Here is a 72,089-nt window from a genome sequence, read left to right as displayed (position 1 = left end):
TGTTGGCATCCCTGGGTGGAACTGACCTGCAAGCCAATTTGCTGTGAGGACCAGCTGAACCACAGCGGGAGAGGTGCTGTGCATGAGACCCTCCTATAGAGCAGGGCTTGCTTCAGTGGGGCTTTCAAGCTCACTGAGTCTGGCCCTGGAGTGTGTCGCTTGTGGGTGTGTAGAGCTGTAACCTGGTAGGTTTTGAAGCTGTCCAGAAGGTGCACTGTCGCTGGGGCCTCCCAGGAGGGGCAAAGTCAGCCACTGCCTAGGGACACCCGGCAGGAGCTAGGGGGCTGTCTGGAGATGGCTGCTATTTGTATTGGGCTTGGAAATGCCCAGGAGAGACCCAGCATGTAGCAATGCAGATTGCTGCTAGTGCTAGATCTTGGGTTGTTTTTAACAGTTTTTTTCTGATGCCAGCTGCTGCTTGTTTGATAGGTGTTAGAGAAGTCTGAAGCCTGAGCCAGGCCAGGCCAGGCCATGCATATGGAAAAGCTGCTACAAACAGCTTTTCTGGAGCTGCCAGTTAGATGGGGTGGGGTCTCAGGAAACCACTAAGGTGGAGGAAAAAGTGTGGGCCAAATATGTTGATTATTAAAAGTTATTCAAATGCCCTTTAGAAATAAGCAAAGTTTTACATGTCTCCCATATGATGAGAGACTACTTGCATTGCTTTCTCTTACTTCATTTTTGTGTTGTCAGCTTTTATTTATTTTAAAGTGTGCCCAGGTGGTCTACAAGTGTGTACTAGTTTGGAAATAAAATATTGAATCATCTGTTCAGAGTGATTGGTTATTTTACATATAGTCTGTATTATTTTTATTATATCTCCGGTTAAAATGTTAAAAGTAAAAATTCGCAGTTTGAATTGCATGTCTTTGCTTACAGTTTTAAATGATTTCATCTTTTCTATTATGAAATAGAATCCTTACCTAATCTATACTATGTTTACATCACTCAGCTATTTTTACTTAAATGGGTCCATGACTACAACATTTTAAAATATAGTATTTTCAGTATCGTAAGTGCTTAAATTCCCTGATGTCCCAAAGTCAAATTGGCTGTGTAAACATAACTCATGGGATAGTAACTGATCTGCATAAACAACTTTAATAGGGAAATTTGGTATTACTTTTGTAAACAAATCCTAATAAGATTTCTGCCACACAGGGGCCCTGACAAAGAGTGACAGCCATAAGAGCCATTCACATATTCTGGGTCTAAAATATTTACTAGAGATCTTTGCACCTCTGCCTCATTCCCAACATTTAAGATTTAGCTCATACCCCTTGGTTCCCTTGACTTTTTATGAATAAAAGGGTTTTCTAGTGCCCCAACTAATTCCGCCTAAATTACCACGCTTATTTTCCTTCTCAATATTCCTGTGCATAATAGTACTTGCATTCTTTTCCGAGAATATCTGTTATCTTTACCTCAACACTCATTGCTCAATAAAATAGGGGTTTTATCTTATTCAGAACAATTTCTCGGCACTCAGAAGGAACACGTGTAAATATCTGTTGAAAGAAGAAATTGAGGAATAATGTCTACACAAACTACATTTTGTTGTGCTTAGAAAGTAGCAAAAAAGGGAATGGCCATCAATTATTCTTCATAAGTCAAATAAATGGACCTTTTAACTCAACAAAAATTATGACCCAAATCTAATCATTAGCTACTAAAAAACCCTAAATATGAAGGTAGAGTGTAAGAGTCAACATGTACACAGCACCTTCAACATACCAGAAACCAAAAGGACATTGAGGAAATTAAAAGGACAATGAGGAATCACCTCACTCCTGTCAGAATGGGTACCATCAACTAATTACAAGTGCTGGCAAGCTTGTGGAGGAAAGGGCACCCTAGCACACTGATGATGGGAAAGCAACCTGGTGCAGCCATAATGAAAAACAAAATGGGGTGTCCATAAAAAAATTGGAAACGGAACTCCCATATGACCCTGCCATCTCACTTCTAGCCATTTATTTGAGGAAACCCAAAACACGCATCAGAAAGAATTTATGTCCCTATGTATTCATAGCAGCACAATTTACAATTGCTAAGATTTGGAATGCACCTAAGTGCCTATCAGCAGGTGAGTGCATAAGAAAAACAAACTGCTGTACATTTACACAATGGAATACTACTCAGCAGAAAAAAAGGAAGAGCTCTTTCATTTGATAAGCATGGCTGAACCTATAGAGCATTATGCTAAGGGAATAAGCCAGCCAGAGCTACACAAGTGTCACATGATCTCACTCTTATTTGGAAACTCATGATCAAAATAAATTGATTTTAAAAAATGGAGGCAGAGACATGGAAGCATGGACAGACTGTGGAAACTCACAGGGAAGAGAGGGGAGGGTGAAAGGATGATGGCTGAGAGATAACCAACCAAAGACCTTGTGTGAATGTATGCATTACACACAGAAGGAGACAATGGGGGTGGTCATGGCCTGGGGAAGGGAGCTGGGGTGGCCTGCTGAAGGGTCGATGGGGGGACGGAAACAGACGTATGTAATACTTTCAACAGTAAAGATTTAAAAAAAATAACTGCCATGAAAATAATGGAAAGAAAAAGGACATGTTATACTTTGTCAGGGGACAGGGGCTGTGTACACTTCAGGAGGACAGGGGCCTGATGTTAGCTCCCAATTCGTAGGTTCTCAATACCTTTGACTTGGGTAGTCACTGACATTGCAATTTTCTCAGACACCTACCCTTGTCAGCACAGAAGACAGGTGAAATTTACAAGTTGCCATTACCCTAAACCAGAACCCACATAAATGGGCCCAGAAGTTAGCAACCCTGATCTTCATGGTTCACTGGCTTGTGGATAGCGGACATGAACTAACCTCTAGGCCAAGCTCATGGGATTCTCATTACCCAGAGACCTGTGGGGAGTCGAGGGTTCCATGCTCTGTCAGAGGTCTTCTCTGGGCATCGCAGGTGGCTCCCTTCCCCTCTAAGTCCCATTACGTTCCTACCAAGGTGGGGAAACCATTAGGGAGAGGGTGCTGTCGACACCTCTCAGAATGGACCAGGGTCTGTCCGAAGTTGTATCCTTGCTTTCAAAGAAGAAAGGCTTTACCATGGGTCACACATCTTTGCCCAACATAAGGCATTCTGGAGGAAGTTAAAGCATCATGAATGGGATTAAAAGGGCCAGGGGACCCGGTAATGAGCTGGGGAGGGAGGACAGGAGTAGGAGCAGAGCATGGTGCTCAGTAGTCACTATCTAAGGCCACAAGGGGTCAGCAAGGCCCTGGAGTGGGGAGAGGTACTGATGTTGTTATCCTTTGCTGTTTAAAGTCTCATTAGCTGCATCCTGAGCCCTTCCTAAGTGGGACACAAAGACTGTATACTGTCTATGTCAATGTTTCTTGGGTCAGGATAATTCCTTTTCTGGAAGTGCCAGTAAGCATCTCCCAACAGAGGGGGATCAAGAAGGGGCTGAGGGAGAATTACCAGTCTACCTGTGGTCCCCGGGAAGGGCAGTAATTGTATCGCCCCAACCCCAGCCATCCTGGGTTATTCTTGTTACCTTTGTCCCACACAGCAATGGGGGGATGTCCGAGGATTCCTCTGCCATCAGCACTGTAACTCCTGCAATCGGAAAGTAAGGACACCCCATGGGGGGCTTGATTCCCTCTGCTCTGTCATTGGGCTTTGTCTGTCCTGACTCAGAAACACAGGGATGGGACACAGGTAGGTTTACAGCTGTGAGTATGTGAAACACAGAGTTTATGCCTGTATTATTATTTATTAATCACTGTATTCTTTTCCATATGAACAACTGGAAAGCTACTTTTCCCCCTCCCTGGATATATATAATAGACTCTCATATGGTTATTGATTACTGAGGCAGGAAAGTCCCATGAGCTGCCCACTAAGCTAGAGAGAGAGTAAAGCTGGTGTTGCCATTCTATTTCATTACAAAGCCTGAGAACCAGGGGAGATGAATATGTAAATTTCAGTCTGAGGGCAGGCGAAGGTGAGATGAGATGTCCCATTCAATCCATGAGACACAGTGGGGTCAGATCCTTCTTATCTGGCCTTTTGTTCTTCTCAGGCCCTCAGTGGATTGTTTGAGCTCAATCTCTCGGGAAGGGCCATGTGTCTGCTATACTGAGTCAGCCAGTGAAATGCAGGTCGCATCCAGAAACACCCTCACAGACACATCCAGAAATAATGTGTAATCTGGGAACTCGGTAGCCCACTCAAGTTAATCAAAATATTAATCTTCAGAGAAGGAGGACCTTGCAACAATATGGCACTTTTAGTGCTAAAACCAGGAAAATTCTGGAAAAATGGGAAGAGTTGGTCACAGTGCAGTTTTTCTGGTGCTTACGCCTACTGATTGAGATGTCCAAACAGTTCTTGGCATTGTATATGCATAGCAGAAATACATATGTGCCAGGTGGAAATGAGATTGGCTCATCACATAGCACAAACACCTTGAGGGTCCTTCAAAACAAGGAGGACACACCCACCCGATACCTATTTCCTTTGCTGAAAAAGGAGCCATTTTGCAAAGAGGCCAGGATCCAGGGTCCTCAATCTTTTTAAACAGGGGGCCGGTTCACTGTCCCTAGTTCATTGGAGAGCCGGACTATACTTTAAAAAAAAATTATGAACAAATTCCTATGCACACAGCAGCTCCAAAAACACCCGGAGGGCCGGAGAAATGTTTTTGGCAGGCCGCATGAGGCCCGCGGGCCTTAGTTGGCGGACCCCTGGGCCAGGTGATGGGAGACAGGCATTGTGAGAACTGCCTCCAGATTAGCTGTTCATTGCTCTAAGGGAGAGGACATGCTCCGTAAAACAGAGTTGCAACTCCAAAACTTGACTGCTCAGCTTCCTTGGATATGTTGTCAAAATGAGGTATCCCAAAAGACAAGAGCACCTAACTCTCCTCAGTCCCTCAGGACCACAGTCACCATTTCTCAGTGCTCTTATTTCAGCAACAGGCCCAGAGAGCGTCCGCCCGCGGAGGGGGGCCATCCTGCCAAGAGAGTCTGGGCACACAGACCTGAAAAGGGCAACAGTAGAAGACAATCCATCTCTGGCGCTCTGCTCTGGTGTAGAGATGAAAGCACTTAAAGGGCAAATTCTCCTGAGAACTGTAAAATGGCCCCAGGCATGCAGGCGCTCTTCTCCCCATGACTGCAGTTGAAGAGTTGGAAAGAGTTGCATATTCTGGGACTCTGACACACAAATAAAGAGGAAACTGTCACTGTCCCAAAAGAATACGCTAGAGAGACGGTTTGCATGCTATGGTGAGAGAGGCACCTGCAATGTTTCTCCAGCCCATTGTGAATGAAGGCTGTGGAAGCATCTTCAGAGCAGGAAGGGAGCCTGTGGGCACAGGGCCAGTTTAGTTCCCACTTTCCCATGAGCTGGCACCACGGTAAAGAGTGTCAATCCTTCTTTGTGAGCAACAGTAATTATCAGCCTTGTTCTCCGACTGCAGCCCAGGTATGGTAAGTGTGTCCGTGTTGCCAGACTTGGGGCCAGAGAAGTGCTCAGGGATTCCTGAGGTCCCAGTGCTGACCCCATAAATCAGGAAGTTAGGGTCCATGTCAGAGACATAAATGGTACAAGGAGACATAAATGTAACACCCAGTGCCATCACTGCTTCCAGCACGCAGATGGTGACCTACTTTCCAGGTGTGCCAGACACTGAGGGACCATGGAAAGACCAAGAACACAATCTGGGGAGCCAACATGAGAATGGGAATAGTTTGACATGTTTCTTCTCACTCAGGACACCCTGAGACCTGGCGCCTGGAGCCAACATTGGATGCCCCTGTCCTACCTCCTGTGGGTATCAACGTGGTTCTTGACTGAAGAATTGAGGACTTCCCTCATGTGACATTGGGAGGAAGGTGAGGACAATGATGGAGGTTCTCTGGCAAAACATCCAATCGCTCAGTTACACAAGAACCAAGGGCAAATCTGGACTCTTTCATTCTTTCTCAGCCTTTTCCTTGACACTCTCAGTTGCAAAGAGTCCACATGTCCCCCTTGTCCCAATCTGCACAGTGTCTGAGGCTCAGGGCTCTTTTTTGCCACTTCCAGAAGTAGAAATATTGGGAAGTTGAAATGGTGGGACGCAGCACACACAGGGCATACCCCTCTCTGGCAGACACAGACTCAAGAGAATATCCTGGTAAACACCAATGAGGACTTCATACAGGTCAGGGGTAAACCACAGCAAGCTTCCTCCCCATATTTGGACAGCGGTGCACCCTGGCAGCCTCAGATGATTCAACCTGAGCATCAGAGAAAGCAGCTGAGAGGGAGGTGGCAGACTCTGCTCTGTCTGCTTCTCTTCCTCTTTCAAGTTCGATTGAGCTCAGTACCGGGCCCCTCAATAACTCCTACATGCATCTGAGCCAGGTTACCTATGTATCCGACCTCCTTTCGCATGGGCTGTCACCTGCCACAGGAGGTGGACCAGACCCTCCCCTTAGGACCATTTTGCTTCTTTCTGAGTAGTTTTGGCAGAGGGTTAATGCTCCTGAGGTAATTCATTGCCTTGCTTGGGGAGACATTAGACATTGAGTAAAATCAATTGCAGGAGGAGAAATGGCTGACAAAAACGGGATCAAAGGAAGACAGAATGAATTTCCACAATTTTGAAGGTCACAATACCTATGATGGAGAGAAAACTCAGTAGGATTGATTGCCCCTGAGAGGAAAACAGGAAGTGGGATCCTGAGTTTGAGATTCTGGGAGGTGACTCGGCAAGGAGCCCTCCCGCAGGTCTTCTCCTAAGAGTGTGGCAGGATGTCAGCTGGGACACACAATGTTCTTCGCTGTGCCCCCTACATGATCCACTAAGAATCCTTACCTCTGAGCCATGTGATTTCTGGGGGCAAAATCTGCCTCATGCACAGAGATGATTGGCTTGGCATATTCTTCTGGAAAGAGTTGGATTTGGAGAACAGACAAGTCAGAACTGAGTCGTCCTTGCCAGATTGACATGGCACTGTCCTCAGGTGATGACTGGAAGTTCTATTGTCAAACTGCTCCCACAAAGCTGTGGCACAAAGTGTACCATTGTTCATACCACAGCTCAGGCATTCTGAAGAGCAAAGGGTGGTGACACCCTGGCCAAGGGAGGACAGACATCTGTGGTGGAGTGGAGTGGGATAAATGGGATGTGTTAGGCAGTGACAAGTATCTGTGTGATACCACGGTTTCAGTGTGGGTGCCTACACATGTATGTCTTCCATTCAGTCAGCTTCCACAGTAATGTATTTGGTGTGAAATAACAGTGAGATGGTACTAATCCCTGACCTCTTCAGAAATCCTCCAGCTGGACCTGTGGACCAGGTAGACTGACCCCTCATCTCCTAGGAAAAGCGTGGGAAGCCCTGGGCACATTCCAGTTATCCTCATCCTTCCTGCAGGAAGCAGACCCCTGACCTTCATGGAGTTCCACTTTGTCCTCGGTCATTGCGCCTTGTTCTGTCAGGACCACAGGGACCCAGAGCCAGTGCTGCAGGAGTAACCACTCTCATTTAACAAAATCCTCTACCCCTGTGCCCACATGATAACACGTGACATAGACATGCTAAGCAAGACTGCCACCAGAGTAGGCAAAAGGACCACTTGCAACCATAGTTAATTACAAATAGACCTAAACAAATACACTAAAACACACTAATATATATTCCCAAACCCATACTTTCAGGTCAAAGAAATACAATAATTTCCTTTCAGAGTGCCAATTAGGAAGAAAGATAAAACATCTGGAAATGGTACATGATAAAGAGAGAGGCACCTGAGATGGAGGTTCTGTGACACATGAAAGGTCATTGCCCTGTGCTGCTGAGACTCGGACTGAATCTCATGGGAGAACAGTGCTGGATACATTGGCCATAGTGACACCTAAAACACTTCTAATCCCTTCCATCAAAAATGACCCTTCTTCCACATCTGATAATAATTAAACAGGTGTCCAATGGTATTATTTGAGAAATGCAGGGATCATGTCTACCATCTGAGACTCCAAATACCCAGGGAGCAGTGTGCTTCTTACTCCAGCAAGGTCTCATCAGAGAGACCCTGATCACCCAACAGCTTGTCCTGGTTCTCCTTGTAATAGTCCCACTTATGAAATAGTGACTACCTTCTCAAAAGGAAACGGTGGTACACCTTTAGGAGAAACACTAGAAAGGCAATGAAGGCTCCCACAGTCCTATGCACATTGAAATAACATGCAACCTACAGGCCTTGCTGTTACAATCAGGGAGCACAATCAATCTCAGATGCCATGGTGGAGCGTCAGACAAGCCATTACTCTCTTGTTACTACTAGTGTCCAGCAAGGGACATTGCCAAACACACACACACACACACACACACACACACACACACACACACCCTGCAGGCAGGCTCAGCTTCACACAGCTTTACTCAGATGTGGGGCTGTGACTCAAGACCTTATCCGCTGTCTCCAATAGCAGGGAGCCTTTCCTACTGTGCTGTGACACAACTGGAGAGGGTCCACGTGGGTCACTGTTGCAGCTTGGACCATTAAAGCATGATGGTAAACAAAGCAGTACTTGGAAAAATGTCACCAAGTGACTTTAATGGAGAAAATTATAGCAAAGACTTAACTTCCAGGTAGGGTGATCATCCATGTCATTTCTAAGAGCTGACATCTGCAGGGCTGTAATTCGGAGAGGGCTTACAGCATGTGGATCATGAGGTCACACACCAGGGCTTGTGGCACCTTGGCCCAGCTTCCTTCAACAGTCCATGGCGTCTTGGCCAGATAGTTACGTGTACTTGTACTCTTTGATGCACTTTAACTGGGATTATCACTGCAAATGTGTTGTAGGAAATCTTTGTGGATCCCTGAAAATGGGGCCACCTCCCACCGATTCAGCAAGAACCAACCAGCCATGGGCTGCTTCTAGAAGCATCCTTCAGGTACCTGAGTGGAGTGGTGATTCTGAGAGGTCACAGAACCTTTCACTCAATTCCCCTCCTCAAACCTTTCTTTGTTCTGAGAAGTATTGGGAGCATAAAAATAATGAAAATCAAATAGGAAGGAGGGGAGAAAGAAAGAGAAGGAAATAAAATTTTTCCTTATTCTCATTCCCACTTCATTTCTGGAGAACTGAATCCAGGTGGTCTGCACAGGTATGCTAGGCCAAGGGATTCAAAGTGAGGATTTTCCAGAGGATTGTGGGAAATCTACCCAACAAACACATGAGGGGCCTCCTGGTGGCTGTTACAATGAAAGGTTTGGAATGAGTGGGAGCCTGGATGTACAAAACACAAGCAAAGATAACCAGCCAGTAACAGACAGTTTCCTTTGGGATTTCATGTGAGAGAGGACTCTATCTGAAGAAAACAAGCTGCGCTCTCAATGCTTTGGGAGAGGAGAGAGGAACAGAGAGAGGATGAATTTTTCTCAGGGCCATGTTGCATGAGCCCCTGCTCAGGGTGGGGAAGCATCTTCAGAGCAAGGGGGGAGCCTGTGAGCCCAGGGAGGTGTTGGTCTCACTTTCCCACAAACTTGCACCCCTCTGGATAGTGCCACGGCTCATGTGATGAACAACAGTAATAATAAGTGCTATTCTCCAATGGCAGCCCTGGCCTTGGCCACGTAGCTGTTTTTCCACATTTTTAGCAAGAGAGTAAATAAGGGATCACTGATGGCCATTTTGGATTTTATAAACCAGCAGTTTAGGGCCATGCCTGGTCATTCTTTGAACCAGTAGACATGATCAGAGCCACTAAAATCATCTCTGAGTCTGGCACATGTGGAGGAGACTGACTGTCTGAGAGCCATGGACACTGAGTGATGCTGAGTCGGGACAGACTGAGCCCAGGAACCTGAAAACAGCAAACACACACACTGGTGGGTGAAGTGCTGGGGACCTGGTGAGCCTGAAGAGGAGGCAAAGAATCAGGGCAAGGTGAACCCAGAGTCCCTTCCATAGAGGCCTCACCTGGGCCCTGAGTGAGGAGGTTGAGCAGGAGCAGAGGCCAGGTCATGGTGGAGCTACACCAAGAATGCTGCCTTCTGACACCCCAAGCCTGAGCCTGGCTCCCCACACTTCTCTTATTTTCTCCCCTGCCTCAGAGGAGGGAGGGGCCTCCATGCAAATCTGCTTCCTTCACATGCTTCACCCCATTCCACTCCAACCTGACCTGGAGTCTAGATATACCTGCAACCCTGGAAAGAAGAGCTTTACCAAGAATTAAGGTCTTGCCCTGGCTGGGGGGCCTAGAGGGTTACAGCATCATCCTGGTATGGCAAGGTTGCATGTTTGATGCCCGGCCAGTGCTAATACACGTATCAGCCAATGAGTGCTTAAGTAAGCAGAACAAGAACTCCATGTTTCTCTCTCTCTCCCTTCTTCACTCTCTCTAAATTCAATCTGTAAATGCTTTTAAAACAGCCAAACTTTTTAATACACTCTAAGTAAGGTCAGACTGAGCCCAGGACAGCATGCAGAAATGGATTCAACCAGGGAATATCTACCTTTTCCTTAGGGAGAATCCTGGTGTCTCCTGGTTGAGGAATCCCAGGACTTCCCCTCTGTGTGTGTAGGCAAATGTAAAGACAGCTTGAATGAGGAAGGTTCAGGCACTCCATTTCCTGGGAATCAATGGCAGAGCGTGGAACTGCATATTGACCTCCACTCCTTCTTATTCCCCTTAGTGAGGATGGCTCCTCTGCCTGGCTCCATTCTCTGTCTTTGCAGTGGTTTCATTCTGAAGCTGAGCCCTTGCGTGTACTAGGTCTGTTAAGAGATGATGTATCATGAACAACAGTTTGGGGACCTCATGGGCTTGCAGGGAGGCAGCAATTCAAACTTCATCCAAGGAAAGCATAAAGCCCAACAGGTACCTTCCCCACATCCAGGCTCTGGTGCCCCTAGGGTCCTATACTATACATCCCCCTGGGGGCCCAAGACTGTGCATTCCTCAGGGAAGGCAGCTGACAGGGATTCCCGGATTACTTCCTTCCCATGTTCTTTCCCCTCTAGCTCAGTACCAGGTCCCCTGACCCCTCCTATTTCCCGGTGAGCCCATTGCCCTTTGTCCGTCAACTTCCCCTAGTAAAAAAAGGGTTGCCTGCCACAACAGGTGGCCAAGATGCTCATCTCAGGGCTGATTAGTATGCCCCATGACTAGGGACAATGCTGTTGCTTGTGAGGCAGCTCTTGGCTCAAGGCTGAGGATACATTAACTAAAACTAACCAAATAACAAGGTTGGATGAGAAACATGGTGCCAGGTGAAGATAGACTGACTTCTAAAATTTTGAGGACAAAAGATATTGCACAAAGAAGAAAAGGCTCTGTGGGATATAGATGTCCCAGGAGCTTAGAATAGCAGAAGTCAAGGTGAGAGATGGGCTGGTTTCTTGTGGAGATTCCAGGGAGAGTCTGTTTCCTGGCTCCTCCAGTTGCTAGGTCGACAGCATTCCATGGTTGTACCTACATGACCTCAATCTCTGTCCTGTGGTCCCATCTCCTGCTCTGCTTCTTTCAGCAACTGTGCCTGCACATAACTGGTTATCCATTGCCTTTGTGTTAGGGTTCTCTAGAGCAGCTGGAGATTATAAGGACCTGGTTGGTGTGATTACAAAGACTGAGAAACCCCAGGGTCTATAAGCTGGTGGGCCCAGGAAAGCTGTTGTCTAATTTGGCTTGAGAATGAGGACCTGAGAACCAGAGGAGCTCATTGTATGAGATCCACTGTGAGGCCTGTGAGATGAGATGTGATGCCCCAGCCCTACGGTGATTCATGAATATAGGGGTGAGTTCCTCCTTTTGTTCTAGTGAGGCTCTCAGTGCATTGATGCTGTGCACATAGGGAGGGAAATATCCTTTTAGGGTCCACCACTTCAAATGCTAATCTTCTCTGGGAACTAGCTCAGAGACAAACCCAGAAATCATGTTTATTTGGCCTCCTGTCCCATCCTGTGGGCTCTGAAACCAAGGCATGCAATTAACAATCCCAGTCCCCATCTGAAAGCTTTCATCTCATCTGAAAACTCCCTTATGCCTTATTAGGGAACATTTCCAGGTCTTGGGGATTACCAGCTGGATTTCATTGGGGGCTCTTTATTCAGGCTCTGGAACCAGCCTTCCAGTCCTGCACAGCGATACACACACACACACACACACACACACACACACACGAAAGGCTCTGAGAGGCTGTTCTCAGGATGTGTTGCACATTAGCACATGGAGGTGTTCCAGACATAGGACCTACCCCAAACCTACTTTTTAACTTCCTTTAAATTGATCTGGCTGTTTTATTCTTGAAATACTTTTAATATTAATGGAAACCTGAGTGGCTGTTCCCACTGCTTAGGACTGCACACAAAGCAAGGGAAAGATCCAGAACTATCCATCAGTATCACCTTGCTCACAGTCTAGCTTCTGCAGCCCTCACTAGTGCTTCCCATTGAAATATGCCTTACCATAAACCAAAACGGACATTTTCCTTACAATCAAAGACACTTTAGGATGTCACTGATGAATTCCCACACTGGTTCCCACGTGCTTCTTTGTTTAAGGAATTCCTTCCCCCCCATCACGGGCAGGGAGAGGCTTTCCCTGTGGAGCCTGGGTGACATCCCTTGGCACCTCTCAACGTTCTGCCCTTTCCTTCCTTGATGTCTAAGGCAGCACCGGGCCCAGCCCCTACCTGGCATTACAGAATTGAAGGACAGGTGATCAGGGTGTGACTCCACCTGAGAGAGGAGAGGCTCCCCCTGGTCCCTGTGAGGCTCTGCTCCAGGAGGGGCAAGAGGTTCCTCAAATGTGGACTGATGGCTACACTCCGGGTTTGGGAAAATACTGAAGGGAGAAGAGCCGGGTACACAAGGCTCCAGAAGCACAAGCCCAAGTCTGTTGAGAAGTTCCTCATAGAGTCCACATTCATGACACCTGTGTGTGGATTAATTTCTTCATGCTTTCGTCTAGGTGTGTTAGGTGAATGCAGTTAGGAGTAAGTTGCTCACCAGACCAAGCCCCACGCTGTCTTTTGATGGGTGGGGCAAAGGAGCCAATTGGGAAAGATTTCATCAAGATGGAAAGGACACAGTGCCAAGCTTGGTACAAGGGCAGTGGGTTGGGTCTTGGGGAATTCAAATCTGTACAGAGCACAGTTTGTCCCTCCAACTGTCCCCCAGCTCAGTCCTCATGACATAGTGATTGATTGTTGTGTCAAAAAAGACAGAGAGCCCAAAGGAAGTTCTCATCTGTTCTCCTCTGTGTTCCTTCAGGCCACCAATTCTTCAGGGCTTTCCTCAATCACCATGATTTCAGCCATGGGCTGGCAGAAGCAAGGCCCCAGTAAAGGACCTTTATGTCTAGATGGCAGGGGAAGCAAAGTTGGATACGTGCTGTCTCTTGTGGTATGCTTGTTTTTCAAGGGACCACCAAACTAGAGTAGGTTCCTCATGTCCATTGACTTCATTGGGGGCTCATTACTCAGGTGAGAGGCAGTGCCCAGGCCTTACTGATGCTGGGACACCTCGTTAAAAAGCCCCACAATCCTCCCCTGCCAAGTGTCACTGCCTCTTCCAGAGCTTCTGCCCCAGAGGTCTGAATGCTGAGGGAGGTTGAGTGAGGACAGGCAGAGTCCATAAATTTGAAAATGAAAACAAAGGCACAGACAGATTGGTAAGTCCATGGCTCCAGGTGAGCCTCAATAAAATAACTGGTCACCCCAAAACCAAACTATGGTGTTGCACCTGTGCAGTGATCAAGGATGGTGAGGAGCACAGGAGCCCAGCCATGCTAGAGGCTCTCAGAGTGCCTCCTGAGCCCAGAGCGGGACAGGGCAGCCTACCCCTGGGGTTATTGGTCTCAGCAGGCTGTCATGTGTTGGGGGTGTGTGTGGGAAGGTGTTCATGCCTACTCATTCAGAGGCCTTCTTTGAACCTGGACTATCATCAATGTCCCTTCTCACTCAGACCCCTAAAGGTGGGACCTTCAAGAGTGTCCTGCCTCCTTGGGATCTGGCAAAGAGGGTGTGCCTGGTATACATGTTTAAAAATAAATCCGGGAGGGCTCCCATGGAGACAGGGCCCCTGAGCAGAGTTCCTCATGGGAGAAGGGCTGAGACCACAGGACCCATAAGTGTGAGCCAAGATTTGTTCCAAGTTTCCACAACAGTCTAAACAAACATTCATGATACGTATGCATAAGTCACTCTCTCATCTATAGGTGCAATTGGAATCTCAATTAGGAGCAGTTTAGGGTCCCCAGAGCCTCACCCCCACTCCATACCCACATCCCACTTGGAGGTGTGGCAGAGCCCAGAGACCTCTGCTCAGCACAAACCTTACTGAGCCCTGGACTGAGGTTGGGGACACTGGGGCCCAAACAAAGGTTCCCTGCTGTGTCCCAAATTGTGGCTGCAGCTGCCACAAGGGCAAACAGACCTGCCGCATCTACCCTTGCAGTGTTTCCCCTCGACAAGTGCTGGAAGCATCTCCCCTGGGACCAGTCCCACCAACAGCAGCCCCTCCCCACCCCTGGAAACAAGGTCCCCAGCCTTGTAGTACCTGCTGTGCTGCACAAAGCTGATGGTCAGGGCCTCCATGTCTAGTACAGTAGCCACTAGCCTCATGTGATGATTAAGCCCTTTAAATATATCCAGTGCACGTGAGGAGCTGAGTTTTTATTTGAATCTAAATATCAATGTAACATACACTTTGATTAATGTTTAGAACACCGTGGGTGTGTGAATGAATCTTTTTTTTTATATGTTAGGAAATGCAAATACAGACCCACCATTCCTGATTTAAAAAGATACAATTTAGTACTCAATCCTTAGGGAGATGGCCTGTGAGAAACATCAAACTAAGTAGACTTTGTGCAAAACATGAAGGTAAAATACCTCATTAATATTTTGTGGCTGCTTGGCTCTAATAGGCTGGGTGAATAGTCAAATTAACAGACAGAGATTAACAGGAGAACATCAGGGTTTAGTTCATGTACAAGGAGGTTTCACAAAAAATTGATATAGCCATAAAAATTACAAACACACTGAGGCAACATTGGGTATATGACATTTTTACAGTTTTTAAAACAAGTTTTTTATTGATTTTAGAGAGGAAGGCATGGGAGAGAGAGGTAGCAACATCAATGATGAGAGAGAATCATTGATCCTCTGCCCCCCATGGGCACCACCCTGCGGATCCAGCCTGAAACCTACCATGTGTCCCGACAGGAAAATGAATCCTGACTCCTGGCTCATAGGTCCATGCTCAACCACTGAGCCAGGCTGATTGGACTATGTACTCTATTGTTTGAACAAAGGGGAAAGGCTGAAAATTATTTTTCAGAAGTGAGAATGGGCTATTTGCAGGAAGTTGAGGAAGAACAGAACACACGTGTCAGGAAAGTTAAGAAACCCTGAGACATGGGTTATCTAGCTGACTGACACCAGTATGAACCCTCTTAGCCAATAGTTAAGAAATAAAGGAAACCAAGATTATGCCACCCTAAGTCTGCTTTTTGGGATATTGATTTTTGGCTTTTTCTTTCGAAGTCAAAGAGTCAGAGAGAACCTTTGGGCAACCCCAACCCGCTCCTGCCCAACAGATTCAGAGAGAGAAAGAGACCTTCTTCAGAAGGTTGTTGCCTTTTCCTGATTGGAGTGAAACATGGTAAACAAGAGGGCTTCAGCAGATATCTATAAGCTAGATTCCCTTCCTCCCCTGTGACATCATCAATCAGGAGTGTGAAAGTAGTTCCCAGACATTGTTGGTCTCAGGAGGCAGGGTTATAAATTCCAGTGGCTGCTGTGACCAGTGTTGGAATTGGTGGCAATTCAGCCCACCTAGAACACCTCCTGAGCCCACAGCTGGACATGGCAAAGGCTGGGTCCTGGTTGGCTGGGCTCAGGACCTGGAGAAGATGGGGAAATGCAGAGGGGGATGATGCAGGTGAACCTGGAGGGGAGGGAGAGGCGTCAGTCCAGGCACCCACATGAACTGTCCTTGGGATAGGTGACCTGTGTCCTGAGGAGTAGAGCCTAGGCCATGGGGGAAACCGCTCAGGGCTCTGCCACTGACACTCTGACACTTGAAAGGACACTCACCACTGACTCTTTCATCCCCTCCCAACCAGGTTAGAAGGTGAGGAGGGATCTCCATGCAAATTGTTCCTGAGCTCTGAGGATTCTGAGTCCTTTTGTTCCAAGCTTGAGACTTAGCAACCAGGCGAGCAACCAGTGGACACCATGTCCAGGAAGGACGTGACCTATATCCCCTTCCCAAGAAGTTGCTTTGATGCTGGGCCGAGGCCCTGGAGCTGTGAGAGCCCCGCCTGTCAGTGTGCAGCTGGCATTCAGCTGAGTGTTCCTCTCCACACACCCAACCTCTCCCCCAACAGTAACTCACATGGGGAGGGATCTATCCTCTTCAAGTCCAGTCCCTGGGAGGCCTGAATCTGGGAGAAGGGATGCCGCCCAGGGATGAAGGTTCCTGCCTTTCCCTCTGGGCTCCTGGAGAGCTACGCCAAAAGAATTTTCTAAAGATGTGCTTCACACAAATCGGGACACACACTGTGGCGAATGCACTCTGGCCACCCTGAATTCTCTCCAAGACCTTTCACATCCGCTAATCCTGCAGTGAACTGGGCATCCAGAGGCCATTGCAGGTGCCCATGAGGAAATCAGGAGCCTGTTGTTGTACAGTGGGTGTCATGGAAGCACAAGTCAGCCCCGAATTCCTTCTTGATTGGCCCTCCCTTGTTTGGACCCCTGTTTATTCTTCCTCTCCTTAGTGTCTTCCCCTGAAAACAACAACTGACAGCATTAAAGTTCAAAATGTCCTGGCATGAGTCTGGCTACAACATCAAAAGGCTAAGTTTTCCTTAGCCAGCAAGGGCGGTATGTTTTATCCACGTCAAGCATGCTCAGTTTGAGAATGCAGGTCCTTTCCCCCTTAGGCTTACTGTAGTTGATTGTAGACAAATGTATGTACCCCTTTCACCTCATCTCTATCTCATCCCCTCACAGGACAGCCCAGGCTCAACCTCTCTCACCTGTGCTGGAGTGTGTGGGCGCGCGCGCGTGCGCACACACACACACACACACACACACACACACACACACACAGCAATTCCTTCAAAAGCTTCACCCAGCTTCCCTCTCTTCCATCACTGAAGGGCTTTTAAGTCACAAGGGTGATCATTATAATGCAGTGCTGGTTGACTGACACTTTTAATGTTTCTACAACAAAAGTAGCTCTTCATCACTAGTCCAGGAGAGGCAATTGTGATAGAGAACCTTGTAAAAAATGCGGGAAGGTATTTTACAATAATTAGCATTAACATTCTTAGTGGACATGTGGACTCCTTTAAGAGGTTCATATCTATGAGTTGCTGGTTTCCCAGGAGGGTGGGGCCCGGGAACTTTTAGTCCCTCTTCCTGATGCAGGCTTATGTCTCCTAGGAACATGGCGAACAAAGTGAGGCAATAGGTGAAGCAATGGAATAAATGAATGTTATATTCACATTTAATATTACAAGAATAGGGTTGCATTATATAATCAGTTGGGTGGCCTGCATTTTGCCTTTAATATAACAGACCCCATCTTTTTAGTGCATCAACCTCTGCAATGCTGACAAGCAACCGGATCATCATGGACATAAGGGTGGACAAACTTCAAATAGATTCCCTTTGAATTTCACCTTCTAGGGATGTATCCTTGCCCTCTCTGTCACTCTTATCATCCTCCCCTGTGCCCCAGTGTCTCTTGCATTCTCAAATTGGCCAAGCACTTTACTCTCTCAGAAATTGTGCAGTCTGTCCTCAGGCCCTGAACAGGATCCTTCCAAGCCCCCGATGGCCCCTCCTTGTACAACCCTCAGGCAGGAGTCTACCTGCCTCTGTAAGTTTCCATACCAGCCCCTTTGTTTTCTTGACAGCATTAGTTACAAAGAGCCATTTGTAGACAATGGTCTTGTTGGGTTTTGGGGTGTGTGTGTTTGGGAATGTGTGTGTTTTCTATTTTCATCCTAAACTCTGTGAGGAGAGACTGTGTGTAGCTCTGAGCATGGCATTAGCAGCCACCCCAGGACAAATAATTGCCAAATGCATCGAGGAGAGAGGTGGGAGGGCTAGGCTGAATCTCTAGTTCCAGGTGAAATAGTGGAGTTGTGCTCTTTCTGTTTTTTATCTGCTCTGCTCTAGGTGACAATCCCAGATCCACTGGGGCTGAGTGCAATGGCCTCATTTGTCCTCATTCCTCCATCTATGTACCTGGAAACCTTAAACTCTGCTAGTTCATAGGCATGGGGAACATATGGAGGAATGGCAGGGTAGGGACACACAAGAAGCCAGCCTTACCACCCTGCTGTTATGTTCCGCCCCCACCACCTCCCCATGGCCTATGGTAAAGAGATGCAGGGTCACCTGCATGACAGGGACACAGTGTCCTCTGGCCACTATCCCTCTCTGAAAAATTCTCATTGTTTGAAGAGTCTGAATATTCCCCAAGTCTGAGTGAGGAAGAGAAAGGCAGCACAATGTGCCTGAGGCTGCCTGTCACTACTTGAGCTAAGTTAAGCAGAGACAGGGTTGAACCACACAATGAGTGTTTCTTCCAATGATGGGGTCAGTATGGGGAGAGCAGTTGCTCACCGTGGAAATTCATCTCTGAGCCCCTTGGGGGAGAAGACAGCTACCTGTGTGCTGGGGAAGGAAATGAAACATGAGAAACTTACTGAATGTGTTGAGGGGAGGGACTGTAGCCTGGAAAAAGTTACGGATTGTGTCAAGGGCACGGACAATGGGAGAGAAAAATTGCTAATTATCTCCCTAAAAAAGCAATGTGTTATGATTGAACCCAGCCAGGTATGACCCTGCTCATAAATTTTATGTAAACTTTTTACCCTGACAGTACCAGGAATGGCTAATGAACTGCTTTGTACTTGTTTTTTTCTTTTTTTCTAACACTGTGTAGTTGGCAATAAAAGATCTTGCTGCACACTTGGTCGGGCCACATGCTCCGAATCTCCCAGAGGGGAAGATAGGTGCTGTGGTCAGCTGGCCAGCTTAATAAAAGGCTTTTAAATTTAAATTCTGAGTCGGTGGTCTATCTCGTTGAGCCAACCCATAACACCTGTAGCTGCCAGGTGCAAGTGTAACAGGGAAAGGGGAGGGGAGGGCCTGCTGTCTGGCCCTCAGGAGCTCACAGGCTGACCACAAGGTGGCTAATCTTCTATGACTTTAGGAACAGCTCAGCCCCTTCCTGGGATGAGATTAGAATGGTCAGCCTTTCTTAGAAAGACCCCAGGAGGGGGTCAGGGTGAGGGCACAGCTGCCAAATCAAAGCGTGTCCTGTCCCGGGTCTCTTCCCAAAATGCAATTCTTTTCTGAGTAATGGGCCATGGAGGCAGCCTATGATGTTAGTACAGCCGGTTGCATCCTCCAGTGTCCCAGGGCCTCGTATTTACAGTGTGTAGTAATGATTAAACAACTGAGGCTCTATTCTTATTACAAGCCCTTCCCCACTATCAGAAGCTGATTTCCAAAGACCCCAAGGAGCCGCCTCAGGCCAGCTTGGATGACAGGGCTGGGCCTCTGCTTTGCTCTTCCCCTCTCCCTCTCTCCTCACAAGCCTGACATTTGTCTCCTAAAGAGACTGTCGACAAGCAGGCAGCAAAACCTGTCAGACTGAGCATGCCAGGCCCCCTGTGGCCCCTGGAGGTGCCACCTGAGAGGAGAGCCCTGGGGTAAGGTTCAGCGAAGGGGCAGCTCTGCCAGAGCCTGTGCACCAGGCTGTGGCTGGTGCCTCCCCACCTGTCCTCAGCTTTGTGGGCCTGCTCCTCCTCAGGAGGCTCCTGCCCACTCTCTCTGTTTTCCGGCCCAGTTGTGACGTTGCCAAAGGGATTGGTTGGTGAGAGGAGAACCCCTTCATGAGGGGGGAAGGAAGGCAGGAAGGCTGCAATCACCTGAAGGCTTAGGGGAGGTGAGCAGAGCAAAGGCTGCATTCATTCGGGGCTTGTCCAAGAGCTGTGGTGACCCAAACACCAGGGGCAGACTGAGGAGGGCACCTCTGCAGAGAGACAGTGTAATTGCATGTGGCCAGCTCTCCTCTGCCCCGGGGGTTACTAAAAGGTCCCCATCCACACAGTGGGGACAATGGACTAGCCCAGGGCAGGCAGGGAGCTCTTTTCTAGACAGGGGCTGCAGTGGGGTGCGAGTGGGGCGCCAAGCCTGGCTCAGGGATGAGGTAGGTAAGTGGCAGCCACAACCACAGAGGGAAAAGGGTCCCCAGAAACACAGACCAGGGGTGGCGAGTGGGAGGTTAGCTGGGGGTCGGGGCCTCCTGTCTCTCCCTCCACATCCGCGACCACCCCCACCCTCGTGCCTGCAAGCACAGGCTCCCCCTGGCAGCCACCCACCCTCTGCCACCCCTTGCAGCCTGGTGGGTGTGGCACCGGCGCCCCTGTCCCCACCTTCTCTGGGCCTGTTAAAACAACCCCCCACCCCCCCGCCCTCTCCCTGATCTTGGGATGCTCCTGATCTCGGGATCTCGCGAGATGTCGCCCCCAAAGGAACCCGGGCGCAGTCCTAGGAAGCTTGCCAGGCAGCGCCCCCCACCGCTTCCTTCCAGCCAGCCTCCCTGCTGAGCGGGAGCCCATGTGGTGAGGAGCGCGGCCTGTGGAAAGGGTAAGTGCACACTCTGGGTTCTTGCTGTCTCGGGGGGCGAACTTGCTGTCTCCGGGGGCGAACTTGCTCTAGTCACTGGTAACCCGCAGCCCCTCCCCCGCCGGCATCTTCCATGTGAAAATGAGTTCCCACCTGGTTGGAGTGAAGGCCTGAGGTCCAAACCTGGCTCATTGGGCTGAGGCCAGCCGCCTGCTGCGCCAAAGCGGGAGCTCGCCGAGGGGACTTACACGCAACAATTCATGGAACTCCGGCGTCGGCCTTTCTTGTGTGACCTCAGCTGGCCGAGTTTGCCCTTGACAAAGGGGGCCCCCACAGCCCCCGGCGCCAACTCCCCCGGGATCTGGCCCCTCAAGTCTGTGGGCTCTCAGGCCAGCCCAGCCCTGCTCAGGGCGTGGGGGACAGAGACGGGGCAGAACAGTGGCTGCTGGACGGTGGGCAGGGTCCAGGAGGGAGAGGTCGCTTTTCGCAGAGCAGAAGGCCCGTCACTCATCATTGTCCTCTGGTTCAGCTGGTGAGAAAGTGGTGGGCAGGCTGGGAGATAAGAGGTGATTCCCACTGAGAGGGGCAGAGCCCCCTCTCCTGGTGTGAGTGTGAGTGCGCCTGAGTGTGCCTGAGTGTGAGTGTGTGAATTCTCACCTGATGATACGTTCCTGGGTTTCTTTTCTTTCTTTTTTATGGTTGGTGAAGGTATTACATGTGTGTTCTTATCCCCACTGCCCGTCCCCCCCCACCCCCACCCCCACCCCCACCCCGCAGGCATGCCCTCACGCTCACCCCCTGGTGTCTGCGTCCATTGGCTAGGCTTATATGCATGCATGCAAGTCCTTTGGTTGATCTCTCCCCCTCAGCCCCACCTCCCCTGCCTTCCCTCTGAGGGTTGATGGTCTGATCCAGGAGATCGGTTTGGTTCATCTTTTTATGTTGTTCATTATATTCCACAAATGAGTGAGGTCATGTGATATTTATCTTTCTCTGACTGACTGGCTTCGCTTAGCATAATACTCTCCAGCTCCATCCATGCTGTTGCAAATGGTCAGTGCTCCTTCCTTTTTGGCGGCAGCATACCATTCCAGTGTGTAGATGTACCACCGTTTTTTAATCCACTCATCTGCTGACAGTACTGAGGCTGTTTCCAGGTCTTAGCCATTGTAAATTGTGCTGCAGTGAACATAGAGGTGCATGTATCCTTTCTGATTGGTAATTCCAGGTTCGTGGGATATATTCCTACAAGTGGGACCACTGGGTCAAATGGGGGTTCCGTTTTTAGTTTTTTTGAGGAAACTGCATACTGTTCTCAGTAGTGGCTGCACCAGTCTGCATTCCCACCAGCAGGGAAGGAGGGTTCCTTTTTCTCCCCATCCTTGCCAGCAGGTGGCGTTTGTTGATCTGTTGATGATAGCCATTCTGACAGCTGTGAGGTGGTACCTCATTGTCCTTTTGATTTGCATCTCTGAGATGATTAGGGACTCTGAGCATGTTTTCATATGTCTCTTGGCCTTCCTTTTGTCCTCTCTGGAAAAGTATCTATTTCGTTCCATTGCCCAATTTTATGATTGGATTGTTTATCTCCCTTTTGTTAAGTTGTATGAATTCCCTATAAATGTTGGAGTTGAAACCCTTATCAGAGGGAACATTGGCAAATATGTCCTCCCATGCAGTGGGCTTTGTTGTTGTCTTGTTGATGGTTTCTTTTTTCCTATGAATAAGCTTTTTATTTTGATGTTGTCCTATTTGTTTAACTTTATTTTCTATTGCCCCAGGAGCTGTGTCAGTGAACATACTGCTTCAGCATATATCTGAGACTCTGCTGCCTGTGGCTTCCTCTAATATTTTTATAGTTTCCAGTCTTATGTTTAAATCCTTTATCCATTTTGAGTTTATTTTTTGTGCAAGTGTAAATTGGTGGCCTAGTTTCATTTTCTGCATGTGTCTGACCAAATTTCCCAGCACCATTTATTGAAGAGACTGTTTCGTCTCCTTTGTATGTTTTTGCATCCTTTGTCAATATTAATTGAGCTTAATGGTTTGGGTTAATTTCTGGGTTCGATATGCTATTCCATTGGCCTATATGTCCTTTCTTGTGCCAGTGTCAGCCAGTTTTGAGAACAGTGGCTTTGTAATACAGCTTGATATGTGGTATTGAGATCCCTCCTACTTTGTTCTTCTTTCTCAGGACCGTTGCAGCTATTTGGGGTTTGTTTGTCTTTTAAATATATTTTATTGATTTTTTTACAAAGAGTAAAGAGAGGGATAGAGAGTTCGAAACATCGATGAGAGAGATACATGGTCAGCTGCCTCCTGCACACCCCCTTCTTGGAATGTGCCCCCTACCAAGGTACATGCCCTTGATGGGAATCGAACCTGGCACCTTTTAGTCTGGAGGCCGACGCTCTATCCACTGAGCCCAACCTGTTCGGGCTCAGAGTCTTTTTTTTTTTTTAATTACAGATGGATTTTTGGAAAGTTCCGTCTAGGTCTGTGAAATATGCTGTTGGTATTTTAATGCGGAGTATATTGAATGTGTGGTTCGGTTTGGTTCGTATAGCCATGTTAATGATGTTGATTCTACCAAGCCATTAACATGGCATGTTCTTTCATCTGTTTTTGTCTTCCTCTATCTCTTTTTCAAAGTCTTGCAGTTTTTTGGCTAGAGGTCTTTTACCTTGGTAGCTAAGTTTATTCCTAGGTATCTTAATTTTTTTGGTGGTATGATAATGGGATTTTTGTCAAACTCTCTTTCTGTAAGTTCACTATCTACACTAATAAAAGAGAAAAATGGTAATTGGCGTACGACCGCTACCCTTCCCTTTGGCTAATCAGCATATCCTTATGCAAATTAACTGTCAGCCAAGATGGCGGCTGTCAGCCTGGCAGCTGGAAGCGAACATGAGGCTTGCTTGCTCTAGTGACTGCAGACTCCAACGTTCCCCGCCTGCCTTGCAGGCCTCTGAGCTGGCAGTTTGAAACTTTGGAAAAATTATAGCCGGCTGGGATCTCAGAGCTGAAGTTATACATTGTTTCAATTATAGAATGACAAACAAACCAGCAGCAGGAGCCTCAGAGCTAGAGCCAGAGCTAAAGCTGGCCCAGAAGAAAAAAAAAAAAAAAAGAAAAAAAGGAGTTATTGGGAGCTTCAGTCAAAACTGCCAGCCTGAAAGCAGCCCTCAGCCCCTCACCCAGACTGGCCAGGCATGCCAGTGGGGACCCCCACCCTGAAGGGTGTGTGACCAGCTGCAAACAGCCATCATCCCCTCATCCAGGCTGGCCAGGCACCCCAGTGGGGACCCCCACCCTGATCCAGGACACCCTTCAGGGCAAACCAGCCGGCCCCCAGGCCTCTATCCTATATAGTAAAAGGGTAATATGCCTCCCAGCACCGGGATCAGCAGAGCCGAGAGGTCTCCTGGCACCAGATCAGCATGACAGGGTGCAGCGCCCAAACCCCCTGATCGCCCTGCGGCTCTGTGTGTGACAGGGTGTGGCATCCCAACCCCCTGATCGGCCCTGCTCTGTGTGTGACAGGGGTGGCGCCCCAACCCCCCCTCCTCCACGGGCCCTCTTCTGTCTGTGACGGGTAGAGCCATAACCTCCCCATCGGCCCTGCCCTCAGTGTGACAGTGGTGGCGCCCCAACCCCCTGATCCACCCTGCTCTGTGTGTGACAGGGGGTGGTGGCCTAACTCCCCTATCGGCCCTACTCTGTGCGTGACGGGGGAGCTCCCCAACGACCTGATGGGCCCTACTCTGTGCGTCACAGGGGGTGGCACATCAGGCTCCCCATCGACCCTGCCTTGTGTGTGATAGGGGGCAGTGCCCCAACCCCCCAATCAGCCCTACCCTGAGTGTGACTGAGGGTGGCATCGCAACCTCCCAATCTGCCCTGCTCTGTGCATGACAGGGGGCGGCGCCCCAACTCCCCAATCAGCCCTGCTCTGAGCCTGACCAGGGGCTGCACCTAGGGATGTGGCCTGCCCTCTGCCACCCAGGAGCAGGCTTAAGCCAGCAGGTCGTTATCTCCCGAGGGGTCCCAGACTGCGAGAGGGCACAGGCCGGGCTGAGGGACCCTCCCTTCCCCCCCGGGTGCACAACTTTTTGTGCGCCGGGCCTCTAGTTGGTGTATAAAAAGCCATCGATTTCTTGGCATTGATTTTTTAGTCTGGTACACTGCCAAATTCATTTATTAAGTTTACGGATTTTTTGAATTTTTCTATGTACACTAACATGTCATCTGCAACTAATGACAGTTTACTTCTTATTTTTTTAATTTGGGAGCCATTTCTTTCTTTTTCTTGTGTGATCACTGTGGCTAGCACTTCCAGTACCATTTTGAACAGAACTGGTGAAAGCGAGCATCCCTGTCTTGTTGCTGTTCTTGAGGGAAATGGTTTTAGTTTTTGCCCATTGAGTATGATGGCGGCTGTAGGTTTTTCATATAAGGCTTTTATATGGGGAGGGATGATCCTTCTATTCCCACTTTGCTGAGTGTTTTTGTCAGAAAAAGCTGTTGCACTTGGTCAGATGCCTTTTCTGCACCTATTGATAGGATTGTGTGGTTTTTCTCTCTCAATTTGTACCTGTGATGTATCATGCTTATTGATTTGCGGATATTGTACCAGCCTTGCCTCCCTGGGATAAATCCCACTTGGTCATGGTGTATGATCTTTCTAATGTAATGCTGGATCCCGTTTGCTAGAATTTAGTTGAGGATTGCAGCATCACTGTTCAACTGGAATATTGGCTTATAAGTCTCTTTCTTTGTGGTGTCTTTTTCTGGTTTTCGGATTAGGGTAATGCTGGCTTCATAAAAATAGCTTGGAAGTGTGCCTTTCTCTTTAACTTTTTGAAAGAGTGTGAGAAAAATTGTTTTTACTTCTTCTTTGAATGTTTGGTAAAACTCCCCTTTGAAGCCATCTGATCCAGGGCTTTTGCTTTCTGGAAGCTTTTTGATTACTGTTTCAATGTTATCAGTAGTTTTCACCTTGTTCAGATTTTTTTGCTTTTTCCTGATTGAGTTTTGGAAGCTTGTATTTTTCTAGGAATGTGTCTATTTTGTCCAGATTATTGAGGGATGTTTACTGAACCAAAGATACAGAGGTAAGACGAGCACACAGGATGATTGATGCCGGACAGAGGGCTACATCTCGCTCAGGCATGTATCAAACTTTGCACTCTCACCATCTTTTTTATTGGGGTTTGGTACAAGGTCAGTGCATCAGCAGTTAATCAATTAAATCTTGTTTTGTTCTATATTATTCCAAAAGCATATTGAGGACAACTTGCAACTGTGCCCTCCCTTTCTGTTTTACACCCACGACTATTTAATCGTAGCCTTTCTCAGGGAGGTAAATGTTTCTGGAACTCAAGATTGTGTGCCATGTTGACCCAGCGTGACTCGCAAGTCACACTGTGCTCCTGATAGAACATAAACTTCTTCATGGCAGGACTTCAGATCCTTGTTTACAGATGTCCAGCTACAGAGGTTGTCCAGTTTGTTGGAGTAGAGTCGTTTGTTGTAATTTTTTACAATCCTTTGTATATCTGTGGGGTCATTTGTTACTTCACCTCTTTCATTTTTGATTTTGTTTATTTGGGTCATCTCTCTTTGTTTCTTGGTGAGGCCGGCTAGCTGTTCATCATTGTTGTTTATCCATTCAAAGAACCGGCCCTTGGTTTCATTGTTCTTTTGTATTATTTTTTTGGTCTATTTGTTGTTCATTTCTGCTCTGATCTTTTTTTTTTTTTTTTTTTTTGCTAAAAGTATTACAAAGGGTATTACCTAAGTGCCCTTTTTATCCCCCCCACCCTTGACAAACCCCTGCCCTCCCTTACCCCCCAGTGTCCCATGTCCATTAGTTATGCTTATATAGATGCACACAAGTCCTTCGGTTGATCTCCTACTCCCCTCCCTCCTGCCTCCCAAACCTCCCTGGCCTTCCCGCTGCAGTTTGACAATCAGTTTGAGGCAGCTCTGCCTCTGTATCTATTATTGTTCAAAAGTTTGTAATGATCTTTATTATCCATGATTGAGTGAGATTATGCTCTGATCTTTATTATCTACTTCTTTCTGAGTACTTTGGGCATTTCTTGTTGCTCTCTTTCTAATTGATTAAGTTGCAAGGTTAGATATTTCATTACCATTTTTTTCTTGTTTCGGGAGGTAGGCCTGTAGAGCTATGAACTTCCCTCTCAGGACTGCTCTCATTGTGTCCCATCGATTTTGGATTGTGTGTTTACATTGTCATTTGTTTCCAGGATGCTTTTTTATTTCTTCTTTGATCTCTTTGGTAACCCAACCATTGTTTAATAGCATTCTAGTTAGCCTCCAAGTGTTTGATTTTTTCATTGTTTTTATTGCAGTTGATTTCTAGTTTTATGCCATTGTGACCTGAGAAGATGCTTATTATGATTTCTATGCTCTTGAATTTGAAGAGACGTTGCCTGTGTCCTAATCTGTAGTCTGTCTTTGAAAATGTCCCATGTGCACTGGAGAAGTATGTATATTTGGTAGCTTTGGGATAAAATGTCCTGAAGATGTCAAGTCCATCTGAACTGGAGAGTCATTTAGGATTGCTGTTTCTTTGGAGGTTTTTTGTTTAGGGGATTTATCCAGTGGTGTCAATGGGGTATTAAAGTCCCTGACTGTGGCTATCTTGCTATCTGTCCCTTGATACCTTCCAGAAGTATGTATTTTATGTGTTTGGGTGCTCCTGTATTGGGTGCATATATGTTTACCAGAGTTTTATCTTCTTGTTGAATTGGCTCCTTTAGTATTATGCAGTGGCCTTCCTTATCTCTTGTTATGGCCTTCACTTTGAGTTCTATTTTGTCAGATATAAGCATTGCCACCCCAGCTTTTCTCTCATTTCCATTTACCTGAAACACTTTTATTTTCCATCCCTTCACTATCAGTCTGTGTGAATCCTTTGCTCTGAGGTGGGTCATGTTTTCTTATGCATTCACCTACCTTATGTCTTTTGATTGGAGCATTTAGTCCATTTACATTTAATGTTATTATTGAAATGTACTTGATTGTCATCATTTTTATTCTTATATTTTTCTTTCATCTTGCCTTTCTGTTTCTTCCTTTTTACAGCAGTCCTTTTAGCATTTCTTGCTTCGCTGGCTTGGTGTTAATAAACTCTCTTAGCCCTTTTTTTGTCTGTGAATCTCCAGATTCCATCTTCAATTTTGAATGATAGACTTTCTGGGTATGGATTCCGTCCCTTGTTTCACATCATTTTGTATATTTTATTCCATCCCCTTCTGGCCTGGTGTGTTTCTGTTGAGATATCAGTTGATATTCTAATGGGAGATCCCTTGTGGGTAACTTTCTGTCTTTCTCTGACAGCCTTTATGATTCTTACTTTGGCATTGATGTTTAATTATGATGTGGATTGGTGTTGGTCTTTTTGGGTTCATCTTGTTTGGGACTCTATGTGGTTCTTGCACTTGCATAGTTATTTTCTGCCAATATCAGGGAAGTTTTCTGTCATTATCTCTTCCAACATGTTTTCTATTCCTTGCTTCATTTCGTCTCCTATAGTAGTTCTGGTATCCTTATTATGTGGATGTTGTTTTGTGCGGTGTTGTTCCAAAGCTCCCATAGGCTCTCCTCTTGCATTTTAAACTTTCTTCATCTGACATGTTAGTTGCCTCCATTTCATTTAACTCCTTTTCTGTTGATTGCACTTTATTCATTCCTTTGCGGATTGCTTTTTTGTCTCCCTATGTTTTGTTGTAACATCGGTATTGTATCTGTGTGCTAGATTCAACTGCTTTCCCACCCAGGTTCTTTTGGGGGTGTTTCTACTGGTGTGATCTCTCAGGTCTTCTGGGATTGGTAATCTAGCAGAGCTCCCTACTTGAGCTATTTGGGTTCTCTTGGGATAGTTGGGTCTTGACTGTCAGTTTCATCTTTGTGGATGAAGTGTTATCACGGGTTAGCAATGTGACTCACCCCCAGCATTGTTTTGCAAGGTGTTTTGGATGTGATTATTGTTCCGGCTCTTGTGGAAAAGATTGTCTGAGGTCTCACTGGTATGTGCTCACTGTTTGTTCCCAAAGACCATTGCCTGGGATGGAAGATTCTTGGGGCCTGCGGCTCAGGAACTGTGCCTTTAGCCAGTGTGGTGTGACCGTCGCTGGATTAGCGTTACTCTGAAGCTCACTATGAGGGCCCGGTGCCCATGAGTGTGTGGAGGCGGGTATCTCATAGTTTGTGGTTGAGGCAGTGGGACTCTGGCCAAAGTGATTTCCCTGTCTGAATCACGAAGGAGTTTAGGATCCAGCAGCAGACTGTCGAGAGGTAGGTAGCCGGGCGGGGGGAGGGGGGATCCCGTGGATCCTACTGAGGGAGCCATGCACCCTTGGTTGGAAAGGCACATGCCCAGTGATAGCACACAGAAGGGCCCAGGAGCTGTCTGCAAGGGGTGTGTGCTTGTGGGGCCCACACACTGGATCAGAGTGATTGTGCTGCGCCACTGGCCCGTGTAGGGAGAAGTCCCATTTTCTGCTTTGGGGGATGAGCATCCATAGTTGGAATTGGATGCCCAATGCCTGCTTACAAAGGTGCCCAAGTATCGTCTACTGGGGCAGTGGGCTGAGGGGGTCCTTGTGCTGGAGCGGCACTACCGTGAGGACCGGATGCCTGCATGTTGTGCCTTGCAGCAGGCTCATGGGACTTGCGTGCTGGATCGGTGCAATGCAGTGACCAGAGGTCTGCAGATGAAAAGGAGGAAGTCCGACTATCTTCTGCTGGGTCGTTCAGCCCTTGGTTGGATACCTGTGTGCCCAACCAGCCAGGGCACGTCTCCTGTTTTCAGATTCCTCCAAGGTGTTCTCAAAGATTTTCACAGGAGCCCATGGCTTCCTACGTATGTGCGTCAACATGCTGATTCCTTGTTTGGGGACCAGTTGGTTCTTACTCTGACCTGGGTTGACACAGGTGACTGAGACCATGGACCACCAGGGCAACCAAGTACTGGAGGGCGTGAGGCCATTCTGAGCTGAAAGCAGCATGGAAGGAAGACATCTTCAGGTGAGCTGGTTACGGGAGCCGCCTTGGGTGTCTAGAGAAGCACTGCACCTCTTCCATTCTCATCACCAGGGAAATAGGTGGGATCTGCATCCTCAGGCCCCTCCTGGGGGAGCAGAAACAGGAGCAGCCATTGTATTCTCAGGTCCTGTCCCCCCAAAATCATTTGTTCTCCTGCCTTTCCATGGGGTAAAAGAGAGCGAGCATGAGACAAGAAGCTGTAGTGTGTTAGAGACCCCATGTTCAGCAACTCTGCTCAGAGCAGGGCTGGCATGAGAGCCCACAGACTTAACTGGTGTTTGGCATCAGGTAAGTTTTGGTCTCTTCCCCTGAGCTTGCACCACTGAGGGTTAGGGATGGTTCTTGAAACAAAGTAACAGTAGTGCACAACCTGTCCCCTGGCTACCGCCCAAGGAGATCAGGGAGGCCTGGGAGCTAGAGAATGGGGATGGAGAGACCTCGCCCTCATGCATTGGGAGGATCAGGCCTCACACAGATGCTGCTGGTACTAAGGTCACCTGGTGGTAACCCCTCCTGTTACTAGTGTCTCAGCCCCATTGAGAGTGGCTATTTCAGGACATACTGGTCCCAGGACCCTGAGAGGAGAGGTCAAGGCCCTGACTGCACAGTAGTTTGGGGCAGAGAGAATTGTCAGCCCTGGGCTGCCGGAAGGTGCCCTCCTTAGTGTGATCCACCTGTGCAGAGGATGAGGCGGAGGGGCATAGTGGAGCTCAGGCCAAGAGGGAGACACCCTGGAGCTATGCCTCCTGTGGCCCCAGTGCTGGGCTGGGTTCCCCACCCCTCTCTTTCCCTCTCCCTCAGCTGTGGGAGGGCCTCCATGCACAATTGCTACCTTGATCTTGTGGGTGAGACATCCTCAGTAAATTTACATACTTGCAGATCATTCCTAGTTCTCCCTGGGAATATCACGCCATCGCCTCCCCCATCCTCCTGAAGACCTGACCGGGTCCATACACCATGGCTGAGCACGGACCTGCCGAGCACCTGAATTGTGGTGGGTGATTGTCACCTAAATGGACACTCCTGCTCTCTGCCCATGACCCTGGTCGTGTCCACCGCTGCCACACAGAGAGTGGCATGTTCCCATTCTCTGGTGATTACTCTAGGCACACTCCCATCAGGCTGGCCCTGGTGATGGCCATGGGAGCCTTACACCAGGAACCAGGGCCTTCTTCTTGTGTCACCTTCCCATGACCCACTCAGCGATATGAGCGCAGGCGACTGACTCAGGCCTCAGTTGCCGCACATGGAGAAGGAAGTCAATTTTTGGCCCCTGCCAAGGTCTGTTGTCTGGAGAGAGAAGTAATGAGACTTGGAAAGTGAAATGGTTGGGTAATTTCTTAAATTCTGCCAAACATGAGGAATTACTTTTGCTCATCATCGTGACTCAGAACCCAGCTTCAGGTTCACAATGGCCAGCTCCCAGAGAAGTGTAAATGAGGAACATGGTTGTGACCAAAAAAAGGATGGAGAGATCCCAGGGCAAGCCATGAGGGCAAAGAGCTTCACACTAAAGGAACTCTCCCAGAGACAGGTGCCCACATAGGCAGCAGGAAGGATGGGACCTGGGAAGCTTATCCAAACCTAAAAAGCAATGTGACAGTTCAGCAGGGCATGGAAAAGATTCTCACGCTGTGTGGAAAGTTGTATGAGCTGAAGACCCGCAAGCCATGTTTAAACTAGTCTTGAAATAGTTTGCAAAGGCTCATGTCAGTTTTTAATTCTCAAATATTTAAAATCACAGGATGCTAAGTAGTGATTTTACTACTTTATTTATTTACATGTACGGTATGTTTATAACAGAGTTTTTAATGTTGTGATAAAAATTTGTAATGGCCATTGAAAAATAACAACTTTTCCTATGGTTATTAGGATTGCTGGGCAGGGTATTAGCTGGAGGTACCATTCTGTGTGGTGTGCTCTACCGTGCAAAGCAAGAGCAGCCTATGACTTGCTCATTTTCCAGCCCAGTTGTTTTGTTTTTTCGTTTGTCTGCTCAGTCAAGTGAGGGTTCTGAGGAACCCAAGAGATACTCTGAGGAAGACCATGACATTCTCATGAGGTGTCCCTGCAGATCATCCGGAATAGCAGTGGATGCACCTTAGGCCCTCAGTGAATGTTCTTGAGTAAATCCAGGATTGAAGAGAGAGAGGAGAGGAGTCTGTCTTTGGCGGGCAAGGATCAGCTGACCCGGGGACATCCCAGATAACATGTCCACTCTGTGCCAGTGCCTCCTGCCAGCCCTCCTGCACCACCCTTGGCATTAAATGTCTAGACCCAGGCATGTCCTGGATGTGAGGCATGTTCTCCTTGGGGATGAGGGAGGAGGGACAATCCCTTGTTTAGGTCTAGATGTCATTGTGGCTGATGTGAAACCAGGTCTGGTTGGGAAGAGGCAGGGCAGGTAGTGCCAGCAGAGACTTGTGAGTTTGAAAAAGGCACAGAGGACTAAATATGTCAGGATAAGAAGAGGTCTGACTGCGGAGGGAAAGAAGCCAGGTGGAAGGGTGTCTGCTCCAAGGCTGGGTTCATAGAGTGGACGATGGGAAAGCCCATGCATGGGGACTGTTCCCCAGGGCCTGTGAAGGCCCAGAGAGTCAGGGCTTGCTGTGGATCCCAGGAAGGGCATCCTCCTGCCTCTTTGGTGCCTCTTTGGATCCAGAAAGGCAGCTCGGATGTTGATTTTCCTTCTGTACAATGTAGCTTGTCATGTTCTCCAAAGCAGCTCAGAAGAATTGTGGAGAACTCGTGGTTTCTCTTATCAGTGGGTGTCCCCAGCATCAGGTTCATGATGGGCTGACTGACATTCCAGGGATGCATAAAGAGGGTCCCAGACTTGGAGCGCATTCTAAGGACCCCCCTTCATTCAAAAAAAGGTCCATAGGGCAGATGACCTGGGATCGCAGTAGGAATTTTGTGACTGGAGAAGGCGGTTGCAGAGGACGGCCCTCCTCATGGGCTCAGAGGCTACTGTGTCCTGTCCATAAGTGAGGGCCATGATGAGAGCAGGTGGCAGGTGACCAGGATGTGGTGAAAACATCCCCCAAATTCATGTGTGGGTGCTGGGACTCGGCGGGGCCTGTCCAATACTGGGCAGGAAGTTCTCCTGCCCCTTGTGCCATAGCACATGCCCTGTGCGGGGGTGGATAGAGGAGTGTTTCTTGCTCATGAAGAAGGTATGTTTGCCTCAGACTTTGTTTCTAGGTCATTCTTAGTGGTTCCTACTACCTCCTTGTATCTCCTGGGCACTGGGATCTCATAGAGGCTGCCTGAGCTTGGGCTCCTACAGTTTTCCAGTTTCCGCCTGGTGCATATAATGTCTGTGTTAAAGAGAAAATCTCAGCCCCCAGGTGGCACCCTCAGGCTAAAAGCCCATGATACCAAGTCTAGACTCAAATGCTGACCTCATTACAGTTTGAACCTCTTCCAGAAACCTCAACAGCCAGTCTGGAATTTTCTGGTCAACACCACTGTGGTAATGTGTCACGTGGTCCCTCTGCCTGGAACATGAGAGTTGTTTGGGCATCACAATGCAGGGGGTAGACAAGAGCAGAAAAGTTGCTCCTCTCTGCCTCTGTCTCTCTCTCGCTCTCTCGCCCCCAACCCCCAAGCTCTCTCTCTCTGGTTCTCTCTCTGTCTGTCTCTCCCTCAATTTCAATAGATCTGATGTGTGACCCAGTACAGCATGGGGATATCTCAAACTATGGCAGATCCTTACATGCCAAGTACAGCTTCAAATCTTCTGAAGGGGAAGGTGTATCTGTGCACTGAGCTTAATCCTGAGGGAGGACATCTTCCCTCACGATCTGAGTGAGAGTTTTAGGCGTGGGCCCAGAAGGAGCTTTTTGAAGCCAAATTTGCATGGATTGTTCCCTAGGGTTGAGCAAACATTAGTTATTTATACAGACTTTGGCAATCATGTTAGTCCCTGGAACTTGGCTGGGACTAACCTGCTGCCTGTGAAAGGTTGGGATGTGGAAGAGGATGCCTGAGCTAAAGAGAATGCCCTCTGTCGCAGCTCCTTGATAAGGATACACAGGTCTTTTGGCCCACATTTATTTTTCTCTGTGCCTCCAAGATTCCAAAGAGCCCAGGACTCTCACCCCTCAGTGGCTTTCAGAATTGGATAAGTCACATCCCAGGTTGAGCTGCCACACCCCTCCTCTGGCCTCTCCACAACCCACGTTTTCACATTTAATTTTCTCAAGCCAGTTTGCTGAGCTGGTCTGGTTCTTCTGGGAGGAAATGCCCTTTACGTCCACAGAGGGAGGGTGACAGAATCTCCTGCCTATACTCCCCGTCAGCTTGGGTTTAAGGGGTCCACCCAGTTTCCTCCTTCACCGCTAGCCTTTTAAGTACTCAAGTTTATGCAGTCAGAGTCTTTTAGTTTCCCAAATGTTCACCTTGTCCTGGGTAATTCCCTTGGTCCCATTACAAACGTGCAGCCCCTCCCCTCTCCTGATCAGCCCCTAGATGTGATTTTGGCCGGACCTCCTCTGGGGAAGGCATGCTCCTCAAAATCTGGAAGACCAACTGTCCCTCTGTTCCTGTTGGAATGGGCACGGGATTTGCAATTGTAGGTAACATCAAGTCTCAGGGACTGTTTGGTCCTCAATACTGTTGCATTGAAATTCTTTCTCTCTTGAGATGATACCACTGTCTCCCTAAAGGTGTGTTAACGGGAACATTAGGGAATTTTGATGTGGCACCAACACCCCCATCAAGTCTACTTCCAGTTTGGTTTCCTTTTCTTTTCCTTTCATGCATGGACCTGGGGTTCAGCTGGAGGTGTGGAGAGTGCAAAACCCCATCAGGGTTAAATGCCTGGAGATCCAGGACTAAGGTTCTGCTCTCAGGTGGAAGTAGCCATTTCAGCTAGGACCTCAAAAGGAAGGTGTGGTCAGACGAGGTATAATGGCTTCCGAGGAGGCCGAGGTGGGAACAGAGGCTAGAGCATGAGAGTCAATGCCCAGGTCTGAGCACAGGGCTCCCTTCACCACGCCCCTCTGGTGAGTCAGGAGCCTAAGGTGGTCCACAAGGACCTGCAGGCCAAGAACCCAGAGATTTGTCCTTTCTTCCTTACAAATGAGCAGACTTTGCCTTTGCCTCTGGGTGCAGGTTTGCCTTAATGCAAAACGTTTTGATTTCTGTTTTGATGTTTGCCATGCATAGAGGTTCACAGGGCAAGTTTCCCCTGTGTCTGAAAGTCGAGTGTTTCTAAGGAGCCTATTGTAGGCCAACGTGGCAAAATCCTTTTTGTAGTTTTTAGCGGCCGGGCTGTGCGTGTGAAAACAGGTCTTAATGGAAAGTCTTTCATAACAGCCAATTGATGTTTAGAAAGAGTGGAAGGGGGTGGGGGGAGGGAGAGAGAGAGAAACATTGATGTGAGAAACATCCATCAGCTGGCTCCTGCCCACCCCCTAACGGGGGTTAGGAATGGAGCCCTCAAGTGACCTTTGGGGGCACGGGAGGATGCTCACCGCACTGAGCAACACTGACCAGGGCTTGCAGTCTCTTATTGAGAGGAGCCTTACTTGTGACATGTGAGCCCTCTGTTGTCATGGATAAAGTGGTCATTCTAATATTCATAGAAGGGGCACACAATAAAATGTACATGTTGGAATTAATGGTTATTTTTCTCACCTGCAGCTCCCCCATGCTTTAGAAAACGTTTGTGGTGCTTTTAGGATTCCTCATTTAAAAGGTGTCAAAGGCCTCAATGGTACCCATTGTGTGGGTGTTCCTTAATCTTCCCCATCTATTTTATTTCCTGGAACTTAGCAAGAGGCAGTCCTGGGCCACGGGCTGCTCCCTACTCCAGGTGTTTTCAGCCCTTCAGTGATCCTCAGAAACGTTTTCCCTGGAAAGGTTGGGATCATCTCTCTGGTTTCCCAGGACTCACTGCACAGCAGAATTCCAGCTAGCCAGTGGGTAGATGTGGGAGGGGTCCAGTGGTCATCTCACCCCTCCTTGGTGCCTGGTTCTTGTCCTGCCAGTGTCAGAGGAGAGGCAGGGCTGAGTGGCTTTGCGGCCCCTAAGCAGAAAACGGGGTTGTGGTAAATTGGGGGCGCTCCAGTTGTTGCGGGAGCAGTGCCTTTGGCCCTCAGCTGGTCCCTCTGAAGGGAGAAAGACCGGGGTTGCTCATGCTCAGCCTGACAAGATGCCTTGCTCCCGGCTGTCTCCCAGGATCTCTTTCATAGCAGCTTCATGGGGATGAGCCTTCCGGCTCCACGCAGACTCCTGGAATTGGCATGTCAGAGCCTGCTGAGGGATGAAGCCTCGGCCATCGCTGCTCTGGAGTGGCTTCCTGTGGAGCTCTTCCCACCTCTGTTCATGGCAGCCTTCGCTGGGAAGCACAGCAAAGTCCTGAAGGCCATGGTGCAGGCTTGGCCCTTCCCCTGCCTCCCTCTGGGGGCCCTGATGAACCATCGGCAGCCTCACCAGGATATCTTGCAGGCTGTGCTGGAGGGACTCGATGCCCTGCTTGCCCAGGAGACTCGACCCAGGTACAGGGGATCCAGTAGCCTGGGAGCACCCTGGGGATCTGAGCAGTTACAGCTGGGATCCGGGTGTGTGCAGGGCCAAAGGGAGAGCTGAGGGAGGCCTTGGAGCCACTGCTGGGGTCATTCTGGGAACAGGCTTCGGATAGATAGGGCTGATGAAGATGCCGAGGGTGACCCAAGGGACACGAGCCCACTCCTTCCTGGTGGCACCTAAAGGTACCAGGAATGGGGACCATGAAGGACCCCAGTAGCACCAGGAGCAGCTGATACCTGGGCCATGGAGTCAAAGTCCAGTCAGGTGTCTGGCCCAGCTGCCCAGATTCCTAGACTCATGGTCTTATTCCTTGTTATCTTAATGCACCCCAGCAGATCTCCTATTTTCTCCACAGGAGATGGATACTGCAGGTGCTTAATTTACAGAAGAGAGTTCATCAGGAGTTCTGGATCGTGTGGGCCGGAACCAGAGCCCATGTGTGCTCACTGCTGGAGCCTGAGGCCCCACAGCCCAGGAGGAAGAGGGGGAAAGTGCACAGCTTAACGGCCAGGCCAAATTCACCCTTGGCCCCCGTGGAGGTGTTAGTAGACCTTTGCCTCAAGAAAGGTGTCCTTGATGAGTCCCTCAGCTACCTGATTAAGAAAGTCAGCGAGAGGAGAGGTTTGCTGCACCTTTGCTGTAAGAAGCTGAAGGTGTTTGCGATGTCAAAGCAAAACATTAACATCCTGGATATGGTGCAGCTGGACTCTGTCCAGGATTTGGAGGTAAACTGTACCTGGAAGCTGTCCACTCTGAGGAAGTTCGCTCCTTACCTGGGCCAGATGGGCAATCTGCGCCGGTTCCTGCTCTCCCACGTCTTTACGTCTTCTCACACCACCTTGGAGCAGGAGGAGCAGTGTGTCAGCCTGGTCTCCTCTCAGTTCCTCAGCCTGCCCCACCTCCAGGAGCTCTATTTGGACGATGTCTCCATCCTCAAAGGCCGCCTGGACGAGATCCTCAGGTGAGGGGTGGCGAGGTTTCCCTGCCGACCAGAGCGAGTCCCTTTCCATTTCAGCGCACAGTGACGGGCTCTCCCGTGTGCCGTCCCTCAGCAGTGCTAGAGTGCCTGAGCCACTAGGCGGTCCACACAGTCAGTGTCTTGTTCACTGCTCTGTCTCCTTGCATGTTGTGTCATAACCCCCCAGACAAAGGTAGGACGTATGCACTAGGACAGAGGCTAGTAAAGAGACTCCTTGCTAGGAATTGGCGTAATGGAGGCTTCGGGACAGGGGATGGTAGCTTTGGGAATCCTTCTGAGTGGTGTCTAAGGGAAGATGATGCAATAGAAACAAGTGAGGATTGCAATGACTAGGGGAAAGCCAATCAAAGGTGCGGTTTCAGGGGTTAAGTTCCGCACTTAGAGATTTGGCCATGGCAGCCTTTCACTCCAAACCTGCCTCAATCACCTGTCTGCCAAGGGTTGCCATAGGCTCTCGCAAACAGAATGCCTGGTAAATGCAGGATTCTGGAGGGAGGCATTACGAGATGGGATAGGTGGTTTGTGGACAATGCAGTGATCTAAGTTCCTGGAGGGTGGCGGCCCTCGCTGGATGTTGCCTGACTGTGCCCAGGTTAGCCCTTTCTGCACATCTGCCAGAGGCCTCATTGGGCTAAGAGATGATGGTGACAGGGGTCTAGGCTGTGGCTGGAAGGAAGCCCGAGTTGCAGGCATTTCGGGACATGTCTCCAATACTAAAATGCACTGGTTGCCTCCTGCTTCAGACCCTGGGCCAGGCTCCTTTCTGAGCTCCTCCCATCTTTACCTCCCATCTTTATGTTCACAACACCTGTGTGTTTGGGCTGGGGGTGTATGATGAGTAAATGGAGTGTGTGAGGTTTCATCCAGTTGGATCCGTCACGGAGCAGATAACAGATGGAGAAAGATTCCACTCAAATTTGCTCTGACGTGAATGTCCCTTTTCACTGTGCAACATGCTGGGTTTGATCATCATCTGGAACACTGTAGGCTTCGGTGACATGGGCCTCTTCACCCTGAAGGCCTGGATCATCCTCACCTGCCTCTGCCCACCAGGTCCATCCCCCACATGTAACTGCTCTGTGTCTCCCCAGGTGCCTGAAGACCCCCTTGGAGGCCCTGTCCATCACTAACTGCCTGCTTTTCGAAAGAGACTTGAGACATCTCTCCCAGCACCTGAATGTCAGCCAGCTCAAAAGCCTGAGTTTCAGTGGGCTCAACCTGACCAATATCAGTTCTGGGTCACTCCAATTTCTGTTAGAGAGAGCCTCCCCCACTCTCCAGGACCTGGACTTGGATGAGTGTGGGATCATGGACCCCCAGTTCCTGGACATCCTGCCTGCCCTGAGCCACTGCTCTCAGCTCATGACCCTCAGTTTCTGTGAAAACCCCATCTCTATGACCGTCCTGGAGGACCTGCCTCGCCACATCCTCGGGCTGAGCAAGCTGTATTGCGTGATTTATGCGGCCCCCCTGGAGAGTTACGAGGAAAGGAGCGGCACCATCAACCTGGGCCGACTTGCCCAGATGCATGCCGTGCTGAAGCAGATGCTGCAGCAGTTGGGGCGGCCCGGCATGGTCTGGCTCTGTGCTTACCCCTGTCCTCACTGTGGCTGTAGAACCTTCCATGACCCAACTCCCATTCTGTGATCCTGTTGCTTGAGTGTCTAGCTGGGTGCCCATCTGGGCACTTGGGCACTGAAGCCCAGACATAAGTGTACCATACAGGAACACAGCAGCCAGTTTCAGACAACTACTCGGGGTTGGGGGGGAAATGCTGGCAGGGGACTCGATGGTTTCTTTGGGGAGATTTGTCCTAAGGAGTTTGAAATATGCACCTGAATCTCTCATGGGGAGGGATTGAGGCTTGGGTGGTAGATGCGGGGATTACCTTTGCTTGAAGGGTTGTGAATAATTGTCAGTAATAAAGAGAACTGGATGTTAACCGTCTGGTGTCCTCTATGACATGTTAACCTGATTCTCCCACCTGCAGTTACTGGACAAGTAAGAAGGCATGAGCATCGTGATGGGCAGACACTAGGCTGGTGGAGGTTGGGTCAAGGAGATCACATCACCATTTATCCTTTCTGGTTTGGTGGTTCTTTCTGGTGCACCGGTACCTACTCACTCACCTCTGTGACTGTTCAGTGGGTCAGCACACACAAGGGCCATCCACAGGGACTGGAACAAGTGGCTTCCAGTGAGCACCACTGAGGTACAACTGCTCTGGGGCCGTCACGGGGAGCTAGTCCAGGCCCTGGACTCAAACACTCCTCCCCACTGGGAGCCTCCATTGCTGGCCTGTGGCCGCTTCACGGTCGGGCTTCCCTGTGCACAAGTCAGGCCCCCAGTACCAAAAGGGACATCAGCCTGCCAGGGAGCCAGAGCCACGGCCTCACATGTCCATGCCTGTCATTCACTGCATCCAGCCCCTTCTTGAATTCAAGTTCTTGTGGCCTGTAAACACATTTACATTCTTTTCAGCAAAATACTAAGCTGGCATAAACCTCTGCTTTGTTCTGTGTCCCGTCCTAAGAATAAGACATCCTTTTGTGGAGGATGGTCTAATGTTAGAAGACTTTCCCCTCGTGATCCTCCTTCCCATCAATCAAGGAGGTGGTAAAGCAACGCTGAGCCAGTGACAGGCCCCGGGTCTGAAGAGTGGACAAGCCAAGCCAGTTCCCGGAGAGCACTTAAGTGGACACAGGTGAAGGTCACACCGGGGAGATGGGGGTATGGAGGGCCACCCTGAGGGGCAATACAACTAAGTGAAAGGGAGATGTCCCAGTGTGCTCTTGGATCCCATAGTCAATGGACAGTTAGCTGCCCAGCAAGGAACAGGCTCCCTGCCCACTTGCCACTGCATTCTGGCCCTCTGCTGTCTCAGTTCTCTCACTGAGTGGCCTGCCAGAGGAGCACCTAGGGAGAAGGCCACACATCCAGGCCCAGGAGCAGGGCTCCATTTGCCTGTATGTCTCCCTAAATGTAAGGAAGTCAGTCCTGCTTTTTCCCCTTCTACTGCCTCTCATTCAGTGCCAGCCACTCATGTGCTTGCTGCTCTCTGCTGGGTGTCAGCAGCAGCTTAGCTTGTCACATACAGCAACTGGCACTTTGTTCTCTTTTTATTGCCATTCCTTTCTTTTTCTTCTACCTTCTAGTCTTCCAGCTTGGGCGCATCAGCGCAGGAGCTCATTTTTCCATTTCTTAAGTACATTTCTTCTTTTTATTTATATATTTTTATATTTTTTTTGCTAAAAGTATTACAAATGGTATTACCTAAGTGTCTTTTCCACCCCCCCCCCCCCCCCAGGCCCTTGACAATCCCCTGCCCTCCCTTGCTCCCAGTGTCTTATGTCCATTAGTTATGCTTATATGCATGCATATAAGTCCTTTGGTTGATCTCTTACTCCCCTCCCTCCTGACCCCAAACCTCCCTGGCCTTCCCGCTGCAATATGACAATCAGTTTGAGGCAGCTCTCCCTCTGTATCTATTATTGTTCAAAAGTTTGTAATGATCTTTATTATCCATGATTGAGTGAGATCATGTGGTATTTTTCCTTTATTGACTGGCTTGTTTCATTAGCATAATGCTCTCCAGTTCCATCCTTGCCCTTTCAAATGGTAAGAATTCCTTCTTTTTTACAGCAGCATAGTATTCCATCATGTAGATGTACCATTGTTTTCTAATCCATTCATCTGTTGATGGGCACTTAGGCTGTTTTCAGATCTTAGCTATGGTGAATTGTGCTGCTATGAACATATGGTTGCACATATCCTTTCTGATTGGTGTTTCTGTTTTCTTGCGATATATTCCTAGAAGTGGGATCATAGGGTCAAATGGGAGTTCCATTTTTAGTTTTTTGAGGAAAATCCATACTGTCTTCCTTAGTGGCTGCACCAGTCTGCATTCCCACCAGCAGTGCACAAGTGTTCCTTTTTCTCCACATCCTCTCCAGCACTTGTCGTTTGCTGATTTGTTGATGATGGCCATTCTGACAGGTGTGAGATGGTACCTCATTGTTGTTTTGGTTTGCATCTCTCAGATGATTAGTGACTTTGAGCATGTTTTCATATGTCTCTTAGCTTTCTGAATGTTCTCTTTTGAAAGGTGTCTATTTAGATCCTTTGCCCATTTTTTGATTGGATTGTTTATCTTCTTTTTGTTAAGATGTATGTGTTCCCTATACATTGTGGAGATTAGGCCCTTATCAGATATGACGTTGGCAAATATGTTTTCCCACGTAGTGGGTTTTCTTGTTGTTTTGTTGATGGTTTCTTTTGCTGTGCAGAAGCTTTTTATTTTGATGTAGTCCCATTTGTTCATTTTCTCTTTAGTTTCAACTGCCCTAGGAGCTGTATCAGTGCAGAAATTGCTTCGGCATATGTCTGAGATTTTGTTGCCTTTGGATTCTTCTAGAATTGTTATGGTTTCATGTCATACATTTAAGCCCTTTATCCATTTTGAGTTTATTCTTGTGTACAGTGCAAGTTGGTGGTCTAGTTTAATTTTCTTGCATATATCTGTCCAATTTTCCCAACACCACTTATTGAAGAGACTATCTTTGCTCCATTGTATGTTCTTGCCTCCTTTGTCAAATATTAATTGAGCATATTGGTTTGGGCTAATTTCTCGACTCTATTCTATTCCACTGATCTATATGTCTGTTCTTGTGCCAGTACCAGGCAGTTTTGAGAACAGTGGCTGTGTAATACAGCTTGATATCTGGCATTGAGATCCCACCTGCTTTGTTCTTTCTCAGGTTCGCTGCAGGTATTCAGGGTCTTTTTTTATTCCAGATGAATTTTTGGAGAGTTTGGTCTAGATCTTTGAAGTAGGCCATTAGTATTTTAATGGGAAGTGCGTTGAATTTATGGATTGCTTTGGGTACTATGGACATTTTAATGATGTTGATTCTATCAATCCAAGACCACGGTATGTTCTTCCATCTCTTTATGTCTTCCTCTACCTCCTTTTTCAACATCCTGTAGTTTTCTGAGTACAGGACTTTTACCTGTTTAGTTAAGCTTATTCCAAGGTATTAATTTTTTTGGTGCGATGATAAATGGGATTGTTTTTATAATCTCTCTTTCTGCAAGTTCACTATTGGTGTTTAGAAATGCCACAGATTTCTTGGGGTTAATTTTGTATCCTTCTACATTACCAAATTCATGTATTAAGTCTGGTGGTTTTTTGATGGAGTCTCTAGGGTTTTCTATGTATAATATCATGTCATCTGCAAATAAGGACAGTTTTACTTCTTCTTTTCCAATTTGGATGCCTTTTATTTCTACTTCTTGTCTAATTGCAATGGCTAATACTTCCAGGACTATGTTGAACAGGAGCAGTGAGAGTGGGCATCCCTGTCTTGTTCCTGTTCTTAGGGGAAATGGTGTTCGTTTTTGTCCATTTAGTATGATGTTGCTGTGGCCTGTCATATATGGCGTTTATTATGTTGAGGTATGATCCTTCTATTCCCACCTTTCTGAGAGTTTTTATCAAAAATGGGTGTTGGATTTTGTCAAGTGCTTTTTCTGCATCAATTGATATGACCATGTGGTTTTTTTCTTTCAATTTGTTTATGTGATTTATCACGTGTATTGATTTACGGATGTTGTACCATCCTTGCATCCCTAGGATAATTCCTACTTGGTCATGGTGTATGATCCTCTTGATGTACTGCTGGATCCGATTTGCTAAGATTTTGTTGAGGATTTTGGCATCTTTGTTCATGAGGGATATTGGCCTGTAATTCTCTTTCATTGTGTTGTCTTTACCTGGTTTTGGTATTAGGGTGATGCTGGCTTCATAGAATGTGTTCGGAAGTGTTCCTTCCTCTTGACCTTTTTGTAGTAGTCTGAGGAGGATAGGTTTTATTTCTTCCTTGAAAGATTGGTAAAACTCCCCTGAGCCGTCTGGTCCTGGGCTCATTTTTGCTGGAAGCTTTTTGATGACTGCTTCAATTTCTTCCATAGTTATTTGTATGTATAATATCATGTCATCTTCAAATAAGGACAATTTTACTTCATCTTTTCCAATTTGGATGCCTTTTATTTCTTCTTCTTGTCTGATTGCAATGGCTAATACTTAAAGGACTATGCTCAAATATTAATTGAGCATATTGGTTCGGGCTAATTTCGGGCCTCTCTATTCTATTCCACTGATCTATATGTCTGTTCTTGTGCCAGTACCAGGCAGTTTTGAGAACAGTGGCTTTGTAATACAGCATGATATCTGGTATTGAGATCCCACCTACTTTGTTCTTTTTAGATTCGTCCTGGTTGAGTTTTGGAATGTTGTATTTTCCTAGGAATTTGTCCATTTCTTCCAGGTTGTCTAGTTTGTTGGAGTAGAGTTGTCCATAGTATTGTTTAACTACATTTGGATATCTGTGGGGTCTGTTGTTATTTCGCCTCTATCATTTCTGATTTGATTTATTTGGGACCTCTCTCTTTGCTTCTTGATGAGCCTGGCTAGGGGTTTGTCAATCTTTTTTTATCCTTTCAAAGAGCCAGCTCTTGGTTTCATTGATTTTATGTATTGTTTTTTGGGTCTCTATGCCATTTATTTCTGCTCTACTCTTTATTATCTCCTTCCTTCTGCTCACTCTGGGGTTTTCTTGTTGCTCTCTTGCTAATTCTTTGAGTTGAAGAGTTAGATGATTTATTACTATTTTTTCTTGTTTTTTGAGATAGGCCTGTAGAGCTATAAACTTCCCTCTCAGGACTGCTTTCATTGTGTCCCATAGGTTTTGGATTGTTGTGTTTTCATTGTCATTAGTGTCCAGGATGTTTTTAATTTCTTCTTTGATCTCATTGGTAACCCAATCAATATTTAATAACATGCTATTCAGCTTCCAAGTGTTTGAGTATTTTCGATTGTTTTTATTGTAGTTTATTTCTAACATTATGCCATTGTGGTCTGAGAAGATGCTTTTTATGTTTTCAATCTTCTTGAATTTGGGGAGACTTTGCTTGTGACCCAATATGTGGTCTATTTTTGAATATTTCCCATGAGCACCTGAGAGGAATGTATATTCCATGACTTTGGGGTGAAGTGTTCTGAAGATGTCAATTAAGTCCATCTGATCTAGTGAGTCATTTAGGATTGCTGTTTCTTTGCTGATCGTATGTCTAGCGGATTTATCCAGTGATGTCAGTGGTGTATTAAAGTCCCCTACTATGATTGTATTGTTGTCGATCTCTCCCCTGATATCTTGCATGAGTTTTCTTATGTATGTGGGTGCTGCTGCAATGGTTGCATATATGTTTATCAGGGTTATATCCTCTTGTTGTATCGATCCCTTTAGTATTATGAAGTGGCCTTCCTTATCTTTTGTTATGGCCTTCACTTTGAGATGTATTTTGTCCGATATAAGTATTGCTACCCCAGCTTTCTTTTCCTTTCCATTTGCCTGAAAGATATTTTTCCCTCCCTTCACTTTCAGTCTGTGTGAGTCCCTTCTAATGAGGTGGGTCTCTTATAGACAGCAGATGTATGGGTCATGTTTCTTTATCCATCCAGCCACTCGATGTCTTTTAGTTGGAGCATTTAGTCCGTTTATATTTAAAGTTATTATTGAAAGGTACTTGTTTGTAGCCATTTCTTTTTGTGGCTTTTTGTGTGTGGCTGTTTTCTTTCTGAGCTTTTTATTTCTTCTTTTTACACCAGTTCCTTTAGTATTTTTTGCATGGCTGGCTTGGTGGTGATAAACTCCCTTAGCCTTTTTATGTCTGTGAAGCTTCTTATTTCCCCTTCAGTTTTGGATGATAGCCTTGCTAGATAGAGTATTCTTGAATTCAGTCCTTTGCTTTGCATCACTTTGTAGATTTCCATCCATTCTTTTCTGGTATGATGTGTTTCTGTTGAGAAATCATTTGATAATCTAATGGGAGATTCCTTAAATGTAACTTTCCATCTCTCTCTGCAGCCTGTAAGATTCTCTCTTTGTCCTGAACATTTGCCATGGTAATTATGATGTGTCTTGGTGTGGGTCTTTTCGGGTTCACCTCTGTGCTTGTGTGACTTTTTTCTTCCCCACCTCAGGGAAGTTTTCTGATATTATTTCTTCGAATAGTTTTCTAATCCATGTTCATCTTTCTGTTGTTCTGGCACCCCTATTATTCGTATGTTGTTTTGTTCCATGTTGTCCCAAAGATCCCTTAGGCTCTCCCCCTGTCTTTTAATTTTTTTTCTCCAATTGCAGGAGAGTATGAGTGTGTTTTGCTTTCTTGTCTTCTAATTCGCTAATTCGGTCCTTTGCTTCTCCTAGTCTACTGTTGATACTTTCAATGTTTTTTTGTTGTTGTTGTTGCAGCTATGTCGCTCTTCATTTCTTCTTGGGACTTACTTAAGTTGTTGATTTTTTCATCTGTTTCTTCTGCCTTTTTGCATATGGTATTGATTTTTTTCCTCCATCCAGTGCATGTACTCTAGGACCCTTATTCTGAATTCTTTTTCTGTCATGTTGCATGCCTCTGTCTCACTTAGCTGCTTTTCTGGTGAGTCCTTTTCTTTTCTTTGGGGGTTTCTTTGTCTACACATGTTTGATCTCACTGACATATCTAGTTGTTGAGTTGTTCCGTGGCTGCTCCCTGGGTGGCAGTGTCTGCTCCCTTGGCGGCAGAGGCTCCTCGGGCTGTGGTTGCCCCTTGGGCAGTTGTGGTAGCAGCTGCCCCTCCGTTGGTAGCAGGGCCTCTGGTGGGTGCTGTTCACAGCTGTGGTGGCTCTTCTGGCTGGTAGGGGGAGGCTTCACACACAGTAACTGTTCCCTAGACAGAGCGTGTGGTGCTCAGGAGGCCGCTGTTGCTTGAATCTGCTGCGTTGATTTAAAGGCACCAAATACAACCCAACAAGGCACAATGTACCAGGCACTGAACACGAATGTATTTATGATATTAATAACCCCAAATAAAGGTGCCCACCCGAGTAAAGAGTGCTAGGAGATAAGAAAGAAGAGAAAAAGATAGAAGAGAATAAAGAAAGAAAGAAAAAGGAGTGAAAAAATGAAACTGGAAAAAGGGAGGGAAAATAGAAGAGGAAAAGAAAAAAAAGTAAGAGAGAAAAGCGAATGAAGTGTAAGAGGGGAAGAGACTATTTATATGAGGAGAAAACTCCTATACAACCACCACTAATCCCAACAAATTACAACAACAGATTCCTGGAGATGAATACAAACTACAAACAACCAATAATATCAAGCGACGCAAGGGAAAACAGAAGCACACAAATAACCGGGGAGTAGGGGACAGAAAAATAAAAAGAATAAGCAGAATAACCTCACAAACAATCCTAAAAAAAGCCCCAATATACTCGTCAATCAAGCACACAACAATAAAACAATAGAGAGAGAAAAGAAGAAGAAGAAAAAAAATTGGATAGTGAAGGAAGATAAGGGAAAGGTGTATAAGGATTTAGAGCAGGGGATTGGACAAAGGATATATAAGTAGGGTGAAATTTTGACAGGGGGTAAAAAGAATAGGGAAAATCTAAAGCTGGAGTAGGGGAAGAGAAACAGGACAACAGAAGGGGAAAAGTGGGGAATAGGGTTTAGCACCTAGGCAAAATTGAGGTAGAGAGAAATGTTGCTTAAGGAATGGTGAAAATAGAATGGAGAACATTAGTCCCAAAATGAAATAAAGACAAAATAAAATGCCACTTTAAAAAATGGGTTAAAAATAAAAATGTAGTAATTGAAAGGGTAAAATCAGGTGATGGGGGAAAAAAGAAAAAAAAAGAAAAAAAGTTTTCTCAGTTAAAAGGTGAAAAAGTAATTAAAAAAATAAAAATGTGCAGTAATGCAGGTGCTTCAGATCTTCTACTCTTCTTTTTGGCATGCCCAGAATTCAGGAGAATGTTGAATTTCCCTCTGATACACTGTTTCTCCATGTTGTAAGCCACAGTCCTGATTTTAAGGCAGACAGTATTGGTTCCGGTACAGATACTGCCTTATCTGTATCTACAGAAGAGTCATTCCGTGGCTCTGCCTCTGGGTGGCAGTGTGTCTGGACAGACCTCCAAGGCTATAAGTCCTCTCTGACCAGGAGTTCTCTATTGTACCTGAACCAGCTCAGCCCAGAGCTGGCTCCCCAGATGCCACTCCCAGCTCTGTTTCCCAGGCTCCCCAAAAACAATCTTCCCCTACAGGCTCTGCTAGCGACCCCAACTGGGCAATCCCATGCACTGGGTTCAACAATCAAACTCACAGATTTAAGAGGAAGTGTGTAAACAAGAGCCTGGGAAGCTGTGCGAACTCGCAGGGCTCCACCTTCCAGGTCTGCGTGGAGTCTCTGCCCGCGCTCTGCCCCCTGGCACCAAGTAGCCGGCTGGCTGGCAGAATCGGAGGCTGCCCCTTTGCATCCAGTCCAACTATGGGCTTATTTATAGTGTTACCTTCTGCGAGCAGCCCTGTGGGAGCCCTCCCCACTTGCGGGTCACGCTGGCCTCAATGGGCTCGACTTTGTAGGGCACAGATTTCCCCCCTGCGCACGCGCATGCATTTCTCGCTCAAACCTGAATTGCAAACCGCACTTTTGGGGGAAGTCTAACCTTTCCGTAGGGGGAAGCAGGTCTCCTCTGAGTTCATGTAGTCACGCTGCTTGAGAGCCATTGCCTCCGGGTTAGTAGCCACTCTCTGGATGCGGATAACAGCTGCTCAAGATGGCACGGTCTCGCGGCTGAGCTGGTGCCCAGGGGGAGGTTACAGCCTCAATCTCTAACCATCCCCATTTTCTAGGAGTTCTCTGCCTTTCCTGGCTGCAGACTGTTTCTCAGCTGAATCTCCTCTGCTTGGTCTGGATGTACGTTACCCGTTTCAGCTGCTCGGCCTTATCTGCTCCAGGACAAAGCACCAACACGTCCATCTAAACCTCCACCATTTTTTTTTTCAGTACATTTCTTCTTAAGTTCAGAGAGGAAGGGAGAGGGAGAGATGGATAAAACATCAATAATGTGACAAAACCATTGGTTGGCTTCCTCCTGAACATCCACCTGGGGAAACAGGAGTAAACTCTGGCCCCTGGTCCAACTGAGAATTGAACTATGTCCTATTGGTGCATAGGCTTACTGTGCCACACTGGCCAGGCACACTCTGCTTCTTCTAGTGGGAAGAGAAAATGCTGAAGTTTCTGTAACAGTCAGTGAGCTCCCCCCACCCCCCAAGAAAAGAGGATGAGAGAACAAGGGTCAGAAAATGTATATCTCTTACAGGTTCAGTCCCCAGGCAGCCAACATTGTTTCTCTCTCACATGAATGCATGCTTCTGTGTCTGTCTCTCTCCATTCACCTCTCTCTAAAGAATCCATTTTAAAAACCCACCATATTAAGACAAAACAAAAGAAAACTCATTGCTGCATGTTGCCTCTAAAACAGAGTGTCCTGCACTTGACGCTTTATTTGTTCTAGAGACCACAACTGAGAAATCCAGCTGAATTCTTAACTGGAATTTGGACTTTTCCATCAAAATATTCAGAAAAGCATAGTGTCAAGGCAAGGAGGATTAGAAAGCGCCTGTTCTGATAGAGACCGCATCTGTGAAGATGGGCACAGAAGGGGCCTGGATAGGAGGTGACTGCTGGTGCACAGGGATCATGTACATGAAGGCCCTGTGGGCGGGGTCTCTAGGCCATCAGAAAGCAAGCGGGGAGAGTAAGGCACACATAGGAGGTTCCTTACTACTAGAATGTACCCCAGAGTCCACCAATCTGCACAGCACTCAGGCAGGCTGGATACAGGGCAGCTGGAGCACACAAATGTCAAAGGGAAGACTCTGAATAAAGAAGAGCCAAAGCCTGGCCTGCTTGGCTCAGTGGATGAGTTTCGACCTGTGAACCAGGAGGTCGGGGTCCAATTCCCAGGCCGGGACATGCCCATGTTGTGGGCTCTTAGCCCAGTAGATATCTTGGGTGGTAGATGTGGGGATTACCAAGCAATGATTCTCTCTCACCATTGATGGTTCTAACTCTTTCTCCCTCTCCCTTCCTCTGTGAAATCAATGAAAATAAGTATTTCTAAAAGTATGTAAATAGCTTAGGGTTTTGATACCCCAAATATCCGTTTAGAAATACAAGAAGGAGCTCTTTGTCACGGTCAGGACTTTTATGCTGTTCCTTCTTCTCATTTAATCTTCCTTTCTAGTCCACTTCCCCATGGGATTGTATATAAAGTGATCTATTTCATGCTGGGAGGTTTTGTATTGTTTGTCTTGTTGTATTTCTCTGCACCGTAATACGTTATCAGTACAAACCTACAGTGGAAAAATTAAGCTGAGTAAATTTGGCGTCCAAATGGCTTTATTAAGTATTTCACCAATCCAGGAGCATACCAGCTGGCAATGAAAAAGGGGCTCACTGATCCAAACCGACCAGGGCCTGTTCCCCTACCACCCCCCAGTCTGACAGGCTAGACTAGACTTTAAAGTTCTTAAATAGTTGAGGTTCCAGCTTCCAAAATTTTCAATTAATTTCACATACCTTATTCCAGTAAAAATAACTTTAAGAAACCACACATTTTGGGGGAGATTTTTAAAATTGAAGTTGAAAGGCTTGTTGATAACTGTACACTCATCCGTCCAACATTTGTGATGTTTGTTGACATTCACTCATAATAATTCTGAGGCTTCAAGATAACTCGATGTTTGGGAGAGCATATATTAAATGTCAAAAAGTTGAAGAGAAAGTGCATGAGCAGTTCTATAGAAAAATACACATATCAATCTAAGGGCACTTTATTTAATTCAGAGGGATAGTCAGGAAAGCTGGTTAAGTGGCAAATACAGTTTCAATCTTGTTATTCCCACTTCAGAAAGGTGCTGATGTCATTCCAATAAGCAAAAGAATGCTTACATTTAGATTTGTTCAAACATTTATATAATTCCATATGTAATTTTTCTTCCTACTTATACTATTCCTTTCAAGATTGAGGACATACAAAATGCCACAGGAAGGAGGTGAACAATTGTTTTTCAGCCTTGTTGGAGGTGCCTCAATCCTTTTTCCATTTAGGTTTTCCAAGAATATGTCCCCCCACCCCAACTGGAAACAGGACAGCATGCCATGAAGAAGTAACACACCGCTTCATTTTGTATGCAGTTCACGTCAAAGACTTTATGCACTTGTGGTCAAAGACACCTTGGGAAACTTAGGGCCAAGAATTCACCTCACCATCCAAACACATTGCTTTTATGTGTTTGTAGTAAAATCAGGCAAGAAATCCCATTTAGTGGAAAACTTTATTCTGAATATTTTAACAATACAGATATTCGATTTAAACATTAAAGTATATTGTTATTAAAATCAACACTTATAAAATAACCTTGAAGAATTCAAACTTTGCATTCTATGCAGAAATTTCACAAAGGGATCTAAAATTCGTGCTTCTTCCCCAAACCCACCATTTGCTTCTATTCATTCTTTAAATAACAGAAGACAATTTCTTTACAAATAAAATGCCGTCCATAACTTAGCATTATTTTAAATTCAGTTTCTACTTCATCTGTCACCGGGGCTTCTCTCTTGACAGCCCTTGAGGATCCCAATAACTTGAGCTATTGCACTGCATGATTCACTCTCTCTTGTGTAGAAGGTGAATCCTATGATCCCCACCAGCACCATGCTCACGGCCTCTTACAGAGGTGTCCCACTGGCTGTTGCAGTAATTGTTATGCTCCCCCATCATACCCATCTCATTTGTGGCTGTAATAATCATCCCAGCGACTCCTTCCACCATAAGTCAGAGGGGGCCCTCGGGTTGGTGGTGCTCCACCTGAGCCTCCTGTCAAGTTAGTGACCAAATAACAATACTTTAACATCTTAACGAATATTTTTATGTCAGTATGACATGACCCTAGTAAAGTCTTAAATAGTTGGAAAATCTATGCTTTTATACACCTGTGCTAAAAATATGTCAGTAAAGCTGAGGTAGAAAAGGGAGCTTACAATTATTTAAAATACAGCTGAAGAATAATGTTTTGCCTGAAATAATTGACTATGAATACATATGAATGCACATTTTCTGCAAACAGGCTAGAATTCTGACCTTCGTATTCTTATGTTCACGCTGTCAAATGCTCCTTCTGATTAAAAAATTACAAAGTACCCCACTGGCTGGTGTGCCTAAGGGGGTCGAGCACCGGTCTTGGCACTGCAGGATCCCGGATTTGATTCCAGGTTAAGGGCATGAGCCTGGTTTGCAGGGTCCATCCCTGGCCCTGGTTGGGGATTGTGCATGAGGAAACCAATCAAAGTATCTCTCTAGCATTGATGTAGCTCTCTCTGCGCCCCACTCCCTCCGTCCACTCTCCCAAGATGAATAGAGATATATCCTCAGGTGAGAAACAATAAAAAAAGAAAATGTTGCACTTCATTTCTTTAATAAGGAAAATAAATGAGTATGATCCTTCACTCCTGAAAGATTTGGACTGTCCCAAATGAGCTACTAAGAAAAGAATACAATACTTCCAAGATAATACAAAACCCATACTGCATACAGTACTCCCTGTGGCAAATAAAAGTAAAGTTAGAGTTAAACACAAGATGGCCTGTTAATTCCAATCCTGTCACTTACACGCAGTATATCTGGACACTTACCTCAGCTCTCATATGAACCTCTGTAAAAATAGGAAAATGCAAATGGACAGAAGGCTTCAAGAGTCATTTCTCCAAAGAAGATACACAAACAGCTAACACGCTCATGGAAAGATGATCAAGATAATGGGTAGTTAGGGAAATGGCAATCAAAACCTAAGTGAGATACCACTTTATTCCTAAGTAGGCCCCAATGTTTGAAGAGCAAAATACCAGGGGTTGTTGGGAACTTAGAGCAACTGGAATCCTGTGCACAAGGAACAGAAAGGTGACAAGGCGTGGCTGCTGTGGAAAATAATGGAAACTCCTACAACAAACATTTAACACTGGATTGCAATATGTCTCCGAAATCCACTCTAAGTTTTGCACCCACAATAACTGGAAACTTCTATGAAATACTAGTCCAAGAATGCTCACATCAGTCCTCTGGTGGAAACAATGCCCACAGTTGGAGTGGTAAACGAGCTGTGTGCACTAGAGCTGCAAGGGAATATTTAATCAGCCATAAAAGTGGCGGTGAACTGATTACTGCCACATGGATGACCCTGGGACACAGTTATGGTAACGGAAACAAGCCAGGCACAAGAGGGCCTATCCTGTTTCATTCTGATACTATGATCTGTGGAAAACAGGTGCATCAATACGGACAGAACGCTGGTTGTTGTTTCATAGAAGCTGGACTGAGGAAGAGAATGGTCGTGACTGCTTTACCTGGAGAGCTTTTATGTATGGGTGATAAAGATGTTTTGGACCTACTCAGATATGGTGGTGGCATAAGACTCTGAATATACTACATGCTACTTAGTTGGTCAATGGTAAATATTTAGTGTTATGGTAGATGAATTTCACCCCAACAACAGACAGTGTATAGTATAGCGTAGGTGTCTTATGCTTTATTGCCCATTACCTATAACTAGCATTGCAATCATCATCTCTTGGAGATATATGGCAATTTCTCCAGGAAGGGATTGTCTCTTTGCAAGGAATGCCTGCATAACTCTCTCTCCCACGTGACAGTGTTCCTGTAAATGAAAAATACTTACGTGAGGGTATCACAATGGAGAGCAATGTTTTAAGGGAAAACAATAATTCAAAACAACACTTTATTTCCTCTTTCTACAACAATGGTTAAATTTACTCTTAGACTCGATTTAGGCTCATGCTTGTATGCACTATGATATGTTATTCTGGAATATATTATCTTCTGACATCTTGTCCTCCCTGTACGTCTTCCATAATTTCTTAAATGACCATCAGTGGGAAAAACCTGTCCACTTCTGAACAAAGTGCAAGCAATTTCCATAATGTCCACATACATATTTATCAGTGCCTACCTATAGCTTGACAAGCGTCTGCCAACTTTTCTCCTTCTCTACTTTGCTCTCTCTTGCTCACACAATCACTTGTCTACATTACTAAAAACTCCTTAATCTTCCCATTACACTCACTTCTTCATGCACTTTCATCTAAGAACTGATAGTTATTTCTGTATGCAAGCATTGAATTATTAGCATTTCGGTTAAAACATTTCCATTGTTCTGGAAGCCCCAATATAGAGGCAATTTATGTCCATTTAATTTCAAAATTGACTGTCTCACATACCTTAGAACTTTTATGCTACACTTTCAACTACATTTTGGACTGAGGAAAAGCCACATGTGCTAATTGTGCACTTGGATATATTCGAATACTGGCAAGATATCATCTGTGCATAGTAATATTTTTTTGGGCCAGTACATGCCAAATTCATTACACATATAATTTTATAATTTATCACCAATTTAGCATGGCTCTCTCCAAATGCTGACTAGTTTAAATGTCTAACCTTAGTTTTGGTAATGATGGCAATATAAATTTTACTGCCTTTAGCCGTACTACGAGTATTTAACAGTTCATGTGAAGAGTCCCAGATCTCCTTCAAAATATGAGAAATATTACATTTCCCATAAATATTACTGTTTCAGTGCTAGTTCTTATCCCAAATGTCCACAAATGAGCCTTTAACTAATTTTCTTTGCTCACTAGCACATCCAAAATTTAAATGGATAGGCTGTTTGTGTATATTCAACTGCAGAAGCATATTGTTCTTCACTACACTGATTCTCTCAATGTTTTCAACTTTCCAACATAATTAATAGTAAGAGTCTCTATGTTAGACTTTTTTAATTATTAAGTCTTTATTGTTCAGATTATTACATTGGTTCCTCTTTTTTCCCACCATACCTCCCCTCCTCCCAATTCCCACCCCATCCTCTGCCCTCACTCCCCACCCACTGTCCTCATCCATAGGTGCACGATTATTGTCCAATCTCTTCCCGCATCCCCCACACCCTTCACCCCCACCCCCAAGAATAGTCAGTCCATTCCCTTTCTATGTCCCTGATTCTATTATAATCACCCGTTCATACTGTTCATCAGATTATTTATTTGCTTGATTTTTAGATTCACTTGTTGATAGATGTGTATTTGTTGTTCATAATTTTTATCTTTACCTTTTTCTTCTTCTTCTTCTTGAAGAATACCTTTCAGCATTTCATATAATACTGGTTTGGTGGTGATGAAGTCCTTTAGCTTTTTCTTATCTGTGAAGCTCTTTATCTGACCTTCACTTCTGAATGATAGCTTTGCTGGTAAAGTAATCTTGGTTGTAGGTTGTTGCTATTCATCACTTTGAATATTTCTTGCCGCTCCCTTCTGGCCTGCATAGTTTCCATTGAGAAATCAGCTGGCAGTCGCATAGGTACTCCCTTGTAGGTAACTGAGTTTCTTTCTCTTGCTGCTTTTAAGATTCTCTCTTTGTCTTTTGCTCTTGGCATTTTAATTATGATGTGTCTTGGTGTGGTCCTCTTTGGATTCCATTTGTTTGGGGTTCTCTGTGCTTCCTGTACTTGTAAGTCTATTTCTTTCGCCACGTAGGGGAAGTTTTCTGTCATTATTTCTTCAAATAGGTTTTCAATATCTTGCCCTCTCTCATCTTCCGGCACTCCTATAATTCTGATGGTGGTACGCTTGAAGTTGTCCCAGAGGCTCCTTACACTATCTTCATACTTTTGGATTCTTTTTTCTTTTTGCTTTTCGGTTGTGTATTTTTTGTTTCTTCATATTTCAAATCTTTGACTTGATTCTTGGGATCCTCTTGCCTGCTGTTGGGTCTCTGCATATTATTCTTTATTTTAGTCAGTGTATGCTTAATTTCTAGTTGGTCTTTTTTCATATCCTCCAGGGTCTCACTAAATTTATCGGCGCTTTCAATAAAATTCTTGAAAAACCGTATAAACGTGGTTTTGAACTCTATATCCAGTCATTTGCTTTCCTCCATTTCTGCCATTTGTGACCTGTTTCTTTGTCTCCGCATTTTTTATGCTTCCCTGTGTTGGTAGAGTGGCTTTGAGTGCTAGGTGTGCTATAGGGCCCAGTGGCTCAGTCTCCCCAATGACCTGAGGTGGACACTCTTGGTGCACCCCTTTGTGGGCTGTGTGCACAGTCTTGTTGTAGTTAAGCCTTGATTGTTGTAGTTATCACTGGGAGGAATTGACCTCCAGGCCAGTTGGCTGTGAGAATCAGCTGTGTCTGCAGTGGGAGAACTTCTGTGCTGAAGACACCCTTCTGGGTCAAGATTTGCTTCAGTAGGGCTTTGGTGCTCACTGAGTCTTCCCCCTGAGTGTGTTCCTTATGGATCTGAGGATTTGTAATCTGGATGGTCCCACTCTGACCACTGGGTACACTGGCTCTTGGTTCTAAGGAGGTGCTAATTTAGCCTCTGCCTAAAGCTACCCAGCAGGAGCTATGAAGAGATATACAGATTCCCGTTCCTATTGGGGGGGGGGGTGTGAAGGTGCCCAGATGAGGCCCAGCTGTGAAGCAATGCAAGCTGCTGTGGGGCCTTGGGTCTTCTCTTGGAAATTCTGGGTCTGTCTGGCCAAGCTTCAGTTTGTTAGGTACTTTTCAGATTGCAAAGGGCCAGGGCATTCATATGCAAAAGTTTCTGCCACTGCCTGGGTGGTACGGGGTCTCGGAAGCAACAGGGCAGAGCAAGCAGCTATGGCTGCTCCTCAGCCCTGCCCTAAGGGGCCGCACGCTGGCATCTCAGTGTCCAGGTAATTGCTGCAAGCACCTCTGAGGGAAAGCCGCCCTTGAATTCCGAGTTCTGCCTGCTGCCAGACAGTCCAGTTCCTCCCGGTATGAGTCCTGGTTCCCCAGAGAACTCCCGGAACTGGAGTTCAGAGCAGTCCCGGAGCTGGTGACTCGCTCCCGATTCAAAAAGACAGCCGCGTCCTCAGGTGCCTGCCCCTTTCCGAGTGCGCGCTTGAGCCTCCTTACCTCTGCACTTTACTTGAGCAGCTCCTCTGGGTCTCAGTGTGCTTTTCTCTTTCCTTCTAGTTGTAGAATTTCCACTCAGCCAGCCTTCCTGTAGTTCGGGATGATGTCCATTTTGTCTTTTTGTTGTATTTTTGAAGTTGTTGTCGGAGGCCGCAATTTCCAGTGTTTACCTATGCCGCCATCTTGGTTTCTCCCCTCTATGTTAGACTTGAAGACATCTCTGTACTGATATGAATGAGTCACTTTTGCCTTATTTTTTCACAACTATGTGCACTCTGTGATTAGGCAACTTGCAATGCCTGACTCTTTCAAGTGTGCCTTTCCACCCTCAGTTTTATTAAAAACAGACCCTCTGAGCCCACACCTATCACTTTTCAGCCTGTTGACAAAATACTTATATCTTATTTATTAAGATGTGTTAATTTGGTTGCCATATTTCCTCAACAGGTATATGATTCTTGGAATCACAAAATATATCTTTATGGATATACTAGCGGCCCGGTGCATGACATTCATTCACAGGAGGGTGTGTCCCTCAACCCGGCCTGCACTGTCTCTAATCTGGGACCCCTTGGGGGATGTCCGACTGCCAGTTTATGAATTGAGCCTAACCCAGAAGTCACATATCCCTCTTGAAATCCAGCACCACTGCCTCCTAACAGCTCACCTGCCTGCCTGCCTGATCTCCCCTAACCACTCAGGCTACTGGCCTGATCACCCCCAACTGTCCTCCCACCCCCCAACTGAGCTGCCCTTCTCATCCCCACTTATCTAACAGAGAGAGGCTGATGGATATTCAGGCATCCTCCTAAAGGGCCAACACACAAATTTCCCTGTGCTCTGGCAAAGGGAGGGTGAAGTGGACTGGAGCTGTGAGGGCAGAAGCCAGGACAAGGGACTCAAGGGATACATCTCAGAAGATAGACACCCAAGACCCCTGGGAGGAGTCATTCCCTCATGCAGAGGAGGACATCTTACCCACACAGACATCTGCCTGTCTGGGAACAAGACAGTTGACACACCCTATTGGAAAAAACTTTGCTCTGAGGCCACTTAAGAGATTAAGAATGACAATTGGTCTCCAGTAGAAGCCACTGCCCCACCATGTTGAGAAAAATCTATTGCCTGAGGATGACTGCCTGCAGGGGTAATTCAAGTCAGAACCCTATAAGTGTGTAGCCAGAGGTGGTCTCTTGAGGCTTTGAGTCTTTGTCTGACCTAATTATTCAGAAACAAACTTTAACACTGTCCTGCACAAGAGACTGAGAGGTGTAGATAAGTGGTTCTCATCCTGTGGGTCGCGACCCCTTTGGCTGTTGAATGACCCTTTCACAGGGCTTGCCTAAGACCATCCTGCATATCAGATATTTACATTATGATTCATACCAGTAGCAACATTACAGTTATGAAGTAGCACCGGAAATAATTTTATGGTTGGGTCACAACATGAGGAAGTGTATTTAAAGGGCCAGAAGATTAAGAACCACTGATAGAGGATCTACATAACTCATCATCACAAACTCAAACAGAAAGCCAAAATTAGGAAACAAAGAAATAACCCCAAAATGAAAGAACTAGAGAATTCTCAGAAGAGAAAAATGAAGTAGAGATAAGAAATTTATCTGATTCAGAGTTCAGAGTAATCATGGTAAAAATACTCAATAGCATGAAAAAAGATATAGTAGCTATGAAAAAAGATAGCATGAAAAAAGATATAGTAGCTATGAAAAAAGAACAGTTCTAGATTTTTAAAAAAATGACATAACACTAATAAAGAACACATTGGAAGAAATACACAGCATATTAGGGAAGCTGAGGATCGAATCAGTGAATTATTAGTCAGAGAGAAAATATCACTCAATTAGAAAAACCAGAAAAAAAAAACACAATTGAAAAACAGGAGGACAGGTTAAAGGAACTGAGACTACCTGAAATGTAACAATATTAGAGTAGTGGGTGTTCCCAAAGAGGCAGAAAGGGAGAAAGGCATACAGAAGGTGTTTGAAGAAACAATGGCAGAACACATCCCTAACTTCTTAAAGGAAAATGTCACACACAAGAAGAACTCAAACAGGCTTATACCCAGACATGTAATAATTAAAGAGCCACAAATTAAAGAAAAAGAGATAATCATGAAGGCAGCAAGAGAAAAGAAATGTGTTTCCTTCAATAAAGTTCCAATGACAGCTGACACCTGGTTTCTCATCAGAAACTCTACAGGCCAGAAGGGAATGACATGAAGTACTTAAGGTAATGGAAAGCAAGGATCTGAGACCAAGATTACTATATCCAGTAAGGCCGTCATTCAAAATAGATGGTTAAATAAAAAGCTTCCCAGACAAAGAATGGCTAAAGAATACAACACCACAAAGACAGAATTCCAAGAAATCCTGAAGGCACTGCTGTAATGAGAAGAAGAAATGAGAGGGAATCCTAGGCATACAGAATTAAAATGGCAATAAATAAGTATCTATCAATAGTAACCCTTAATGTAAATGGACTAAATGCTCCAATCAACAGGCGTAGGGTTGCGGAATTGATTCAAAAATATGACTCAACTCTATCCTGTCAACAAGAGACCCACCTCAAAACAAAAGACTCACGCAGAATGAGAGTGAAGGGATGGAAACATTTTGCATGCAAATGGAAAAGAAAAGAAAAGCTAGAATAGAAATGAACAGTACTGACAAAATAGACTTTAAAATGAAGGCCATCACAGGAGACAACAATCCTAAACAACTCACTAGGTCAGATAGACTTAATCGACATCTTCAGAACATTTCAGCCCAAAGCTACAGAATATACATTCTACTTAAGTGTACATGGGAGATTTTCAAAGACAGACCACTTGAGACACAAACAAAGTCTCTTCAAATTAAACAAGATGGAAATCATATCAAGCATCTTCTCTGATTACAAAGGCATACTACTATATAATAAAGAGGTAATTTGCAAATTATTCCTCACGCCCTGACAAGATGGCTGCCTATGACCTGGCTGGCAGGGGGTTTAGTGAGGGACAACCAAATGACTGAACAAGCAGGCTGCATGGGGAGACCAGACTGGCGGGGGGGCGGAGGAGTTAATGAGCCACGACCAAACGACTGGACAGCAGGATATGTGGAGCAACCAGGCCAGTTGGGGCTTAGTGAGGGACAACCAAACAAGTGAACAGCAAGTTGTGTGGGGCAACCAGGCCTGTGGGGTTGCTGTGAGGGGCAACCAGGCAGACAAGGGGCACGGTAGAATGAAACCAGCCCAGTAGTGGAGCAGTTGAAGGTGCCAAGGGCAGCAGGATATGAGGCAGTAAGAGGTGACTAAACTGGCAGGGGGAGAGTTAGGGGTGACCAGTTTGGCAGGGGGGTAGTTGGGGGCGATTAACCGGCAAGGTGGGGAGCAGTGAAAGGTGATTAGGCTGGTGGAGGGGCAGTTGACAGCGACCAGGCTAGCAGGTAGGGGGCAGTTAGAGGTGACCTGGCCGACCACAGGGCAGTTAGGGAAGACCAGGCCAGCTGGTGGGGCAGTTAGGGGTGATTAGGCCAGCAAGTAGAGGCAGTGAGCGTTGATCAGGCTGTAGGTGGGGGTGGGGGTGGGGGGCAGTTAGGGGTGCCAGGCAGGCAGGCAGGCAGGCAGGTGAGCAATTAGGAGCCAGCATTCCCAGATTGGAGAGGGTATAGGCTTGTCTGAAGGGACACCACCACCCCTCATGCAATAGTTTTGTGCACCAGGCCTCTAATATTAGATATAACCTACAATAAAAATTAACAAAAATTCAAATACCTGCAGGCTAAATAGTATGTTATTAAACAATGTTTGTGTTATCAAAAACATCAAAAAAGAAATTAAAAACATCCTGGAATGAAATGACAATGAAAACACAACAATTCAAATTCAATGGTATACACTGAAAGCAGTTCTGAGAGGGAAGTTCATAGCATTACAGCCACAAAAAAACAAACAAACAAATAAATAACAAACAAAAAACAATGAATAACTGGTAATAAATTATCTAACTCTACAACTTAACGAATTAGAAAGAGAGCAACAAGAAAAGCCCAGACTGAGCAGAGGGAAGGAAACAGTAAACATCACAGCAGAATTAAATAACATGGAGACCAAAAAAAAAAAAAAAATCACTACAAAATATCAATAAAACCAAGAGCTGGTTCTTTGAAAGGATAAATAAGATTGATGAACTTCTTCCAGGCTCACCAGGAAGCACAGAGAGAGGACCCAAATAAACAATCAAAAATGAAAGAGACAAAATAACAACTGACCCCAAAGAAATAAAAAGGGTTATAAAAATACTATGAACAACTCTATTCCAACAAACTGGTCAACCTAGAACAAGTGGATGTATTCCTATAAAAGTACAACCTTCTAAAACTCAATCAAGAAGAATAAAAAAATCTGAATAGACCAATAAACAGAAGGTAACTGAAGCGGTCATTGAAAAACTTCCAGGAAACAAAGGCCCTGGGCCAGTCAGCTTCAAGGGAGGTTTTACAAAACATTCAAACAAAACCTATCCTCCTCACAATATTCCAAAAAATTCAAGAGGAAGGAACAATTCCAAGCTATTTCTATAAGCCAGCATTACCCTATTCCCAAACAGATGTAGATACTACAAAGAAAGAGAATTACAAGCCAATGTATCTCTGATGAACATAGATTCTAAAATCCTCAACAAAATCCTAGCAAATCAGAACCAGCATTACATCAGAAAGATCATACACCATGAGCACATGGATTTATTCTGGCGAGGAAATGATGGTGCAACATCCTCAAATCAATACACATGATACATCAAATTGAGAGATAAAAATCACATAATCATATAAATTGATGAAGAAAAAGAATTTGACAAAACCCAACACACTTTTTGGTAAAAACTCTCAGCAAACTGAGAATAGAGGGATCATACCTCAACATAATAAAGCCTTATATGACAAACATACAGCCAACACCATACTCAATAGGCCAAAACAAAAATCAAGTCACCCAAGAACAGCAACAAGACAGGGATGCCCACTGTCACCACTCCTGTTTGAGTGAGTACTGGAAGTGCTACCATATCAATCAGGCTGCGTGTGGCATGACCAAAGTGAGGGATGACCAAAGGACTGGTTTGGGGCCGGGCCGGGCCAGACGACACCCATGTACAAATTCGAGCACTAGGCCTCTGGTAGAAAATAACTACCCAATAAATGGGGATTTTGTCTTTTGCAAATAATGATGCAGCATAGTGTGTAGACTACTAAATATCACTTGAAAGAAGACACTTAGGAAAAATGTCTACACAAACTACATTTTCTACTGCTTAGCACTAGGGAAACAACATTAACTATTCTTCATAAATCAAATAAATGGACTTCTGAACTCAAGAAAAATCATGAGAATAATCCAACTCTTGGCTGTCGACAAATCCTAAAAGATAAATGTAAAGTAAAAGGATCAATATGTATTGACCTCCTTCAGTGTACCATAAAACAAGTTCTTCATTTAATAAATGAATTTGGTAATGTAGCAGAATACAAAATTAACACCCAGAAATCTATGGCTTTTTGATAACACAATAAAGAATTGACAGAAAAACAAACAAACAAACAAAAACAACAATCCCATTTACAATTGCAAAAAAAAAAAAAAAATGAGGATACCAAGGAATAAACTTAACTAAATAAGTACAAGATCTGTACTCTGAAAACTACAGGACATTGAAAAAAGAGGTAGAGGAAGACATAAACAAATGAAGACTATACCATGTTCATCTATTAGTAGAATAAATCTCATTAAAATGGTCATGCTACCCAAAGCATTCTACAGATGTACTGTAATCCCCATTAAAATACCAATGACATATTTCATAGACCTAGAACAAAGTCTTCAGAAATTCATATGCAATAAAAAATAAAAAGACCTGTTATCGTCCCAGTAATCTTGAGAAAGAAGAACAATGTTGGCCTTTCACAATTGCGGATGTCAAGTTATATTACAAAGCCACTGTTCTCAAGCTCGCTGGTACTGGCACAAGAACAGACGTGTACTAGTAGACCAATGGAACAGACCTGAGAACACAGAAATAGACCTGAGCCTTTATGCCCAATTAATATTTGACAAAGGAGGCAAGAGCATACAATGGAGTCAAGACAGTCTTTTCAATACAGGATGTTGGAGAAATTGGATAGATACATGCAAAATAATGAAACTAGACCACTGCCTCACACCATAGAGGGAAATAAACGCAAAATGGATAAAGGACCTAATTGTAAGACAGAAACTGTAAAAATCTTAGAAGAATCCATAGGCAGAAAAATATGAGACATATCTCAAAGAAGCTCTTTACTAATATAACTCCTAGGGTAATGGAAAATAAGGAGAAAATAAACAAATGGGGCTACATCCAAATAAAAATCTTCTGCAGAGAAAAAGAAACCATCAACAACACACACACACACACAAATACAAACAAACAAACCAAAACAAGAAATCCCATTGCTTGGGAGAACATATTTGCCAATGTTACATCCAATAAGGGCCTAATCTCCAAAATTTAAAGGGAACTCAGCCATCTAAAAAAAAGGAAGATAAACAATGCAATCAAAAAATGGGCATAGGACTTAAATAGATACTTTTGAAAAGTGCACATACAGAAGGCCAAGAGACATATGAAAACATGCTAAAAATCCTTAATCTTCCAAGTGATGCAAATCAAAATGACAATGAGATACCATCTCACACTGGCAAGAATGGCTATCATCAACAAATCAACAAACCACAAGGGCTGAGGAGGATGTGGAATAAAAGGAACCCTCTGGCACTGCTCGTAGGAATGCAGTCTGGTAAAGCCACTGTGGAGAACAGTATGGAGTTTCCTCAAAAAATTAAAAGGGAACTGCCATTTGATCCAGTACTCCCACTACTAGGGATCTTTCCCAAGAAATTAGAAACACCAATCAGAAAGGATATATGCACCCATATGTTCATAGCAGCACAATTTACAATAGCTAAGATTTGGAAACAGCCTAAGTGCCCATCAGCAGATAAATGGATTAACAATGGCGGGGTACATCTACACAACAGAATACTACACTGCTGTAAAAAGGAAAGAACTCTTCCCTTTCCAAAAAGCATGGAAGGACATGGACAGCATTATGCTAAGTGGAATAAGCTAGGCAGGAAAGAAAACGTAGCGCATTACCTCACTCATTTGTGGAATATAATGAATAACAGAAACTGATCAACACAAATAGATCCAGAGACACAGAAGTATGTGACAGACTGTCAAAACTCAGAGGGAAGGCAGGAGGCTAGGGGGGTAAGAGATCAACCCAAGGACTTGTATGCAGGCAAATAAGCATAACCAAGGGACACAGACCCTAGGGGGGTGAGGGCATGTGATGAGGGTGGGAGTGGCCAGGGAGGGCATAATGTGGGGAAAAGGAGACATATATATTACTATATGTAATACTTGAAACAATAAAGAATTTAAAAATATGAGTTCCTAGAAATATACCTTTAAGTATAGGACTTGGCTAACATACAAAAATCCCCCAATCTCCGAATAACGTCATGATGGTTGATCTTTTAGCCAAATCAACGTAACCTGTGTAAACATAGCTCAGGTCATTGTAATTGCTCCACACAAAACTCTTTGGATGTCTGGACCTATTTCTGTAAAGAAATCTACAGTCACACATTCCACCAAGATGTCTGGCACTGATGGGCAGTGACACAAACCAAACAGCCACAAGACACAGTTCCCACCTTAAGGAATCACTTGAGCTTTCTGGGTCCAATATGTTTTCCACAGAGTTGTGCACCTCGGCTTCCTTCCCAATGTTTGAGATTCAGCAAACATCCCTTGATCCCCTTAATTTTAAGAATAAAAACACTATGCCCTGCCCATACTACCTCTAAAAACAATTACCTCCCATATTTTTCCTCTTGTCTTGTTTGTGCATGATTATACTTACTTTCATTGCGTATTTGTTATTTTTACCATCTATCTATATATACATTAAAAAAGCCAGTGACTGGAATGCCATAACAACCAGAACAACCGGTCCTATGAGGCCCACTGTGGCCAGTGAACCAGCCAGCTCTGGGGTAGGCCTAGGCCAGCCAACTCTCCCCTCCCCCACTACCATCCAGGACCCTAATCTCACTCCACCCCAATAGGAAGAGGCCGGCCTAGGCCACCCCTTCTGCAGCCCCTCTGTCCGCCCAGCCTCACCCCAGATTGGTCGCCTGACCCTGATCAGGGGCAGGGCAGGCCAGCCAACTGATTGTGGCCCCTCCCCCTGGCTGGCACAGCCCCTAATAGACCCCCACCACATGCATCCGCGCACAACCCCTCCCCCACAGCCAGCTATGCCCCATTGTTCCCCCACTGAGGTCAGGAGCAAGACTGCCTGGCCAACCACCTATGGTCCCTCCCCCAGGCCACTGGACTGGATCGCCGCCCCCAACCCACCTTATTCGGGAACAGGGACAGCCATCCCACTGCCCACAGCCCCTCCTGAGCGCTGGCCCCACCCATGGTCAGCCCCCACCACCCAGATCAACTTGGCACCTCACCACAGCCAACCCCACCACCAATAGTGGGGCGGGGATTGCTGGACAATCTCCCACAGTCTCCTTCTCCTGACAGGCCTGGCCCTGATCCGACCCATTGGGGCTGGGGTGACTGGACCTCATTTGTGCATGAATCCATGCACCAGGACTTTGGTAGAAAATAAGTGTCCAATAAATGGGGAGTTTGTCTTATTCATAATCATTATGCAGCACAGTGTGTAGGCTATTAAATATCACATGAAAGAAGACACTTAGGAATAATGTCTACACAAACTACATTTTCCTCTGCTTAGAAACTAGGAAAACAACATCAACTTTGCTTCAAAAACCAAATAAACGGACTTCTGAACTCAAGAAAAATCATGAGACTAATCCAACTCTTGGCTGTCGACAAACCCTAAAAGATAAAGGTAAAGAAAAGGGATCAATATGTACTGACCCCCTTCAATGTACCATAAAACAGGCTCTCCAAATAAAGAACAGGGACATAAGTGAGTTATGTACTAAAAGTCATTGAAGATCAACAACTTAATATCTGGTATAATGAGTATACACACAAATTAACTTAAATATAAGATCAAAAGTGTAGCAAAAGCACAATCTTGGTTATTGATGTAGAAATCTGCATATGTTAACTGGTCCCAGGGAAGAGTGATTCTTAATATATCCAAAAGAACATGGCTTAAAATAATGGTATGGTATATTGGGAATACAGTGGGGCGTTGACTTTCGAGTTTAATGCGTTCCGTGACAGAGCTCGTAACTCAAATTACTTGTATTTCAAATCAACATTGAACGAGTGAGCAGGTGATGCTGGTCTGATGTTGTGGAGTTCCCTGTGACATTTGCTGCGCCAACTAGAGGTGGGGTATCTGAAGCTGGCCGTAACCCAAATTTTAGCTCACAACTCAAAGCAAACAGTCGGCCGAGAGACGGATGGTGTCTCGAAAAACTTGTTAGTCGGGACACTCATAAGTCAAGGCCCCACTGTATCTGAAAATATAACAGAACCAAAGAAAATATGTTCCCAAAAAGAGGCCCTAATGGAGTGACTTTGAGGGTAATATTAAGGAATACTTGTGCAACGAGCACAGACACCTTTGAAGGATATGGGACACACTTACATTGGCTAGACTTTAAGATTAAAGAGAAATAAGACTATTTCCTTCACTAGCACATTAAAGACCCAATAAAAGGAACTCTCATTCACTACCTTAAAATAAATCAGGATATATACATTTTACAAAAGTCAGTCTTGTTGCATGATTTAAAAATAATTAACCAGAGAAAAGTTAGGGGCGGGAAGGTCAATTAGATATGGCACACCCCATCTCCTAACTCACATCAGTTCCTGTCTTCAAGAACTAAATACCTAGCCCACCTGCTGTGACTCTGTGATGGTTGACCATCCAATTGTGATCCTAGAGGTCACGTTCCCATTCCTGGTCAGAGAAAAAGCCCAAGTCACTGGCTCAATCCCCAGTGGGTCATAAGGAGATGGCAGCCAATCAATGATTCTCTCTCATCATTTGTGTTTCTATTTCTCTCTCCCTCTCCCTTGCTCTCTGAAATCACTACAAATACTTTGAAAAAATGTATACCAAATTGAGGGTAAAGGAACTAGACATACCAAGCTTTCAAGACCTTTTTGTGAAAAGTACTGGGAAGTCACCTTTTCCAACTTGTCTTTGTGGACTTTTTTTTATGCTACGGAAATGTTTGCATCATTCGCATTAGCTTTTTACCAACAGTGACCTGATTTCTGCTGTCATTATCTTTCTGGAGGGGATGGGGGGGTCAGGCTGTTCTAAATTAGAAAGGTCTCTGAAGGCTTAAAGCCCGATTCCATTTGTATTCATATTCTAAAGTAACTAAGTTTAATGTAGTATGTTGCTATGCAAAAAGGACGTTTCAACATCGTTCCAACCCCACAGTCCAGCACTTTTGTGACAAGAAGAAAAGTGATGGCTAAATAACCATGGCTCATATGGTGTTATGGAACTTTGAAACTAAGAAGGAAACCTGGAAATACTGTTACTTGAACCACAGTGCTAGAATTTTATTAAAAGACTTCCTTTTCCATTCATTTCTTTGGCGGCATCTGTCTCATCTTCAGGACTCTCAAAGGTAATAAAAGCAAAGCCTCTGGACTTGTTTCTTGCTCCCTCCTTTATCAAACCTACTGTTCTCCATAGTGGCTGCACCAGTCTGCATTCCCACCAGCAGGGAAGGAGGGTTCCTTTTTCTCCCCATCCTCGCCTTTGTTGATCTGTTGATGACAGCCATTCTGACAGCTGTGAGGTGGTACCTCATTGTCCTTTTGATTTGCATCTCTGAGATGATTAGGGACTCTGAGCATGTTTTCATATGTCTCTTGGCCTTCCTTTTGTCCTCTCTGGACAAGTATCTATTTCGGTCCATTGCCCATTTTTGTGATTGGGTTGTTTATCTCCCTTTTGTTAAGTTGTATGAGTTCCCTGTAAATGTTGGAGATGAAACCCTTATCAGAGAGAACGTCGGCAAATATGTTCTCTCATGCAGTGGGCTTTGTTGTTGTTTTGTTGATGTTTGTTTTTTTCCTATGATGATGCTTTTTATTTTGATGTCTTCCCATTTGTTTATTTTCCATTGCCCCAGGAGCTGTGTCGGTGAAGATATTGCTTCAACATATATCTGAGACTCTGCTGCCTGTGGATTCCTCTAATATTTTTATGGTTTCCAGCTTTATGTTTAAGTCATTTATCCATTTTGAGTTTATTTTTTGTGTATGCTGTAAGTTGGTGGCCCCGTTTCATTTTTGCATGTGTCTGACCAAATTTCCCAGCACCGTGCATTGAAGAGACTGTCTTATCTCCATTGTATGTTTTTACAAACTTTGTCAAATATTAATTGAGCTTAGTGTTTTGGATTGGTTTCTGGGTTCTCCCTTCTATTCCATTGGCCCATATGTCTATTCTTGTGCCAGTGTCCGGCAGTTTTGAGAACAGTAGCTTTGTAATACAGCTTGATATCTGGTATTGAGATCCCTCCTACTTTGTTCTTCTTTCTCAGGATTGCTGCAGCTATTTGTGGTCTTTTTTTTTTTTTATTCCAGATGGATTTTTGGAGAGTTTGTTCTAGGTCTGTCTGTGAAATATGCTGTTTGTATTTTAATGCAGAGTGCATTGAATCTATAGATTGCTTTGGGTAGTACAGCCATTTTAATGATGTTGTTTCTACCAATCCATGAACAAGTTATGTTGTTCCATCTGTTTCTGTCTTCCTCTATCTCTTTTTTCAACATCTTCTGGTTTTCTGAGTAGAGGCCTTTTACCTCCTTAGTTAAGTTTATTCCTAGGTATCTTATTTTTTTTGGTGGGATGATCAATGGGATTTTTTTTCAATCTCTCTTTCTGTAAGTTCACTATTGGTGTATAAAAATGCAATATATTTCTTAGAGTTAATTTTGTAGTCTGCTACATTTCCAAATTCATTTATTAAGTTTACTGAATTTTTGAAGGAGTGTTTGGGGTTTTCTATGTACGTATGATGTCATCTGCAAATAATGACAATTTACTTCTTATTTTCCAATTTGGGAACCATTTATTTCTTTTTCTTGTGTGATCACTGTGGCTAGGACTTCCAGTACTGTGTTGAACAGGAGTGGTGAAAGTGGGCATCCCTGTCTTGTTCCTGTTCTAGAAGGAAATAGTTTTTATTTTTGCCCATTGAGTATAATGTTGGCGTAGGTTTTTCATATAAGGCTTTTATTATGTGGAAGGATGATCCTTCTCTTCCTACTCTGCTGAGTGTTTTTATCAGAAAAGGCTGTTGCACTTGGTCAAATACCTTTTCTGCACCTATTGATATGATTGTGTGGTTTTTCTCTCAATTTGTTCATGTGATGTTCCATGTTCATTGATTTGTGGATATTGTCCCATATTTGCATCCCTGGAATAAATCCCACTTGGTCATGGTGGGATTTATTCTAATGTAATGCTGGATCCGGTTTGCTAGAATTTAGTTGAGGATTGCAGCATCAATGTTCATCTGGAATAGCGGCCTGTTAATCACTTTTTTTGTGGTGTCTTTTTCTGGTTTGGGGATTATGGTAATGCTGGCTTCATAAAAAGAGCTTGGAAGTATGCCGTTCTCTTGAAATATTTGAAATAGTGTGAGCAAGATTGGTTTTAGTTCTTCTTTGAATGTTTGGTAAAATTCCCTTGAGAAGCCATCTGTTCCAGGGCTTTTGTTTTTTGGAAGCTTTTTATTACTGATCCAATTTGATCAGTAATTATAGGCCTGTTCAGGATTTTTGCTTCTTTCTGATTGAGTTTTGGAAGCTTGTCTTTGTCTAGAAATGTGTCCATTTTGTCCAGGTTTTCCATTTGTTGGAGTAGAGTTGTTATAATTTTTTACAATCCTTGTATATCTGTCGGGTAATTTGTTACTTCAACTCTTTTACTTCTGATTTTGTTTATTTGGGTCCTCTCTCTTTGTTTATTTGGGTCCTCTCTCTTAGAACCTCTAGACTGGCTAGAGGTTCATCAATTTTTTTTTCAAAGAACCAGCTCTTGGTTTCATTGATCTTTTGTATTAGTTTTTTGGTCTCTATGGCCTTTATTTCTGCTCCGTTCTTTATTATCACTTTCTTTTTTGGTAATATGGGCTTTTATTGTTGCTTTCTAATTATTTAAGTTGCAAGATTACTTAATTTATTACCATTTTTTCCGGTTTTTTGGGTAGCCCTGTAGAGCTGTGACCTTCTCTCTCAGGACTGCTCTCATTGTGTCCCATAGATTTTGGATTGTGTGTTTTCATTGTCATTTTTTTGCAGGATGCTTTTTATTTCTTCTTTGATCTCTTTGGTAACCCAACCATTGTTTAATAGCATGCTATTTAGCCTCCAAGTGTTTGACTTTTTTCTTTGTTTTTATTGTATTTTATTTCTAGTTTTATGCCATTGTGTCCTGAGAAGATGCTTATTATGATTTCTATCCTCTTGGATTTGAAGAGACCTTGCCTGTGTCCTAATCGGTAGTCTGTCTTTGAAAATGTCCCATGTGCACTGGAGAAGAATGTGTATTCGGTAGCTTTGGGATGAAATGTTCTGAAGATGTCAAGTCCACCTGAACTGGAGAGACATTTAGGATTTCTGTTGCTTTGCTGGTTTTTTGTTTAGAGGATTTATCCATTGGTGTCAGTGAGGTATTGAAGTCCCCTACTTTGACACTATTGCTATCTATGTGTCCCTTGATCCCTTCCTGAAGTTGTTTTATGTATTTGGGCACTCCTGTATTGGGTGCATATATGTTTACCAGAGTTATATCCTCTTGTTGATTTCCTCCTTTTAGTATTGTGTAGTGGCCTTCCTTATCTCTTGCTATGACCTTCATTTGAGTTCTATTTTGCCAGATATAAGTATTGCCACCGCAGCTTCTTTCTCATTTCCATTTATTGAAAATTTATTTTCCCTTCTTTCACTATCAGTCTGTGTTGAATCCTTTGCTCTGTGATGAATCTCTTGCATACTGCAAAATATGGGTTATGTTTTCTTATCCATTCAGCTACCTTATGTCTTTTGATTGGAGCACTGAATCCATTTACGTTTAATGTTATTATTGTAAGTACTTGGTTGTCATATTTTTTCTTTTTTTAAAATATATTTTATTGATTTTTTACAGAGAGGAAAGGAGAGAGATAGAGAGTTAGAAACATCGATGAGAGAGAAACATCAAACAGCTGCCTCCTGCACATCTCCTACCCGGGATGTGCCCGCAACCCAGGTACATGCCCTTGACCGGAATCGAACCAGTTCCGGCGGTCATATTTTTTCTTAATGTTTGTGCTTCTTCTTGCCTTTCTGTTTCTTCTCTTTACTGCAGTCCCTCTAGAATTTCTTGCATTGCTGACTTGGTGGTAATAAACACTCGTAGCCCTTTTTTGTCTGTAAATTTCCTTATTAATTCTTCAATTTTGAATGATAGCCTTGCTGGGTATGAATTCAGTCCCTTGTTTTACATCACGTTGTATATTTCATTCCATTCCCTTCAAGCCTGGTGTGTGTCTGTTGAGAAATCTATTGATATTCTAATGGATGTGCCTTGTAGGTAACTTTCTGTCTCTCTCTGGCAGCCTTTATGATTCTTACTTTTGAATTGATGTTTAATTATGATGTGGCTTGGTGTTGGTCTTTTTGGGTTCATCTTATTTGTGACTCTGTGTGGTTCTTGGACTTGCATAGTTATTTTCTGGCCAGTATCAGGGGAGTTTTCTGTCATTACTTCTTCCAACATGTTTTCCCCTCCCCCATCTGCCTGGAAGAACTTTCTGGGTCTATAGACCAAGACTGAGCACAGACCTGCCGAGCACCTGGATTGTGGTGGGTGATTGTCACCTAAATGGACACTCCTGCTCTCTGCCCATGACCGCGGTCGTGTCCACTGCTGCCACACATAGAGTGGCATGTTCCCATTCTCTGGTGATTTCTCTAGGCACACTCCCATCAGGCTGGCCCTGGTGATGGCCATGGGAGCCTTACACCAGGAACCAGGGCCTTGTTCTTGTGTCACCATCCCATGACCCACTCAGAGATATGAGTGCAGGCGACTGACTCAGGCCTCAGTTGCTGCCCATGGAGAGGGAAGTCAATTTTTGGCCCCTGCCAAGGTCTGTTGTCTGGAGAGAGAAGTAATGAGACTTGGAAAGTGAAATGCTTGGGTAATTTCTTAAATTCTGCCAAACATGAGGAATTACTTTTGCTCATCATCGTGACTCAGAACCCAGCTTCAGGTTCACAATGGCCAGCTCCCAGAGAAGTGTAAATGAGGAACATGGTTGTGACCAAAAAAAGGATGGAGAGGTCCCAGGGCAAGCCATGAGGGCAAAGAGCTTCACACTAAAGGAACTGTCCCAGAGACAGGTGCCCACGTAGGCAGCAGGAAGGATGGGACCTGGGAAGCTTATCCAAACCTAGAAAGCAATGTGACAGTTCAGCAGGGCATGGAAAAGATTCTCACGCTGTGTGGAAAGTTGTATGAGCTAAAGACCCGCAAGCCATGTTTAAACTAGTCTTGATAGTTTGCAAAGGCTCATGTCAGTTTTTAATTCTCAAACATTTAAAATCACAGGGTGCTAAGTAGTGATTTTACTACTTTATTTATTTACATGTACGGTATGTTTATAACAGAGTTTTTAATGTTGTGATAAAAATTTGTAATGGCCTTTGAAAAATAACAACTTTTCCTATGGTTATTAGGATTGCTGGGCAGGGTATTAGCTGGAGGTACCATTCTGTGTGGTGTGCTCTACCGTGCAAAGCAAGAGCAGCCTGTGACTTGCTCATTTTCCAGCCCAGTTGTTTTGTTTTTTCGTTTGTCTGCTCAGTCAAGTGAGGGTT

General features: G+C 45.3%; 1 protein-coding gene across 1 annotated transcript; it reads left to right on the top strand.

Annotated features, from left to right (window-relative positions):
* Positions 1-34,421: 34,421 nt before the first annotated feature.
* LOC139000632 (melanoma antigen preferentially expressed in tumors-like) lies at positions 34,422-38,884 on the top strand. The gene is made up of 4 exons (XM_070402772.1): positions 34,422-34,444; positions 35,895-36,227; positions 36,614-37,219; positions 38,329-38,884. Exons 1-4 carry the CDS (start codon positions 34,422-34,424, stop codon positions 38,882-38,884), a joined length of 1,518 nt encoding a protein of 505 aa, XP_070258873.1.
* The last annotated feature ends 33,205 nt before the right edge of the window (positions 38,885-72,089 follow it).

Source organism: Myotis yumanensis, unplaced genomic scaffold, assembly GCF_028538775.1.
Source record: "Myotis yumanensis isolate MYYU_CA2020_CCGP unplaced genomic scaffold, mMyoYum1.0.hap1 SCAF_24, whole genome shotgun sequence".
Classification (NCBI taxonomy): Eukaryota; Metazoa; Chordata; class Mammalia; order Chiroptera; family Vespertilionidae; genus Myotis; species Myotis yumanensis.
This window is presented reverse-complemented; position numbering and strand designations above follow the sequence as displayed.

Bases quoted from the DNA above. Each gene is read 5' to 3' on its own strand.
- LOC139000632 (XM_070402772.1), top strand. From the start codon at position 34,422: ATGTGGCACCAACACCCCCATCA. The intron at 34,445-35,894 runs AGTCTACTTCCA...TGCCTTGCTCCC, and splicing joins TGGCACCAACACCCCCATCA to GGCTGTCTCCCAGGATCTCT. The intron at 37,220-38,328 runs GTGAGGGGTGGC...GTGTCTCCCCAG, and splicing joins CGCCTGGACGAGATCCTCAG to GTGCCTGAAGACCCCCTTGG.